At 48.5% G+C, this 71,332-nt stretch overlaps 1 protein-coding gene and 1 long non-coding RNA gene across 5 annotated transcripts; one reads left to right on the top strand and one right to left on the bottom strand.

The window, feature by feature from the left end:
• Positions 1-46,796: 46,796 nt before the first annotated feature.
• LOC139014061 (uncharacterized) lies at positions 46,797-52,251 on the bottom strand. 2 transcript variants are annotated; one of them, XR_011472186.1, is made up of 3 exons: positions 52,128-52,251; positions 51,513-51,805; positions 46,797-49,464 (listed from the first exon to the last, which is right to left on the bottom strand). It is a non-coding gene; the product is annotated as an uncharacterized lncRNA (long non-coding RNA). The 2 variants fall into 2 exon arrangements; XR_011472185.1 differs by lacking the exon at positions 52,128-52,251 and having other exon boundaries at positions 51,513-51,904.
• GATA2 (GATA binding protein 2) lies at positions 48,577-62,013 on the top strand. 3 transcript variants are annotated; one of them, XM_070420754.1, is made up of 6 exons: positions 48,577-48,737; positions 54,429-54,701; positions 55,112-55,753; positions 57,460-57,605; positions 59,503-59,628; positions 60,098-62,013. In XM_070420754.1, exons 2-6 carry the CDS (start codon positions 54,473-54,475, stop codon positions 60,395-60,397), a joined length of 1,443 nt encoding a protein of 480 aa, XP_070276855.1. In that variant the 5' UTR covers positions 48,577-48,737; positions 54,429-54,472; the 3' UTR covers positions 60,398-62,013. The 3 variants fall into 3 exon arrangements, with proteins under 3 accessions (XP_070276855.1, XP_070276857.1, XP_070276854.1); XM_070420756.1 differs by lacking the exon at positions 48,577-48,737 and adding an exon at positions 53,588-53,784; XM_070420753.1 differs by lacking the exon at positions 48,577-48,737 and adding an exon at positions 54,304-54,342.
• Positions 62,014-71,332: the final 9,319 nt, after the last annotated feature.

Raw genomic sequence — 71,332 nt, 5'->3', positions numbered from 1 at the left:
CCAGCCCATTTGGCTCAACAATGTCCGATTCCTTTTGCTTCCTTCGTATTAATATTCAGCTAACTACGGTAACAACTGCACAGTCAGCAGAGCCCTGGTCCTTCACTCCCTGACCCCAGCCCAGGGAGACGCCGCGCACACAGGGAAGCTGGGGCCGCCCCAGCTGAGGCCGCGTGGTTGTGACCGGCGGGGTGGGCTTCCACCCAGTGCCCGGGTGCAGCTGGCCCTGCCTGAAAGTAATGAAGGCTGCGCTGCTGCCACAGCCCAGCGGCAGGAAGCATTCCAGGAGCACCTGTTTCCTGAACACTCTGTCGGGCTCCCGGGCACCATCTGGGCGCTGCCCCACATGTTGTTTGCATTAGGAGTTTAGCAAAACAATTCAACTTTGATTAATCGCTTTTTAATTTTTTCAGGCGCACCCTGAAGTCTCACCCCTGCCTCACTCCCTCTTTCCTTCTAGCTCTTCTGAGGAGTTCTCCAGACTGCCACACACACACATAATGCATTCACACATACACACACCCACCTATACATGCAGTCACCCCGCCCCTGCCCCTGCACACATTTACAGATACACCACACACAGTCATACACACACACTCACCACATACACACACTCACCACATACATTCATGTATATACACACTCACCACACACTTAGACATAATACCACACACTCAGACATACATTACACACACACCACCACACACACATAAACACACATAATGCACTCACACACACACCACTCATATATGCACACATTTACTTATACAAACACTCACTTGTACCCACACATCTACTCACACACACACCACACACTCACACATACACTCCCACACATTCACCACACTCTCACATATGCACACACTACACACACTCACAAACACATACACATTCACACATACACACTCATATATACACACTCTCACATACAAACACACATATACACACAGACACTGTTACAAGTCACACACTCAACACATACTCACATATGCACATCCACACACTCACACTCCGCACACACACATTCACACACACTTCTCTTACAACCTACTTTCTCCTTAGAGGTGGGGCCCTTACTCCTTTGAGGTTGGCAGGGAAGGGTCAGCTTAAGGCCCTAGTGGCCCTAAGAACGTGGCCTGTGGAGCAGGGTTTGTCAGCACAGACCCTGGAGCCAGGCTTGAGTCACAGTTCTGCTACTCGTTCACCTGCCATGCTTCAGCCTCCTCCTTTGCTAAAGACTGAGAATGCTGCTGCTGCCAGCACCTTCAAATAGGGGAAATGCATAGAAAAGCGCCTAGCACGGGGTAAATGCTATATGTGTTTGTTTTAAAAAAATTCCAACAAATCAAAGTAATGCCAAATTCAGTAGTGATATTAACATAACTTCCCTCCACATTTTTCTGATTGCATAATTATGAATCAGTTCCCTGAAGTTGAATGTTTTTCCTCTCATGGATATCCTTGCTTGGTTGCACCGATGTGGGAAACTGAGGCCTCCTGTAAGCAGGGGAAGCTGAAGCACAGAGAGGTTAAGTCTCATTCCTGAGGCACACAGCCTGCTGGGGACTGGGGAGGTCAGCAGAGTTTTGTGGATGAAAAGGGGCCACATACTAAACCTGATAAAATCAGGGAGGCCTGCGTGGAGGCCTTACAAACTCAGAGACCTAGAGCAGTGATGGCGAACTTTTTGAGCTCGGCGTGTCAGCATTTTGAAAAACCCTAACCTAATTCTGGTGCCTTGTCACATATAGAAATTTTTTGATATTTGCAACCGTAGTAAAACAAAGATTTATATTTTTGATATTTATTTTATATATTTAAATGTCATTTAACAAAGAAAAATCAACCAAAAAAATGAGTTCGTGTGTCACCTCTGACACGCGTGTTATAGGTTCGCCATCACTGACCTAGAGTAACCACAAAGGATGGTCTGAAATGAAAACTTTTTAACTAAAAGCAGTTAACTAAAATCCTAGTCTAGAATTTTCCCTGACAAAAGTCAATCTTTACTTTAACTGAGCCTATTGTCTTTTTTGCATCTACGATAACCTACCTTTGAATTGTCAAGGTAACTTCCCTTTTTCCAGACACCTCAAAGCACCGCCACTGCACCTGAGCATGGACAACAAGTCCCCTCATTATTATTGTTGGATGTTAATTGTTGACTGTTAACTCCCCTGTACCCACCTATGTAAAAGATGTATATGTCTATCATTTTACTTAAAAAAATTTTTTTATTATTGATTTCAGAGAGGAAGGGGGAGGAAGAGAGAGAGAGAGAAACATCAATGATGAGAGAGAATCATTGATAGGCTGCCTCCTGCACACCCCACATTGGGGCTTGAGCCCTCTACCTGGGCATGTACCAAGCCCAGGAATCAAACCATGACCTCCTGGTTCATAGGCCAACACTCAACCATTGAGCAACACTGGCCCGTCTAACATTTTATTTTTTATCCAATCCCAGCAGTTTTCCTGATTTGCCTTCTCCTGCCTCCCTCATCTATTACCAATGGATTTCATGTAGCCTCCTCTTTTGATTGTGATGTATAAAATAAACTGCAAAACTGCCATTCAACGTTTTTCTCAATCCGTTGAGATTTTGCTTCCCAGCAATTGTCATCAGTTTGGCTCAAATAAACTCATAAAAATTCTCTACAGGTTTGAATGTTTCTTATGTTACAGTCTCCATTGTTAACTGTCCAGGGAATGCCCCCACACAGTGCCCAGCAGGTTGCCATGGGAGGCTGGGCCATGGCAGCTGGGGTGGGTCTTGGTGAGGGGAAGCAGGTTGGGGGGTCTCTGTTGTAGACAGTGGCCTACACTGTCTACAACGAAGCCCACCAGCTAGAGTTACCACAGCCTGGCCTGTTGGACGAGGCCTAATTTCCAGGTTGCTCAAGGGCAGTGGCCCAGGAGAGGCTCTGGCGCCGGCGGGTGCAGGGCGCCTGGAAGAGGGCAGGCAGCTCTGTGGGCAGTGGCCAGCCCCGTGGCTGGTGGAGGCTTTTCCAGGCCTTGTTTTGGTCTGCTGCCCTGGCCACCGCACCGGCCTGATGGCCCTAGCAGGTCTGCCGTCTGAGAACAAAGCGTCCTGCAGGAATTCCGGCCGGGTAATATGATGCATTGTGGAGCTGGGCAGCCTGCCAGGCCAACCCACCCAGCCCCACCCCACTGTTGCTCACAATTTGGGAGTTGGAAGTCACCACCAGCACTTAAGATGGCAAGGACCCCCTTACTGGGCCCACCTCCGAAATTCCACAGCTGCTTTGATGCTCACCTCACCTCTCCCCTTCCGGTCTCAACAGTGTTTGCCTCCGACCAGAGAGCGCAGTGGGAGGGGGCGCTTCCTGGCTGGGCCTGACTGCTGGGCTGAGCAGAGACTCCCAGACTGTTACGGCAGTGAAGATTTCCTTCCTGAAAAACACACCAGACTCTGCTTTCTGCCCCTCAGTGTTTCTCTTCAGAGAAAGCCCGGGCAGCCTTTGCTTCTTATCCCCAGCTGTGGGCCCCGACCACCTGGACAACTAGCCCCAGGGACACAGGGAAAGTCAGCAGCCACTTGTGGGCAGGTGACCTGTCCTTGGTGAGGTCAGGCCGCAGGACCCTGGCTCTCACACAGGCAGGGCAGCCACCAGTGAGTCAGAAAGAATCACGGCCAGGCAGGCTTGGTGATTGCACACAGCCTGCTGAGGCTGACTCAGAGACCAGAGCAAGTTTTTGAAGCTCCTGTGCTCCAGATTTCTTATCTGCATATGAGAATCTCTTTACCTCACTACCTCATCTCCTATCTCTGCAAATCCTCCAGAATCTGGCCCCTTGGTCCCAGCCTGCCCTGAGCCGACCAACCCCTATCTAGGCTCCTTTTGCCCCAATACAATCTCTTCTCTGCATGGCAGGCAGCAGGAACCTATTCAAACCAACGCCTCCCCTTTGCTCAAAATCCTTCCAAGGCTCCCATGTCATTCAAAAGGAAGTCCTCCCCTTCTTCTCTCCTTCCTCCGTCGCCACCTGTATCCCAGTGGCAATGGCTCCCTCACGCTCCTCCTCGCACCCACACCGCAGGCACACACCCGCCGGAGGCCTTTTGCAGTGGCTGCTCTTTCTTCCTGAAAGGCACTCACCTCAGGTAGGACCAAAGCTTTGCTTTCTTATGTCCTTTGAAGTTCTACTCAAAAGTCACCTTCTCCTTTTAAGCTCTCTGCTCTCCCCCTCCCTGCTTCACTGTCTCCCAGCCATTTCCCACCTGCGTGGACTTGGCTTATTGAGCTGGAATGTCAGTGTGAAGGTGGAAGGTGGTAGGGCTGCTTTGATCACTGCTGAGTCCTGACACCTGGTCCTTAGGTGTCAGGACTCCTGAGGACTGGTCCTGGGAGGGTGCCTCTAAAAACTGCTGCTGGGGGTAGTGAGGAGCGCCTGCCTTAATAGGCTCTTATGAGAACTGACTGAGGTAATGCTTGTCCAGTCCTCAGATGGTTCTGACATGGAGCAAGTGCTCGGTGGATGATACTTGTGAGTAGTAGTAGTGTTGTAGTTTTAAAAAAAAAATGTTTTTATTGATTTCAGGGAGGAAGGGAGAGGGAGTGAGATAGAAATATCAATGATGAGAGAGAATCACCGATCGGCTGCCTCCTGCATGCCCACTACTGGGGATCGAGTCCGCAACTTGGGCATGTGCCCTTGACCGGAATCGAACCCGGGACCCTTTAGTCCATAGGCCGATGCTCTATCCACTGAGCAAAACCAGCCAGGGTAGAACTGTAGTTTTGATGGCTCTTTGTTGGAAGTCCTGGATGGATCAGCAACCATTTCCTCTTTCTTTGATAACTCCCCCCATTTTCCTCCGGGCCCCATCTGGCTCTGGGGTGGCCACCTCAGCCATAGCTAGTCAGTGGCCTGCATTCCCTTGCCCATAGTAATGGGCTCAGAGATGGTTTGATCCAAAGTCTACCAGAGACATTCCTGTTTCCTGATGGCCTCAAGGCTGAGCAGATGTAAGGGCTGGAACTGCTGCAACCATCTCTCCAACAGGAGGAGAGCGAAGCCATCAGAGAAGGTGGGTTGAGCTGAAAGAACTGGGCAACAGGGATGGTGTTTGGAACCCTCTTAATATGAACCTGGTCCACATCTGGGTGTTTCAGCTACTTATGCCAATAATGCGCATCGTAGTTATGCCAGTTCAGGTTGGATCACTGGCAGTGATCACCAGAAAAACCCTGCTTGACCTATTTCTCATGACATAAAGTAGAATGGCAGCTATGATGCCACTATCAATTTTTTTTAATAAATAAAATATCTTTGTATTGATTGAACTGCTATCTTACACATTACATATACAAGACTGGCATATTTTTGTGAGAGAAGCTTAAAAAAATAAAAATATAACTTGGTGATATTACTCAATATATTCCAAAGGGCTGTGTCTTTACTGACAGTAATAACCTTGGTATAGTTCAGGTACATTAACTCTCAACAATTTATTTGTCCAATAAATAAAGCAATAAAAATTGTTCTTACTAAAAACGAATAGGTAGGTGCTCCTGAACTTCTCCCCAAGGACCTTGAAGTACTTAGGTCAAGCCACTTCTTCGGTTGAGCAGCGTACTTTGGTCTTGAGGATTCATGGCTTGGTAATTAGAGAGTTCTAAGGTAAATGTAGCTGAGCCTGATGTTAGTGTTAGAAGCACAGTTGAAGGTCTTTCTGCCTTCACCCTCATCCTTACCCTTCTCTCCCCATCATCTGCGAGGTCCTGTTTAGGCCCTTCTGCCTGGCATTTGCCAACCAATGGTTTGTGTCTTTATTTGATTCTTATCTCCATCCCCCACTACTCATCTTTGGACTGGCCCCTGATGGCTGGTATGTATGGTTTCTGCGCTTTTGGGGAACCAGAACTTAGGATGTATGAATTTTAACATATTATTCACTCATTTGCCAAATAAATGGCAAGAGCCTTGTTAGTGAACATAGGGTTTGGGGGTGGTGAGAGAGTTTTTTTAATTAAATATTCTGGCTTACTGAGAGTTTTCACGCCCTCTCAACCCTCCTCAAGGACTTGTCTCCTCCCTTCTTCCTTTGCTTACTCCAGTGCAACCATCCTGCCTCTGTGTGCTCCCTGGGCATATCAAGTCCCGTCCTGTATCCAGAACTTTGCACTGGCTGTTCCCTTTGTCCACCTGTCCTTCCTTCAGACCTTCCTACGATGCCTTCTTCTTATCCTTCAATTCTCACCTAAATTGTTACCTCCTCTATCTGATAGGCTTTTCCCAACCAACCCGTCCCTTTGTATTTCAATATCTCCCCTTTTTGGCAGCCCTTATCACTTTTGGAAATTATTTTATCCACTTGTTTATTTGTCTCTCTTGCTAGAATATAAGGCAGGAGGTCAGGGTTCTTATCTGTCTTACATATTCTCCCCACAGTGTCGCACTCTCTTATTTGCTTCTTTAGATAAATGGAATCTTATTGGTCCCAGCCACCTGGGTTGGAGACCTCAAGGTCATTCTTCATGCCCACAGGTAATCAGTTACCAAGTGGCTTATTCTTTACCTCCTACCCTCCCTTCTGTTCCATCCTATTGTTTCTGCCTTAGTTCAGGCTCCTTCACATCTTGCAGTAACTCTTACCTAGGCCCTGCCTCTCCCCTTTCCTTCTGTGTCTTCAGCTACCAGCGGTTCTCAACCTGTGGGTCTCGAACAATGAAAATACATCCTGCATATCAGATATTTACATTACGATTCATAACAGTAGCAAAATTACAGTTATGAAGTAGCAACGAAAATAATTTTGTGGTTGGAGGTCACCACAACATGAGGAACTGTATTAAAGGGTCTCGGCATTAGGAAGGTTGAGAACCCACTGATAGACCATCATACTTGTGTTAGTCATTTCATCTGGAACATTTTTTTTTGTTTTCTCTTTACCTGGTATCTCAGTTGTCAAAAACAGAAGTCACCCTACGTGTTTTAAGCAGGGGGAGTTTAATTCTGGGACTTGGAAGCTCCTTTGGAGGGGCTGGTGGAATGGATCTAGGTTGAGTTTCCAAGATGATCCTGGAAAAGCAGTAGAAATGGCCTGAAGTCTGCTATCATCACGGAGTAGGGAATCATGAGGTTGCCATAGTATTAAGGAGAAGGAGAAGAAGAAGAAGAAGAAGAAGAAGAACAACAACAACAACAACAACAACAACAACGACAACAACATAGTATTTCTGCTGTGATCCAGCAATGAGAGGACACTTCAGCTGCTGCATTTGCCAGTCAAACCCCATGAAGCTGGAGCCTGGACCCTAGAATGTCATTGTAGAGAGACCCAGCACCTCTCTGACTATGCTAATGAGCAGAAAGTCCCCAAAGTCCTCTGGAGATGGTCTCTTCCTTCTGTTTGCCTTCCAAATCACACATGATTGCACGGGTTGTGGAATCTAATTTGAACCTTGTTGTAAAAGTGTCTTGGATGTGAAGTTTATAAGTTTGCCAGCATCTGCATTTACAGTGCTGTCATCACAAGGAGGTGGGAATAGATGTTGGGGGCCCATCAGCTGTGTCCCACTTTGGCGAGCCCCTGACCCCAGATCCTTCAGGTGCAGCTCAGGGAAGCCTTGCTGATGAATCGGAGTGTAGAGCTGGGCCCCCGTCTCATATGCCTTCTTGGCACCCTGTGATTTTTCTCAGAGCACACACCTTGATTTTTACTGATGAGTGTGGGCCCATATTTCCACAGGATTGCCTGCCCGTGAAGCAGGGATGCTCCCCACCTGCGAGAGGAAGGCCTGGCATGAGGAAGGGGCTTTAAGCAGACAGCATTGCTGAAGAAGCCCCACAGCCTTTCTCCCTACTCCTGAAGCATTTCCTGCTTGATCAGCCTTTCCAACAGCTCCCGCATGCTATTTTGAACTGCGTCCTGTCTTTGGGGCATTTGCCTTCTCTTGGAGCCTCTTGTAAACACACTTGACTTTTACCTCTGGTGTCTCCAGATGCCTACGAGGTTGCAGTGTTTATCCTTTGAGTTACATAGATTTTTTAAGGAAGAAGTTGTAAAAAACCCTGAAATGTTATGTAGCTGTGAGGGAGGGCATCTAGTGAAGAGAGGTTGGCTTAAACTCCAAGGAGAAGATAAAGAGGAAATATGTCCCAGGCACCCTCTGAGGTGGCCCGAGCAGTGGCCAGAGCAACAAGAACCTTGACTTGTGTCATGCACTGGACATAACTGGACTCTGGGCTTTGGCTGTGACTAGGATATGAGAGCTAAGCCCAAGTGATGCTTGATGTTAGCTGGATAATGTTTGGAATAAAGAGCCCCTCCCCCAACACACACACAAGTTTTCTACTTGGGTCAGTTAGAAGAGCCATGGCCCCCACCTGCCTCTGACCACTACCTGGCACCCCGATGGCTCCAGCAGTTGGATCTTGGCCTAAAGTAGAGAAGAATCCTCTTTCCTCTGCAGATTCACTGATATGGGTGAGTGGCTACTGCAAGGAGAGGAAAGAAGGGAGCAGGGATAGGGCAGAGACTGGAGCCAACAGCCAGACCCACCATATTTTTGTTCTTCCACTCTCTCACTCACTCAGTTCTGTGCCTTGTTTCTACCAGGCAGCACGCTTTGGATTGCAGGCAGCAGAAGACCAGTGTCAACCTGGCACACCTGAAAAGTCCTCAAGGGGTTCAGATATCACAGGAGCTAGTCTCTCCTTAACTCTTGGATCTGTTGCCATTTCCTTCGGATCCACTCTCAGTAGAGGCACTGCAGGGCCCTCGATCACCCAGGGTCAAATCTTTGTACGGCTCTGCCTGCCAAAGTCCTGATATTCATCCCAGTTGGACCAGCTGGGTTGGCATTTCCACCCTGAAGCAGAGCACAGGATCTCTGGAGGTGCAGGACCTCCGAATGCAAACTGGGGCTTAGGAGTCACTCGATAAATGTTTGTTGGATGAACGGATGGATGAATGACTGAACAAACGAACCACTCAGCCTCAGATGCTTAGAGGATATGGGTTCAAAAGGCCGGTATTTGGAGATCCTGTGTTTGGGGCTGGCATGTGGGGGAATAGGGACAGGCCAGGGGACAAGAAGTCACAGGCCACATGAAGGGGCTGCTTGGAGTTGCTCCCTCTCTTGGGTGAGAGGCCTGAGTTGGGGCCCCTGGGCTGTTTTTGCACCACGCACGAGCCCTGTAGTAACCATCCTGTTCTCGCCTTCCCACCATATTCAGTAAAGTTCTTCTTTGGGGGACACCAGCGGGAACAGTTTTGTTTCGGTGTAAGTTCGAGTGTTGGAGGTATGTGGGGTAGATTGCCAGCTGCCCCCTTACCCCTTGATATCTGCTCTCCTCTTTCCAGAGAACTCGCAGCAAGGTACATGCCCACTTTCTAAGGTTACATCCCCACATCCTTTCAGTTAGGTGAGGCCACACAGTAGTTCTGAACCATTTTCTGTCCTCTCTCCACCACGCTGCCTGGGGAAAGGCCATGGGGATGGGCCATCTTGGACTTTGCAGGGATGGTAGAGCATCAAGGCAGAGACAGCCCGGGGCTCCGACACCCTGGAGACGTCATATCAGCCCTGAAAGGCTTATGCCCTTACCAGTGGGGGGAGAGAAACAAACTACTATATTGTCTTTGCTACTCTTATTTTGGATTTCTGTTCTATAATTTAGTTCTGACCTAAAATAGGGAAGAGGCACCTGCTAGGCCAGATGTCATGAGGGACCACAGAAGTCAGAGGGGACCCCCAGGGAGCAGCTCCTATCCAATCCACCATGGGATTCTGTGCCCGGGATCTAACCCGCTGCTAAACCTGAACCAATTAAAGCCCCTGTGGCCCCCCCCCCCCCTCCCATTGTCCCCCTCTACTCCAAACACGTTTCTGGCTGGAAGTACAGTGGGACAGCTCCCTCTTCTGGCCTGAGGCACAAGCTATGAGTGGTGGGGTCAGGCCCAGAGTGAGACCCCAGTGTTCCTAGTTACTGCCCCTCCAAATTTACCCACCTTCTCTCTGTCCATGGCCACCCTTCCTGGTGGCCCACTGAGGAGCTGCTCACTACCTCCATCCCCTGTTCTCAGCTCAGGAGCTCCCCTGCTCTCCCCAACCCACACGCACGTGCTAGGAAGTGCCAAGGATTCCCCATCTCTGAAAGGATAGGTCAGTTATGTCGCTGCGGAGGTGAGGCCTGGCTGCCCTTTCAGAAACTCCCAGCTACTTCCTGCTTGGCTTCCTGCCAAAGCCCTTCCTGGAAACTGGGCCCACCCTGCCCCGAGCCCAGGGCGCCAATATTTCCACTATTCAGAGGTGATTCAGCCAGCCTTCCCTGGGTGGGCCCCCTCCTTTTACTCATGACATTGAAAGTTTAAAAAATAACTTGGGGATGGGAGGGAGAGTCCAGGCCATGGCCCCACCTTTAGCCTCATCCCTCCTCCCACTTGATCCAGAGGTTTCCAAAGAGGGCATGAAAGATGAAGGAAACGAATCTAAATTTCTCTTTAGATGTTTATCTAAAAATGGAGTTAATAAAGCTTTATTAGTACATAAAATGCTAATAAAATTGCAAAGTATGTAAGTTAAAAATAAACACATGGGGTTGGGGTGCTTGCTCAAAGGCTTTTACTGATATGGTGCATGATTAATACTTTGGTGACCATCAGCCTAAGTCTACTTCTGCTCAGCCCTACATCTTGAGACTGTTTTCCTCTGTGGGGGCGAGGGGACCGGGCTCCAGGGAGGGAGAACAGACCAGAGGACCAGACTGTGAGTATCAACGAAGGCTGGAGGGGCCTCTGGGCAGGAGGGAGGGCTAGCGTTGGCTGCTGGGGAATGGTCAGGGGGTGTGTGTGTATGTGTGTGTGTTCAGATCAGGAGAAGGCTGGGAAAGGCCATTAAGGGCAACAGAATGACTGGAATGATGATTTGGGTGATTTTAATTTCTTACTTGATTAGAGAGGAACAAAGTTTATGCTTGTAAAACAAATGGAACCCTGACTTGACCTTCACAATTTATTGTGTCCAACAGAATCATATATTTGTATGTGACAGGAACCCAACTCAATGTCTTAAGGCAAAAAGAGAAATTATTGGCTTATGTAATAGAAAACTACCAATTTCGGAATGGCTGGCCTGTGGGCCTCTGTATTGGGTTCTTTCTCTGAAGGCTTTCTCCTTGTGCTATGCAGATAGTTCCAGTGGCTTCAGACTGATGATTTACCAGCTTAGCAATTTCAGTGAAATGACAACTTCTTGTTCCCATTAGTTCTAGAAAAGAAATTACAAGGATAATTGACCATTGGTTCAGATTGAGTCATACACTCATCCCTGAACCAATCACAGTGACTCTGGCCTGGCATGCGTCACATGATATAATCTTGGTTCCTGTGTGAAGGGTGATGTCAACTCCCCAGTATATTCTAAGGGATTTTCCTTAGAAAGTTCTGTTCTCTGAGGAAGAGAAAATAGAATTGGGGCAATGGCTTCCACATTTACATGGTTGACTTTAGGGATGTCTGGTTGTTGCAGCATAATTCCAACAATTACATATTTGTTTTTTTCTTCCCTTCTTATTGACTTTATTGGGATGACACTGGTTAACAAAATTATACAGGCTTCAGGTGCACAATTCTATAGCACATCATCTGTACACTGTATTGTGTTGTTCACACCCGAAGTCAAGTCTCGTTCATCACTATTTATCCCCCCTATACTCTCCTCAACTTCTTCCTTGGATAAGCTGCAAAATGCTGTAGATACAAGGAGGGGAAGAATTCATGGTTATTTCTAAAACCTATCCAGGGAGCTCATTTCAATGGGGACATCTCCTGCTGTCATCACTGGCCTGCAAAGAATAGTTAATACACAGCCTTTCAAAATTCTGATGTCCCCCTCACCAATGTATTACTTAAAGCTCTGGTCAAGAAAATGTCCTCTAGCCCAGCTGGCGTGGCTCAGTGGTTGAGCATCAACCTATGAACCAGGAGGTCATGGTTCGATTCCTGGTCAGGGCACATGCCCGGGGTTGTGGGCTTGATTCCCCAGTGGGGGGGGCGTGCGGGAGGCAGCCGATCAATGATTCTCTCTCATCATTGATGTTTCTCTCTCTCTCTTTTCCTTTCTCTCTGAAATCAAGAAAAATATTTTAAAAAGAAAAAAGAAAATGTCCCCTAGATCATTGCAAAGGGATAGGTGAGTATTTAATTGCTCAAATCTCAATTGTTTCCAGAGCCCTAACTGCAAAGGGGTCTAGAAAAGGTTCCCTTTTGCTTTCTAGCTTCTTCAGTACAGGAAGGACACCAGAAGGTGATGACACAGATGCTGAACATCAACCATCATCTCCACTCATGCTGAGCGGCTCCATGAGAAGAGACTTTCTCTCAGAGGGTGACCCTGCAGCAATGGGAATAAGACTGTGGCAGCAGTTCCCCCTCTGCCAGCTCCTGCACGTAAGCCCTGAACTACAGTCCCTCCCACTTGCTGAGACAGGACAGCCATAGTTATTGTCTTTCTCATCCCAGCAGAAGTAAGCAACCTCCATGCCTTGGCTAGACCCCTCCCAGCACACACTTTCTAGGCCCAGAGTCTACAATAATCACCTTGGTCACGAGTTTTACTGTGTGCTTGGAACTGTGTTCTACACTCTAAACATATAATCTCATTCAATTCTCAAAACCACCCTGGGTGCAGAGAGCATTGCATTTTAGATGGGATAAAACCAATGCTCAGAGAGGCGAAGCCACTTCCTCAAGGTCACCCACAATACAGTGACTGAGCTGGGGTCTGAAGCCCTATCTAACTGATAGGAAAGCTTTCCCACTGGGTTGCACAGCTGTCCTGCCTCTCATTTTCCAACCTCTGTGGTCCATAGCCCCCCAGGATCAGGAACCAAGAGAGGACCGCTCTGCCCCACTCCTCAGCCCCAAGCCATGGATGCCTGCCCGGGTCCTGTACCCAGTCCTCTGCAGAGGCCCTACGAACCCCTTCTGGTGCCCACAAACATGTTATTGGGTGAGAGGGATACCTCCCTTTCTCCAGCTTCCTAGAGAAAAACAAATATGGGGGATCCACGATGGCAGCAGAGTAGGTGGAAGCTACTCGTATACTCACCTCCCCCAGGACAAACCGGAATTACAACTAAATTATAGAACAATCATCCTGCATAACCAACTGAAGTCTAGCTGAAGAGAAGTCTTATAACTAAGGATTTACAGAATGAGCCACATGGAGACTGGTAGGAAGGGCAGAGATGCAAACGGTGCTGGCCCACTGGCATGGGCAGCAGCTGGGGTTCCAAAGGGATATCTCAGCTGCGGGGGGTTTACCCCTCAGAAGCATGGGGTCTAAACCAGCCAAGAGCACCAAAGCCAGGAAGAGGCGTTCATGTAACGCCTGGCTGTGAAAGGCAGTCAGGTTCCTGTCCTCCAGGTAGAGACAGGAGTCTGCTAGACATAGGCACCCTGCTAACGGGCCAGCACATAAAATTTCATTTGCAGCCCCTCACGCTGGGCTCCAGTGGAGGGAGGGTGGAGCGGACTAGTGTTGCCTGAGGGGAGTCTGGGGTTGATGGCTCTGGGGAGAGAGCTGAGGGACAGTCTCCAGAATCCCTGTGCCGAGTTATTCTTCCCTACTGCAGATGCCATCTTTCTTGGGCGGAGCACTTCTTAAGCTGCATCAGCCTGGAGGAAAGCAATAGCCCCACCCACTGGACTCCCTCTCTCCTCACCCTGTGAAACATGCCCTGCTAGGAGTCAGCTGCCTTGGCCAGGGTGTACAGGTCTGGGCAGACTCAGGGGATGTCAGTAACTGAGCTGTGTGGCTTTTGGGTGGGGGCCATTCTCCCCACTTTCCTGTGAACCTGACTGCACGTCCCTCTCATGGGAGATCCGCTAGAACAATACTCTGGGTTTCTGGCAGACCCACCCTCCAAGCTCTGGCTCCAAGTCCTGAGGCCCCACCCACCCAACTCCTAGTGACTTTGCCTGGCCAAGGTCGGGGCAAAATCTCAGACAGAAGGAGTAGTGCGGCTCTGGGGCAGGGTACACATGCCCCACCTCCCCCAAAACCTGACTGGCACCTCCCCATCATAGGAGATCCACTAACCCCATCATCCCAACTCCAGGAAGCGGCACCATGCTGAGCTCCGAATCCTCCCAGCAGAATGTGGGACAGACTGAGCTGTGTGGCTCTAGAACAGGGGCCATTTTCCCCTCACGCGCCTGACCAGAGCAGAGCCCTCCCTTCACACAGGTAAACTCTGCTGGCCTCGCCCTGACAGCTTCCTGAGACCCCGCCCCACCACAAAGGTGTGTGAGCACCCAGTGGGTGACAGCTAGACGTGGTATTCCCAGGGCATTTGCTGAGTTGCCTCAGACACAGCACTGGCACCGAGTTTGAACCTACTAGTATATCCGTCTGGTGAGCAGCTCTCACACCTACCTGGTGACTCAATGGGAACCTACCTCATGCAACGTGAGTACAGCAAGAGGCCCTTTCAGTGACTGAGCCCACCAGGCAGTCAGGAGGCAGAAGCAGGCAGAGGCAGGTCTTGGGGTGCTTTAGGACTGTTGCTGACCTGCCCCTAGGCTCGGTACTGGTAAAAGCCGGCCTTGGTCCTTTCCACTGGCACCCAGGCCCAGCAGAAGCAGCCAAAACTGTGGATCGCTTGTAGCTCCAAACAGGTTGTTGAGGGCCAGTTGCAGGCAGCATCTTAGATTGGCCTTCACCAGACTCCCTCCCAAGAGGTCCAGAACCAACACACCCAGTGGCCAGCTTCAAGACACATCAGAGCAGGAGCCAATAAACTTCACAAGAGGCACATCCAAGGGAGATCTGGGAAAGCACCATACTCTGCTGAGGGGATTCTACCCCATGTGGTCAGGGTGCAGGGCAGGCTAGAAGAGGTCAATGGGGGACGGGGGAGGGGACATATGTAATATTTTCAACAATAGATAAAAACACACCACAAAGTGCAAAATGAGTAGAAGAAAATAATAAAGATCAGAGCAGAAATAAACAAAATAGAGTCTTAAAAAAACAAGCAGTCCTAACCAGTTTGGCTCAGTGGATAGAGCGTTGGCCCAAGGACTGAAGAGTCCTGGGTTTGATTCTGGTCAAGGGCAAGTACCTTGGTTGTGGGCTTCATCCCTAGTAGGGAGCATGCAGGAGGCAGCTGATCGATGTTTCTCTCTCATTGATGTTTCTAACTCTCTATCCCCCTCCCTTCCTCTCTGTAAAATCAATAAAATACATTTAAAAAGAACAATACAAAAGATCAATGAAACCAAGAGCTAGTTCTTTGAAAAGACAAACCTTTAACCAGACTCATCAAGAAGAGAGAGGACCCAAATAAATAAAATCAGAAAAGAACGAGAAGTAACAACTGACACCAAAGAAATACAAAAGATTGTAAGAAAATATTACAACTATATGCCAAAAAATTGGAAAATCTGAATAAAATGGATAAATTCCTAGAAATAGACAAATCCAGTTATAATCAGAGATTTCAACATACTTTTGTTAATAATCAATAGAACAAATAAACAGAAAATGAGCAATGATATGGATTAGGGGTCAGCAAACAGATCAGCATTGTGTTTATCAACAAAGTCTCATTGGAATACAGCCACACCCATTTATGTACTTATTGTTGATGACTGCTTTCATGATGCGGTGGTGGAGATGAGTAGTTGCAACAGAGATGGTATAGCCTGCAAGGCCAAAAATATTATCTGGTTCTTCACAGAAAGTTTGCTAATTCCTGATATAGAAGACTTGAACCACATTATCAACCAACTTGACCTAATTCATATTTATAGAACATTTCACCCAATAATATCTGAATACATATTTTTCTCAAGTACACATAGAATGTTTCCCAAAGCACATTGCATTTTGCATAATACAAGTCTTAATACATTTAAAAGGTTTCAAGTCCTGCAAAATTCTCTTAACTCCGATTTTCTCTGACCACAATAGAATTAAATTAGAAGTCAATAACAAACTAAACAACACACTTCTACATAACCCAGGAGCCAAAGAAGAAATTAAAAGGGAAAACAGAAAATATTTGAGCAACAGAAATGAAAATATGACATCTCAAAGTATGAGGCATGCAGATCAAGTAAGGTTTACTGGGCTGCCTGTGTATTTTATTTTAGGGACACCATGATCAATTAACCACCATGAACGATTTCTGTGGCTCAAGCCATCCTAATTACTGCTCTGGCCCAGCTGCCCATCTTATCTATAGTGGTTAGGTGCCACCACCCATAGTCTCCTGCTTCCTTGAATCAGTTAACTTCCCCAAAATTAGTGGGTGAAACACCAACCTTTCATTTTGCTCAGCTGAGTAGTTCTTGTGGTCTTGGTGGGTTCACTGAGCTCTTTCATGTGCCTGTAGTCAGCTAGTGGCTGGTGACCTAGGACAGCCTTACTCACATATCAGGCAATTGGCTGGCTGTTGGCCAGAGTGACAGGAACAAGGGAGCCACAAGACTCTCATCATCCAGCAGGCTAGCCCGGACTTTTTCTTTCTTTTTGAAAACTAATTATTTTACCTTTATCTTTATTGTTGAAAGTATTACAGATGTACCCCCCACCCCATTAACCCCTGCTCCTGCCCCCGCCCCAGGCTTTCACGGCACTATTGCCTGTGTCCATGGGTTATACATATATGTATATAAGTTCTTCGGTTAATCTCTTTCCACCCTGCTACCCTCTTCCCTCTGAGATTCATCAATCTGTTGCATGTTTCAATGTCTCAATCTATTTTGTTTGCAATTTATTTTGTTCATTAGAATCCACATATAAGTGAGATCATGTGATACGTGTCTTACTCTGACTGGCTTATTTCATTTAGCATAATAATCTCCAGGTCCCTCCATGTTGTCTCAAAGGGTAATAGACCTTTCTTTTTTACTGCTGCCTAGTATTCCATTGTGTAAATGTACCACAGCTTTCTTATCCACTCATCTACTGATGGGCACTTGGGTTGTTTCCAGATCTTAGCTATTGCAAATAACGCTGCTATGAGCAAGTCCCTACCAACCCTCTCCTGATCACAGCATCTCATCCTCACCTACACAGCCACAGCCCCTTGACCTTTTAAAATTTCATTTACTTCTCCCAAGCCCTAACCCCTGCTATGTTTCTCACTCTGACACTTTGAGTATGTATAGATAGATACATAGAAGTCAAGAGCAAGTGTCTGAGAGCCAAACTGCCCAAGTCTGAATGCAGCTCACACATCTACTATATTAACTACAAAATGTAAAATGTAAATCCAGTTATATCAATAGTAACATTAAATGTGAATGAATAAGCAATCTAGTAAAAGGCAGAGGTTGCCAGATAAAATTTAAAAAAAGCTCTAAATCTATAATGGCTAATGGAGACACACTTTACATTCAAAGATACAGATAAATTGAAAGTAAAATGATAAAAAAAGTTATATTATGCAGATAGCAACCACAAGAAATCTGGACTGGCTATACTAATATCAGACAAAATGGATTTTAAGACAAAAATGTTCCTAGGGATATAAGGGAACATTTTTTACAATGATAAAAGGGTCAATTCATCAGGAAGATATAATAATTATAAATATATATGCACTTAAGAACAGGGCATCACACTGCATGAAGCAGGCACTGACAGAAATGAAGGAAGATACAAACAATTCAACAAAACGGTTGGAAATTTCAGTAACCCACTATCAATAATCAATGAAACAACTAGGCAGAAGATAAAAACCAAGAAGTCTTGAAGAATTCTATAAATCAACTGGAGCTAACAGACATCTAAAGAATACTCCTTCCAATACCAGAAGAATATGCATTCTTCTCAAGTGTGCATGGGATGTTCTCCAGGAGAAACCATATGCTAGGCCATAAAACAAATTTAAATAAATTTAAAAAGATATAAATAATACAAAATAAGTTATCTGGCCACAGTGGAATGAAGTTAGAAATCAATAACAGAAATTAATTTAGGAAACTCATAAATATGTGGAATTTAAACAACACTCTTAAATAACAGATGGGACAAAGAAGAAATCAAAGAGAAATTAGAAAATACTTTGAGGTGAATGAAAATGAAGATAACACCATATCAAAACTTATGGGATATAACTGAAGCAATGCTTAGAGGGAAAGTGAGAGCTGATCAATTCTATCAGAAAAGAAAAAGATTTCAAATCAGTAACCTAATCTTTCATCTTCTTAAGACACTAGGATGAAAACAAAACAAAACAAAAAAAGGAAGAAAGAAAGAAGGAAAAAAAAGAAGGAAGTAATTAATAAAGATTAGAGTGGAAATTAAGAAAATATAAACAGAAAAAAACAATAGAGACAATCAGCAAACCCAAAAACTGATTCTTTGAAAAGATTAAGAAAATTGGTAAACTTTTAGCTAGATCGGTTATGAAAAAATGAAAGAAGACTCAAATGACTAGAATCAGAAATAAAAGAGACATTACTACCAACCCCCCTCCCCCCCAAAAAAAGGATTCATAAAGACATACTATAAACAATCGCATGCCAATAAGTTAGAAAACTTAGAGGAAATGAACAAAGTACCAAAACTGACTCAAGAAGAAATAGACAATCTGAATACACCTATAATAAGTGAAGAGATTGACTTATCAATAAGAATAAACTATCCACAAGAAAACACAACACTTCCAAACTCATTATATTTGGCCAGAATTACTCTGATACTAAAACCAGGCAAATATATCACATGAAAAGAAAACTATAGACCAATATCTCTAATGAATATGGATACAAAAGTCCTAAACAAAATGCTAGCAAACCGAACTCAGGAACATATATAAAGGAATTATACATCATGACCAAGTGGGATCTATCCCAAGGATGCAAATTTAGCTTAACATCTGAAAAAAGATCAATCAATGTAATACACCGTATTATAGGATGAGGGACAAAATACACATGATGATTTCAATATATGAAGAGAAAGCATTTGACAAAATGCAACACTCGTTTATAGTAAAAAAAACACTTCTTGCCCACTAGGATGGCTATAATAAAAAAGTCAGGCAATGACATGTGGAGAAATTTGAACCCTCATACTGTAAAAGGTACAGCCACTTTGGAAAAGAGTCTAGCAATTCTTCAAATGGCTAAACAAAGAGTTACCATATGACTCAGCAATACCACCCGTAGGTTCCTACCCAAGAAATAAAAATACATGTTTACACAACGACTTGTATACAAATGTTTATAGGAGTACAATTCATAATAGCCAAAAGGTAGAAACAATCCAACTGTTTATCAACCGATGAATGGATAAAGCGTGGTTGATCCATACAATAGAATATTAGTCTGCCATAAAAAGGAAGGAAGTACTGATACATGTTGCAACAGGGTTGAACCTTGAAAACATTTTGCTCAGTGGCAGAAGGCAGTCACAAAGACCACATAAAATATGATTCCTTTTATATGAAATGTCCAAACACACAAATATATACAGAGAAAAAGTAGATTAATGGTTGCTTAGGGCTAGGGAGGGGGATAGAAGTGATCAAAGAGGCAATAGATAAATAGTATGGAGTTTCTAAAATTGACAAGAGTAATGATTGCACATGTTTATGAATATTCTAAAAACCATTGCACTTTACACTTTGAATAGGTGACTTATACATTATGTAAGTTATATTTCTTTTATATATATTTCTTTAAATATATTTTTATTGATTTCAGAGAGGAAGGGAGAGGGAGAGAGAGATGAAACATCAATGATGAGAGAGAATTATTGATTGGCTGCCTCCTGTACTCCCCACAATGGGGATCAAGCGCACAACCCGGGCATGTACCCCAACTGGAAATTGAACTGTGACCTCCTGGTTCATAGGTCTATGCTCAACCACTGAGACACACCAGCCAGGCTGAATTATATTTCAATTAAATTATTATTATTAAAACAAAACAAAAGTGAACTGGAAATAGGCTATCCCCCCTAGCTTTGTTTTGAACCAATCTCCATGGTTAGATTTAGATGTTCTTGAATTGTAAGCCTTTCTAGTTTGGCAACTGTCCTAGCAAACATCCTCTAGAAGCAAATGTAAATCCTTTCTGAAGAAAGATAATACCATCTATTACCTCTATGATTGTTATTGTCTCTATGATTTTTCATATGCAATATCTGGCACTTAATTAAAAATCACCAGACATATGAGAATACATATGAAAACCTAAGAGAAAAAAACCAAATAGAAACAGATCTCATTACCTTTCAAATTTCAGCTGAAACATTATTTTCTCAGGAAACTTTTTCTTAACCTTCTGGACTTATTAAATCCCTGAGGAAATTTAGTCTCATTTAACCCTATGCTTTCCCTAATTACTTGTCCAATATCTATGAGAAAGTTACTTAACTGTTTATAGTATATGTTTTGCACAAATTAGAATTTAATTTGCTATAGAGCTTCTGTCATATCTAGCTTATTCTAAGGAAAACTGAAATATGTTGTTTTTTCACCTACATTTTAAAGTTTTCTTTTGGTATAACTACAGACAAATTTACAACTCATAAGTACACATCTTGGTGAATTTTCACAAACTAAACACAACCATGTAATTAGCACCCACATCAAGAAACAGTATATTACCAGCACACCAGAACCCTTTCTTGTGTCTCCTTCCAGTCACCAACCTTTCCCAAGGGTAACTGATTTCCTGTCTTCTAACACTTCTAAGATTGATTTTCCTTGTTTTATTTTAGTTCAATGTATTTTCAAGCTCAACAGGATGCATGTACCCGAATATTCACTGCAGCTTCATCTATGATAGCAAAGGATTGAAAAAAACAAAAAATGTCCATCAATTGGGGACGGAGTAAATGTGTTATGTTCTCTCTTATAATAAGGTTTTATGCAACTATGCCATGGCTGGTGGCTTAGTTGGTTGGAGCATCATTCCGTACACCAAAAGGTTGTGGGTTTGATTCCCATCAGGGCACATACCTAAGTTGAGGGTTCGATCCCTGGTTGGGACTTGTGTGGAAGGCAACGGACTGATGTTTCTCTCTCCCTTCCTCCCTCTCTCTAACAATCAGTAGAAACATATCATTGGGTGAGGATTAAAAAAATTTTTACGCAACCATTAAATGTAAAGATCTAGATATGAAAATACTGACATGGAAAGATGTACAAGATATATCAGTAAAGTGGAAAATCAAGTTTTATATCGATTTGCCTATCTATCTGTATTTATGTAAAAAGGAAAAAATCTGGTTTTTTAAAAGTTATCTTTATTGTTGAAAGTATTACAGACGTCCCCTTTGTTTTTTTCCCCCATTGACCCCTTCCACCTTGCATCCGCCCCTTCCAGGCCGTCACCAAACTATTGTCTGTGTTCATGGGTTATGCATATATGCATATAAGTTCCCTGGTTAATCACTCCCCACCCACCCCCACCCCCACCTTCCCTCTGAAATTTGTGAGTCTGTTCCATGCTTCTTTGTCTCTGGAGAAAAAGTCTGTTTTTATATGCTATTTGTGTGTTTGTAAATGCAGAGTAAATAGTCTGTAAGCATCCATGCCAATTGTTCACCGTTGGCAGAGCGACTGGGATAGGAAGGGAAGCGACTTGCATTTTAAAAAACACGTGGGTATCTATTTTTTACAAGAAGCATACTTTTTTTGTTGTTGCAATTTAAACACATAAGAAAAATCAAAGTACCTAAAATTTGCCTCTGGGATTAAGGTAACCTAATTGAAAATTGTATTTAGTTATTAATGAATTTTTACCACTTGTATATATTAAAATCATAAATGCACATTCTCTCTGATATAGGATTCCACTTCTTTGGAAGTGGAACCTTTGTTTATATATGGTAGAAAGCATCAATAAAGATGCTCATTGTTTGTAAGAGTAAAAAAATAGAAACAAACTCAGTGTCCATTCATAGAGGAAGAGCTAAATAAACCACAGTGTAATCATCCTTTAAATAAGGCCACAGTTAAGGAGAATGGAGTTTTCTATATTTATTGGCATGAAGAAGTCTCCAAGATATATTCTTGAATGAAAAAAGAAGCAAGGTACAGAGTAAAATGCAAATTATAACATTTACATAAATAACCCCTTCTCAATGCGTAGGCACATATATGTACATAAGGCACATGAAAATGTCTACAAGGATGCATTCTAACCTGATGTCAATTTTTGTCACTCAAGGTGGTAAGGTTTTGGTTTGAGGATTCAATGTGGCCTGGGGGTGGGACTGAAATAAAACCAATTTTTCTTCTCTTGAACATTAACTGTGTGCCAGGGGCTTTGACGTCCTTCATCTCATGCAATCCTCAGAGGAGAAACCACGGGCTAAGAGAAGGCGAATGACTGACCCTGGATCACGCAGAGAGTCAACAACAGAGCTGGGATTCATATCCAGGTGGGTTTGATTTCCAAGTCCATTCTCCATTCCTTCCTCACTGTTGGAGGGAGATGTGGAGCTCAGGGGGCAGGAAGGGCTTGGCAGGTCTGTTCTCCAAGGACGCCTGCCTCCCTGCTTGATTTGCAAAATTCCTCCCCTCACTGTCCTTTTCAGGAATTCCAATTATCTCTCTGTGCAGGTGAGTGGCTCCTACAGGATAGGGCACTGATACTACTTAGATTATCTTTGTGGTTGTCTAGTTCCTTCCATGATAATGAGCTCACTCCCTTTTGTCATTCCATCCCACCAGGGAGAGCTCATGGAGGGAGTTCTTTCTGATATGGGACTGGGATCTGGCACCCTCTCACTTCCCCTCAGGTCCCAGCTTTGTCATCTGTGCCCCAGAATGCCACCTGCTCTCTCCATATTGGGACAGAGACTTAGAAGGCCAATGAGTGGGTCCCCTCACACTGTCCTTCTCAAGGCTACTTCATCAACTCCTTACAGGATGGGACCTCTAGCCTCCTCCCCATTTCAGTTGCCCATTCCAGACCCCTTCCCCAGGTTGGCCCTGTCCCTTTATAAGGGGGGACCTCCTATATGGGAGGTCTGGGGGTCTGAGGGGGCAGTTGATAACCAAATTTTACGGTTTTCTGGAGTTTCTAAAATGTGAAAAAGAGATTAGCCCTGGAGACCCTCAGAGAGAAGACATCAGCAATGTTGGGTCTTGTGGGTCATGTGTTACCAGGGTGACTTCAGGGAATATCTGTTTTTGATACCCCACAGCCTGGGCCACTCTTTAGACTGCTGATGTGGAACCCGAGCCTGTGGCCAGGGTGGCAAAGCCAGGAGCCTCTACTCCTGGAAGCGTCTCACAGTGGTTTCCGTAAGTTGGTGGCTATTGCATAACTCTTTCACCAACTGCCATGCCGGATATATTTTGCAATCCAGCCTGCTGTGCCACATGTGCCCGCTGGCATGGCTAGTCCTCCCACAGAGGCCGAAGGAAGTCTGAGAATGAAACACAACTGACAGCATCTCCCAGAAACCTGTCAGCCACAACACATGCTCCTTTTTCTCTAGGTCATGCCTTTGAGCAGTAGGCTCCCAGGGTCCCGCTGTCCTCTGGTCAGAAAAAGGAGCTGTTAAGTACACAAAGAAGCCAGAAGGAGATGTGCACTTCTGAGAAGCCAACATCATATGCCAAGAGCTCTTCTTGGTGTTCAAATGAAGATATTACCCGAAAAGGTCCATTGGAGGAGACCCCATGGTCAGAACCCCACAAGACCGTGTGCCAGGAGATGACCCACAGGTACATGCAGTGAAGTTCAGCACCATTCAGAGCAGGCATGGCAGACAGTGAGTTCCAGAGTGAATTCTGAGGGATGGGGTGGACTCTTTGGCCATTCGTAGAGGGCGGATGGGGTGGAGGAGCGGTCCACTGGCTGGCCAAGGAAGAGAAAGTTCATCTCATTAGCCTAAGCACTTCTTGCCAAGGGCAGCTGTGAGAGGTTGACCAAGGGGCTTGAGGATTGGCCACTTTCCCACAGTGTTTTGGATGCCAGCATCCCACAGTTTGGGGATGATCCAGATGGCTTTATGGAGCTCCCAAAGCAAAAGCCAGGGATCTCTGGGAAAGTAGAGCTAAGTATAGAGAGAGGACTAGGGACACTTTCACTTCCTGAAAAGGTTTTTAGTGGAGTCAGGAAGTGTATTGGACACTAATGTGTCTCAAAGATCCCCAACACATCCCCCAACTGCTGGAGGATGCTGACTGATGATGGCTCCTAGCCGAGTCGCTCTCCGAAAGCTGCCTCTCCCAGGATGTATCAGTGTATGAGTCTAAAGATCCAGTTCCGCCTAGTTGGTTTGGCTTAGTGGATAGAGCATGGGCCTGCTGACTGAAGGGTCCCAGGTTTGATTCTGGTCAAGGGCACATGCCCGGGTGTGGGCTCCATCCCCAGTAGGGGGCATGCAGGAGGCAGTCAATCAATGATTCTCTCTCACCATTGATGTTTCTCTCTCTCTCTCCCTCCTTTCCTCTCTGAAATATATATATATATATATATATATATATATATATATATATATATATATATAATCTCCCAGCCTCATTGCTCCAACTCCCGACAACTCTGAGGGCCACCCCAGTCCTAAAGCTGCCTGTGAGATTGGCTGAGTTGTTGTGGTGACTGCATCACAGTTCAACTTCTTTTTCTGTCCATCCTACTTCCCTTGTTCCCTTACAAAGTGGTGATTTTGAAGGCTTCCCAATAAACCTTTTGACATTTGTTCCCTGGGGACCCACTGTAGGAGAGTATGTTACCGTAAGCCACAGAGGAGTCCTGCTGTACTCAAGGGTGTAGACCAAACTAATTCATATATTTACTATGTAAACAAGTGGTTTCTGCTCGTTGATGTTATTCTATTCTAGCCAACTCTATTCTCCTGGCCACCCTTGTTGGGGCAATCTTTGGAGTGCCTTAAACCAAAAAAGGGGTACCGGAGGAGAAAAATCTGAGTAAGGAATAGAGAACCTGTTTGAAGAAATAATGACAGAAAACTTCCCTACCCTGGTGAAGGAAAAAGTCACTCAAGTTCAGGAAACACACAGAGTCCCAATCAAGATGAACCCTAAAAGACCCATACCTAGACACATCATAATTAAAATGGCAATTGTTAAAGACAAAGAAAGAATTGTGAAGGTTCCAAGAGAGTGCCAGAAAGTTACCTACAAGGGAGTTCCCATAAGACTGTCAGCTGATTTCTCAAAAGAAACACTTCAGACCAGAATGGAGTGGCATGAGGTATTCAAAGTAATGAAAAACAGGGAATTGAATATAAGACTATTCTATTCAACAAGGCTATCATTAAAAAAGTTGAAATAAAGAGCTTTGTAGACAAAAAAAGGCTAAAGGAGTTATTTCCACCAAACCAACACTGCAAGAAATGCTAAAGGAATTGGTGTAAGAAAAAGAAAAAATAGAAAGAGAGGAACGTAGGCATAAAGAAAAATGGCAATAAATATCTATCGATAATAACCTTAAATGTAAATGTCTTAAGTGCTCCAATCAAAAGACATAGGGTAGCTGAATGGATAAGAAAACAAAACCCACATATATGTTGTCTACATGAGACCCATCTCAGAATAAAAGACTCACACAGGATGAAAGTGAAGGGATGAAGAAAATTTTTCCATGCAAATGAAAAAAAAAAAAAAGCTGAGGTAGCAATACTCATATCTGACAAAACAGACTTCCAAACAAACGCCATAACAAGAGACAATGAAGGTCACTACATAATACTAAAGGAATCAATACAGACAGACAGTATAAACCTGGTAAACATCTATGCACCCAATACAGGAGCACCCAAATATTAAAAAGAAAACAACAACTTCCAGAGGACTTTAAGGGGGAGATCAATAGCAATACAATCATAGTAGGGAAATTTAACACCCTACTGACATCACTGGATAGATCTTCTAGACAAAAAAAATCACCAAGGAGACAGCAATTCTAAACAACACACTAGATCAGATGCAATTAATTGACATTTACAGTACATTTTACTCTACAGCTACAAAATATACATTCTTATCAAGTGCAAGGGTGTCATTCTCAAAGATAAACCACATATTAGGACACAAACTAAGTCTCTATGAGTTCAAGAAGATTGAAATCATATCAAGCATCTTCTTGGATCACAATGGCATGAAACTAGAAATCAACTACAATAAAAACACTCAAAAACATTTAAACACATGGAGGCTAAATAGCATATTATTAAACAATGAATGGGTTACCAATGACATCAAGGCAGAAATAAAAATCCTCCTGGAAACATAAAAATGAACACAAAACAACCTAAAATCTATGGAACACAGCCAAAGCAGTTCTGAGAGGGAAGTTCATAGCATTATAGGTCTACCTTCAGAAATATGAAAAAGCTCAAATAAACAATCTAACCATACAACTAAAAGAATTATAAAGAGAACAGACAGTAAGAAAACCCAAGAGGAAGTAGGAGTAAGGAAATAATAAAGATCAGAGTGGAAATAAATAACATAGTGACTAAAAACAAAACAAAACAAAACACCCCAAACAAACAAACAAATAAAAACAATAGAAAAGATCAATGAAACCAAGAGCTGGTTCTTCAAAAAGATAAACAACATTGATGATCCTTTAGCCACACTCACTAAGAAACAAAGAGAGAGGTCCTTTCTCGGGTCCTCATTTTCAAGATGACCAAGAAAAGAAGGAATAATGTGTCAAAAAAGGCCGAGGCCATATGCAGCCTATTTGTTGCATTAACTGAGCCCGATGCGTGCCCAAGGTCAAGGCCATTAAGAAGTTTGTCATTCGAAACATAGTGGAGGCCACAGCCATTAGGGACATCTCCGAAGTGAGTGTCTTTGATGCCTATGTGCTTTCCAAGCTGTATGTGAAGCTACATTACTGTGTGAGCTGTGCCACTCACAGCAAGGTAGTCAGGAATCATTCCGTGAAGCCCGGAAGGACCGAACACCACCACCCCACACCTTTTTTTTTTTTTTCATTTTATCTCTTTAATTCTTAAACCAGCAAGGACAATATTTTGATGTTTATGGGCACAAAACAGCTCTGTCCTGGGTGTACAAGGGTATACATAAGTCTGTAACATTATTTAACTACAGTGAATTGACTTTACTAGATAGCATAGAAAAGTAGGATTAACTAAATATATATTTTAATAAGAATGCTTTCAAATAACATGAAGTCAGTGAATATTTGACTGTGCAATTTACTCTGTCAAAATATAAATGTATGTCAGTTTATGTGTGTGAATGACACTGTCAGCCTCAACACAGCCATGTTTCTCAGGAATGTGTGGGGCAATTCATAAGCGGTTCTCTGGCTAGTGGGTGTACTGAAAACTTCCAAAAGTACCCCAGATAGTTGGTCATAGGTAAGGGATAAACTTTAAGGCAATCTTCCAAGTGAATGTAAACTTTTCTAAAGTGGCCTTTCCAGTAAAGTTTTACTGTTGTGAATTCTCTGTACTTATTGATAGTGCTGTTGAATGTTTTCAGTAGCACATTATCGCACTAATTGTCACTTTTTAAAAAGCTGACAGTTAAAAAAATGTCTGGGGTGCTTTTACTTTGTAGACATAAAGCAGGCACTTTCTGTTTTATCTAGCTGCCCCATGACCTTCACCAAAGCCCATGTAAGGAGCTAAGGAGTGAAGAAAAGTTCTCTGGGGGAAAAATAAATGGAAATTGTACTTTAAAAAAAAGGGAAAGAAAAGAAACAAAGAGAGAGGACCCAAATAAATAAAATCAGAAATGAAAGAGGTGAAGTAACAACTGACAACACAGAAATACAAAGAATTGTAAGAAAATACTACGAACAACTGTTTACCAATAAGCTGGACAACATGGATGGAATGAACAAATTTCTAGAAAAATATAATATTCTAAAACTGAACAGGAAGAATAAAAAAACCTGAATAAATTGATAACAACTAATGAAATGGAAGCAGTAATACTATCTAATAAAAAAGTAATATGCAAATTAACCATCACTCAATGACAAAGATGGCAATGCCCATAGCAGCTGGGGTGGGACGCTGGCTGTGTCACCCCAGCAAAACGAGCCCAGTAGGCAAGCACAGCCCGCAGGCAGCACCCAGCAGGGCCTGCTTGCCCATCGCTGTGGTGTGGAGCAGGCAGGCCCCGCAGAGAGCAGAGAACCACAGGGAGCAGGATTAAACCATCAGTAGGACATCCCCTGAGGGCTCCCGGATTGGAGAGGGTGCAGGTTGGGCTGAGGGGACCCCTGCCCTCTGTGCATGAATTTCATGCATCAGGCCTCTAGTAATAATAATAATAATAAATTCCCAGCAAACTAAAGCCCTGGTCCGATGGCTTCACAGGGGAGTTTTACCAAACATTCAAAGAGGAACTAACACCTATCTTCTTCAAACCATTTCAAAAAATCCAAGAGGCCCCGCTGGCATGGCTCAGTGATTGAGCATCGACCTATGAACCAGGAGGTCACGGTCAGATTCCCGGTCAGGGCACGTGCGCAGGTTGCAGGCTCAATCCCCAGGGTCAGGTGTGCAAGATGCAGCTGATCAATGACTCTCTCTCATCATTGATGTTTCTATCTTTCCCTCTCCCTTCCTCTCTGAAATCAATAAAAAATATTTTTTAAAAATCCAAAATGGCCAGCATTATTCTAATTCCAAAACTAGATAAAGACAGTACAAAAAAAGAGAATAACAGACAGCACCCATGATGAACATAGATGCTAAAATCCTCAACAAAATATTTTCAAATCAAAGTATATTCTAAAGGTTATACAACATGACCAGGTGGGATTTATTCCAGGATGCAAAGCTGGTATAATTTTCATGAATCAATAAATGTGATACATCACATGAACAAACCAAAAGACAAAAATAACATGATGATAATAATAGATGCAGAAAAAGCATTCAGCAAAATCCAACACACATCTATATATATAAAACCTAAGTGACCAAACAACCAAACCACCAGTCAACTGATGGCTATGATGCGCATTGGCCGCCAGGGGACAGACGCTCAACACACAGGATTGGGTTCCCTCCTGTCTGGATTGGGCCTGCAGGGATCGGGCCAAAACTGGCGATCTGACATTCCCCAAGGGGTCCCAGATTGCAAGAGGGTGCAGGACAGGCTGAGGGACCCCACCAGTGCACAAATCCATGCACCGGGCCTCTAGTTTTTTATAAAAACTCTCAGCAAAGTGGGAATACAGGGATCATACCTTAAGATAATAAAGGCCATATATGACAAACCTAAAGTCAACATCATACTCAATGGGAAAAAACTAAAACCATGTGCCCTAAGAACAGGAACAAGACAGGGATATCCCCTTTCACCACTCTTGTTCAACATAGCACTGGAAGTTCTAGCCACAGTGATTAAAAACGAAGAAAAAATAAAAAGCATCCAAATTGGAAAGGAGGAAGTAAAACTGCCATTATTTATACATGACATGATATTGTATATAGAAAACCTTAAAGACTCCACCAAAACACTACTAGATTTAATAAGTGAATTTAGCAATGCAGCAGAATACAAAATTAACAACCAGAAATCAATGAAAATTTTATACACTAATAATGAACTCTCAGAGAAACCAAGATGGCGGCATAGGTAAACACTGGAAATTGCTGCCTTGCACAACCACTTCAAAAATACAACTAAAAGACAAAACGGACATCATCCAGAACCACAGGAAGGCTGGCTGAGTGGAAATTCTACAACTAGAAGGGAAGAGAAAAGCACACTGAGACTCAGAGGAGGTGCGGAGGTAAAGTGCAGAGGTACGGAAGCGCACGCGGAAAGGGCTGGCAACTGAGGACGTGATTGTCTTTTTCAATCGGGAGGGAGGCACAACCTCCTGACTGCTCTGAACTCCAGTTCCGGGTGAGTCTCTGGGGACCCAGACTCATACGGAGAGAAACTGGACTGTCTGGCATCTGGTGGAACTCGAGGGCGGCTTTCTCTCAGAGGTGCTTGCCGCGATTACCATGGGACACTGAGACCTGGGGCCTCTTAGGGCAGGGCTGAGGATCAGCCATAGCTGTTTGCTTCGCCCTGTTGATTCCCTGAGACCCCACCCCACCCAAGCTGTGAGCAGAGGCTTTTGCATATGAATGGCCTGGCCTTTTGCAATCTAAAATTACCTAACAAACTGCAGCTGGGTCAGAGAGACCCAGAACATCCAAAAGAAGGCCGAACATCCAAAAGAAGGCTGCATTGCTTCACAGCTGGGCCTCATCTGGGCACCTCCAAACCCCAAACAAAGAAGAGGAATCTGCAGATCTCTCCATAGCTCCTGCTGGGTAGCCTCAGGCAGAGGCTAAATTAGCACCTCCTTAGAGATCCAAGAGCCAGTGTACCCAGTGGTCAGAGTGGGACCATCCAGATTACACCTCCTCAGATCCATAAGGGACACACTCAGGGGGAAGACTCAGTGAGCACCAAAGCCCCACTGAAGCAAGTCTTGCCCCATAGGGTGTCTCCAGCACAGAAGTTCTCACACCGTAGACACAGCTGATTCTCCAGCCAATTGGCCTGGAGGTCAATTCCTCCTAGTGATCACTACAACAATCAAGGCTTAACTACAAGACTGTGCACAAAGCCCACAAAGGGGTGCACCAAGAGTGTCCACCTCAGGTCATTGGGGAGGCTGAGCCACTGGGCCCTATAGGACACCTAGCACACAAAGCCACTCTATCAATACAGGGAAGCATAAAAATTGCGGAGACAAACAGGTCACAAATAACAGAAATGGAGGAAAACAAACTACTGGATATAGAGTTCAAAACCATGGTTATAAGGTTTTTCAAGAATTTTCTAGAAACCACCAATAAATTTAGTGAGACCCTCAATAAATATAGTGAGACCCTGGAGGATATGAAAAAGGACCAACTAGAAATTAAGCATACACTGACTGAAATAAAGAATATCATACAGAGATCCAACAGCAGACTAGAGGAGTGCAAGAATCAAGTGAAAGGTTTGAAATACGAAGAAGAAAACACACCCAACCAGAAAAGCAAAAAGAAAAAGCATCCAAAAATATGAAGATAGTGTAAGGAGCCTCTGGGACAACTTCAAGTGTACCAACATCCGAATTATGGGGGTGCCAGAAGAAAAGAGAGAGCAAGATATTGAAAACCTATTTGAAGAAATAATGACAGAAAACTTCCCCTACCTGGTGAAAGAAATAGACTTACAAGTCCAGGAAGCGCAGAGAACTCAAAACAAAAGGAATCCAAAGAGGACCACACCAAGGCACATCATAATTAAAATGCCAAGGGCAAAAGACAAAGAGAGAATCTTAAAAGCAGCAAGAGAAAAACAGTTACCTACAAGGGAGTACCCATATGATTGTCAGCTGATTTCTCAACAGAAACTATGCAGGCCAGAAGGGAGTGGCAAGAAATATTCAAAGTGATGAGTAGCAAAGAACCTACCACCAAGATTACTTTACCCAGCAAAGCTATCATTTAGAATTGAAGGTCAGATAAAGCTTCACAGATAAGGAAAAGCTAAAGGAGTTCATCACCACCAAACCAGTATTATATGAAATGCTGAAAGGTATTCTTTAAGAAGAGGAAGAAGACCATTTGCAAAAGCATGGATGGAACTGGAGAGCATTATGCTAAGTGAAATAAGCCAGTCAATGAAAGAAAAATACCACATGATCTCACTCATTTATGGATAATAAAGATCAGTATAAACTGATGAACAAAAATAGATACAGAAGCAGAGCAGCATCGAACAGACTGTCAAACTACAGGGGGAAGGCCGGGGAGGGTTAGGAGGGGGTTAAGAGATCAACCAAAGGACTTGTATGCATACATATAAGCATAACCAATGGTCACAAGACACTGGGGGGTAGGGGAGGCCAGGGGAAGATCAAGGGGGGGGGAAGAAGACATATGTAATACTCTTTGTAATACTTTAAGCAATAAAACAAAATTTAAAAAAATAATGAACTCTCAGAAAGAGAAACTAAAAAACAATCCCATTTACCATTGCAACAAAAAATTAAGATACTTAGGAATAAACTTAATGAAGGAGGTAAAAGACCTGTACTGGGAAAACTGTGATGTTGAAAAAAGAGACACAGGAAAATGAAAACAAGTAGAAAACTATACCATGTTCTTGGACTGGAAGAATGAACATCATTAAAGTGTCTGAACTACCCAAAGCACTTTATAGATTCAATGCAATCCCTATTAAAATACCAACAGCATATTTCACAGATTTAGAAAAAATATTCCAAAAATTTATATGGAATCTAAAAAGACCCCAAATAACTGCAGCAATTTTGAGAAAGAAGAACAAAGTTGGAGGGATCACAATACCAGATATCAAGTTTTACTACAAAGCCACTGTTCTCAAAACTGCCTGGTACTGGCAAAAGAACAGACATATAGATCAATGGAATAGAATAGAGAACCCAGAAATCGACCCAAACCACTATGCCCAATTAATATTTGACAAATGAGGCAAGAGCATGCAATGGATTAAAGACAGTCTCTTCAATAAGTAGTGTTGGTTCAACAGTCTGTTCATGTTTCTATGATACTGGGCCTATTTGTTTGTTTGTTTGTTTTTTGGTCTGGGAAGGTCTTTATTTCTCCTTCAATTTTATTTATTTGTTATTTCTTCAAATAAATTATCAACCTCTTGCTCTCTATTTTTTCCTTCTGGTACCCCCATGATGTGAATGTTGTTATGCTTCATTTGTCTCAGAGGTCCCTTAAGGTATTTTTATTTTCTCGAATTATTTTTAATTCTCTGATTGGGTGTTTTCTGCTACCTTACCTTCCAAATTATTGATATGGTTCTCTGCTTTATCTAATCTGCTATTGGCTTCTTCTAGTGTCTCCTTCTCCTTCTCCTTCTCCTTCTCCTTCTCCTTCTCCTTCTCCCTTTCCTTCTCCTTCTTCTTCTCCTTCTCCTTCTCCTTCTCCTTCTCCTTCTCCTTCTCCTTCTCCTTCTCCTTCTCCTTCTCCTTCTCCTTCTCCTTCTCCTTCTCCTTCTCCTTCTCCTTTTTCTTCTTCTTCTTCCTCCCTTTGCTGGAACCCAGTGTGTCTGTGATGAGATTTTGTGCACTGGCCCTTTAAGAGGGTGCCTGGGTTTTCATCAGACTCCTATTTTTACCTGGAAGACAGAATCTCCACTGATTTTCACAGCCAGTTGTTATTTGGGCCCTTCTTCCTGGCTCTGGCTCTTAGGGTTGGAGAGCCCAGAGGTGGGTTGAGACCCCTCACTCCTCAGAGGGTACTTTCTTGTGTGTGTAATCCTTACTCCTCGGGTGAGGATATTTTTTCCATTGATTTTTTTAGAGAGTGGAAAGGATGGGGATGGGGGCGGGGAGAGAGAGAGAGAGAGATTGTGTTACCCTCTGCTCTCACTCTAACCACTGGAGCTGGGGATTGAACCTGCAACCAAGGTACGTGCCCTTGACCAGGAATCAAACCCATGACCTGCTGGTGCTCTAACTACTGAGCCAAACCAGCCAGGGCCTCAGATGGTACTTTTGCAGCTGAGATATTCCCTCCAGATTCTCAACCGTATCTTATGGGTGCAGGGCCAGCCTTTGCCTCTCCACTCTTACCAGTCTCAATGTGGCTTCTTCTGTAACCCTTAGTTATAAGACTTTTGTTCAGCTAGTCTTCAGTTTGTTATGCAGGCTGATTGTTTTATAATTTAGTTGTAATTCTGGTGAGGTACTGGGAGAAGGTGAGTGTAAGTTCCACCTACTCTGCCACCATCTTGTGGTTGTTGTTTTTTACCCTGGAGTTAATTTGTTTTGGGTTTCTGTTCTCTTTGTTTAGTTTTCTATATAAGTTTACTGCTAAGTTAACCACTCACTCAGCAAATTGTCCAGCTACCCTATTAAGATGTTTAGATGCATCACATATTCTCTCAGTTTCAATTTCTTGGTACCACATCTCCTGAATCTCTTTGGCCTGATCCTTCTTCCCCTACCTGGTGCCTATCTGGGGCCTGGGAATTTCCTTCATTTCATTCCTTTGTTGTTGGATCTTCTATTTTCTCTATGCCAGGCCTTTCTTTCTCTTGATTTTCTTTCAGTATGGCAATACACAACCTCCAGAGATTTATGAAAAGGGGTATGTGGAAGAGAGTCTTTTTTTGAGAACTTGCATGTCTGAGGATGTCTGTATTTATTTTATACCTGATTGATAGTTTGGCTGGGTATAGACTTTTAGGCAGGAAATAATTTTCCTTATGTTTTTCATCCACTTATTTACAATTCTAGATATAGCCAGTGCTGCCATTTTTGATGCCGTGAGGAGTCTCTGGTGTCAGTTGAGTGAGTTCTTAGCTTTCCCTATTGCTGATTTAAGATTCAGCTTTTTGTCAAGTTCCTGTTCCCAATAGTCTATAGGGCTGTCTTGGGGCAGAAGGAAAATATGGGACTTATGGTCTCAGAAGTCAGAATCAGAAGCTATAGGGAGACTTTCAGGGAAGGAGGGTTCAACATTACATGAAGACCTTTCTCATAGAGCTCTGAAGGGTCCTCTTTGAAGGAGGGAAGCTGTTATCAAGAGAGGCTAGAAGACCACCTGGTAGAGGTGTCAATGAAGGACTTCCTGACTCTCTAAAGGGTTCTTGTGGGTCCTATAGTCCCTTTCAGCTGGAGTCTGAATTAAAAACCTCTATATTCCCAATCAGGGTCCCCATCAGGGGAGAAATGCTCAATAGAATCTACGAATTAGATTCCAGGAGTTGAAGTTGAAGGTCCCAACAATCTGCAGAGATGGGCTCTCACAGGCTGAGAGAAGAACCTATCTTTTAGGGGCGCTGCATTGGCCTCCAACCCTCGTGAAGCCAATGAACAGAACAGCTCTGGATCAATTCACCCCAAATCCATCCATTAAGGCCAATTTGCCTAAAGATCTTCCAAGCAGCCAATTTGCCTAAAGATTATTTCACCAAAGGCCACATTTCCATTATCATTTGTAAAATACAGTGACAAGAAGACTACACCCCATAAAATGTTCCTTAGATCCAATAAATAAATTGATACACTTGGTAAAATTGGAGAAGCTTTAAAAAAATTGCCTTTTTTTTTTTGGAAGACTGGCCTGCTTCTGAGAGGCATCATCCTGGCAAAGACTATCCGGGTGTTTCTCCTCTCTGCCCTTTTAGAGGTCTCCTTGGGTCCTTGGCTTTGTCACTGTTAAAGGCAGAGAAATACCAGTTCAATGATTTCATAAACACATTAGCATTTAGATATGGCCTCTCTCTCACCATGTCACAGGAAGAATGAAGTGTGAGGATGCAGATTGCTTCCTAATAGCTTTTTCTAGCCCTGGCCTCTTTCCTGGCTTCTATGCGTCCAGCAGCCTCATGAACTCTGCCTCCAATTGTCACATGGTACCACAGACCCTTCACCTCTGTCTCAGATCAGGTTTCCTGAAGCAGAGCCTGAGACAAAGGTTTGAGTGTGTGTCGGTTGGTTTATAGACTGCTCTCTGGAGAACCCTGGAGGGGAAGGGGAGCAGAGCCAGGAAGTGGGAAGGAGCTTAGCCAGAATGTGCTCTCAGCCTGATCTACCGGGAGCTCTAGGGGAATAAATGGCATCACTGAGTTAGTTCTCGCTTGAGGCAAGGGCTGGAGGCCTTTTGTCTCTCAGACTGCCTCACAGAGAGGCTGTAATCAGAAGAGGCTAATTCTGAAGGCAGCATGGAAGGGGCAGATGTGAGTCTTTAGTAATCAACATTCATAGCGGCTGGTGCACTGACTTAGTAATAGTGTGACAGATCAGGGACACAGGTTCTTCCCTCTTTCTGCTCAGCATCCTTGGAGTGCTAGTTTATTTCCTGCATCCCACTGCGTGCTCCCCAGTGAGCTGCCATGTACCCACATAACTATGGTCTAGCACTAGTTTGTTCAAAGAATGAACATTCATTTCCTAGGGCTGCCATCACAAGTACCATGGACCTGGGCACTCAAACAACAAACATTTATTCCCTCACTGTCCTGAAGGCTGGAAGTCTGAGATCAAGGTGTTGGCAGGGTTAGTTTCATTGAGGCCTCTTTCCTGGGCTTGCAGACGACTGTCTTCACCCTGTGTGTTCACTTGGTTGTCTCTCTGTGTATGTCTGTGTCCTAAATCCTGTTCTTATAAGGACACTGATCCTATTGGATTAGGGTCCACTCATTTGAACTCATTTCACCTTGGTTACCTCTTTAAAAGACCTCTCTCCAAATACAGTCACATTCTTCGGACTTCAACATAGTGGACACAGTTTAGCCCAACCAGAGGGAAAGAGACAATCCTTCTCATGTTTTTCTCTTGTCCAAAACGAAAATTTCCCCCAGGAGTCCCAGGCAGACTTGAAAAGCACTGAACATTAAGTGCAACTTGGAGGTCTGGAAATGACCAGGAGCCCCTGATCAAGCCCCAGCTTTGTTACCCAGACTACGTGTCCCAGGACAATTGGCCTCCCTCCCTGGGTCTCCATCCACCTATGAAATGAGGGTGATATACTAATGACATAAATGATAGTAACAGCTACCATTTATTGAGCGTGAATTCATTGTCAGGTCGGGCACTGCGATTTCCTCCCAGCAGCTGGCCAGGGTGGCGTTTCAGGCTGGCTCAGGACCCAGGCTCGTTCTAACGCTTGCCTATGCGGCGAAAACCTTTTGCATCCACACCGCTCTTGAAGATGCCTTAGGTCTCCCACCAAGTGCTGTGTACCCCAGTTTTGTACTCACAGCCTTGTGCACAAATGGGTATGCAAAAACACAGGATGTGTAAAAGCATTGTATCTGTTTTAGACACTGTTTAAGTGGAATCTACCTGTGTTGTGTGACTTGCTTTTCCTCTCTCACAGTGTTGGTGAGACGCCGCCACACTGATGAATGGCGTTGTTGCTTTCATCCTCTCCCTGTGAACGGACTTTTGGGCTGTTTCCAGGAGTGTTGTTCCTGTGGTTGTGGACATTTCAATCGGTGCTGCCGAGAACTGCACCTGTGAGTGGAGCTGCTGAGTTGACACGTATGCATCTCTTTATTAGAATCGCCAGAATCCTCTCCGAGGTGCACTGATGCAGATTCGCTCCCACCAGCGGCTCGTTGAACGCTTCTTGCTCCACCTGCCCACCAACGTTTGGACCTCTCAGTCAGTCCTTCAGAGTCTTCCGCAGGATGTGGACGAAGCTGCCCATTCACGTGCTGGACCACAGAACGTGCTGTGGCTCCTTTGACAGGGTCGGAAGCCCTTCTAAGAGCATCCAAGTGCTTCCCACAGGTCTTGCCTGAGCATGTTCCCACAGGCTGGGACCATCCTGTGCTCATTGTTAGTGTGTGCAGGGCCATGCGGGCAGAAAGCAGCTGTCCACAGGGCTACTTCCCTTTCTCCCTGTCTCTCTGCCTCTGTCTTTCTTTCTGTTTCTGTTTCTCTGTTTCTCAGTCTCTTCTTCTCTTTGTTTCTTTGTCTCTGCTCTCAGATGAGGATGTGCTCTCCCTACTCTGGCAGGAGAGACACTCATCGTGGAGGATGCTGGGTGCTAATGGAGCCTGAGGAGGGGACAGCCCCCACTGGATAGGAGCTGAATCCTGGAATTGGAGGGATCCTCCCAGATGCTGGCCAAGCAAAACGTAGTGGCCATACTGCCCACCTGGGATGTACCTACCTCTGTGGACCTGGCAACCAGGATGCCCTCCTGGGACTAAAGTTGTTTTGTGGACTCTAAGTAGCTTTCTGCATGTGATGAGTTGAGAACCTCAATCTACTCTTTCACTGTTTAATGAGGTCCTACTATGTGCCAGGCGATGTCTTTGAAGCTCTGATATACAGATAGACAAGACAAACAAGGTCCCAGTGCCACCTCCAGCTAGTTTTTCTTCAGAGCTATCCCTTGCTCTCCCCTGCTCTGTTCTGTGTTGTGGTGGGGGATGGGGAGCCCACTCTTGCAGGTGGCTCCCTGCTGGATTCAACCAGTGGAGGCTCTGGAGGGGTATATAGAGGAGTAGGAGAAAAGGAGGAGGCAGAGCATTTCTCCCCCAGTCCTGTCTTAGGTGGCCACTCTGGTTGTGGCTGTGTCTCTTCTGTGGCTCCGTTTCTCACAGTACAGGCTGTTGAACATCCTCTGGGTCACCCCAGGCCCTGAACTTGGAAAATACCATCCCCTTTCTTTCTCTCTAGCCCTGGGGGAGGTGTCAGCTTCCTGCTACTTCTTTCTGGCTTGCCTCACTGTCCCCTGTTCTTTTTTTTTTTTTTTTTCAAATATATTCTATTGATTTTTTACAGAGAGGAAGGGAGAGGGACAGAGAGTTAGAAACATCAATGAGAGAGAAACATCATCAGTTGCCTCCTGTACACTCCCTACTGGGTATGTGCCCTCAACCAAGGTACATGCCCTTGACTGGAATCGAACCCAGGACCCTTGAGTCCGCAGGCCGAAGCTCTATCCACTGAGCCAAACCGGTCAGAGCTCACTGTCCCCTGTTCTTAGCGGTTTCATTGCTTACACAATCCTGTCCTTGCATTTAAAGTTTTAAATTAAGTTTTAATCTTTCCAAGTGGTTTCTATTTTCCTGGGTGGACCCTAAAGATATGGTCCCTCTTTTTATGTTGTTTATATTAGAACGGAGAGTGATGGACAGTGAACAAACAAACAAATAGCTGTAGTAAATGCTACAAAAAAAAACAACAAAAAAACACACAGCGTCTTTCTCTAGGGAGTGAAGCTCATCCTTGGAGTCTGGGGGTAGAGAACGGCCATTGAGGAGAGAAGCAAGATGTGCAGACCAGAAGAGCAAAGAAAGAAGCCAGCATTTATTGAGCACCTACTATGTGTCAGCTAAAATAATGAGTCTTTACAAGAACTCTGGGCATATATATTTGTGTCAGAGACTGCTGGATATCCTCCCTGCACACCTGGCCTCTCCCTTCATTCCAGTCACATGGAGCTTCTGCCTTTTCCAGAACATGCTTAGCCCTTTCACCCACTGCCCTTCAAACATACTGTTGCCTTTGTCTAGACTGCACGTCTCCTCAGAGAGATTTGCAAGATTGGCAATTATTTATTTTTCACATTTAAATTGTAATTCATCTGGAATTGATTTAGACACATAAGAGGGGTTGAATTTTATTTTCTTCCAGACGGGTATCCACTTGTGTCCACACCATTTATTTTACAATCTACCCTCTTCCCATTGAATGGAAATACTACCTTTGTCATATGTTACATTCTCATATAAACTGGAATTTATTTTTAGATTCTCTATTATTTTAAATTGTTTATTCCTCTGCCAATGCCATATTGATTTGCTTGTAGTGGCTTTATGTCCTTAATTCCAGTAAGGTGAAAATCTCATGTTATTCTATTTTCAATTTTTCTTAGTTATTCTTGGGCATTTATTCTGCCACATGATCTTTCAGGTCATTTAATCCAGGTTTTAAAAAACCACCCTGTTGGTATTCTAATTTGAATTATATTAAGTGTATACAAAAATATATGAGAATTGACATTTTTATAGTATTAAATTTTTCCATCCAAGAACATGCCATGGCTTGCTGTCTTCCAGATCTTAGTTTTAAATCTTCCAGAAGATTTATGTTTTTATACTTTTACTTCATATACTTAATTTCTATAAACCATGTACAGTACTATTTTGGGTTAGAAATTCTGCCAAGCACGGCTGGTGTGGCTCAGTGGTTGAGCATCGACCTATGAACCAGGAGGTCCCGGTTTGATTCCCACTCAGGGCACATGCCCAGGTTGTGGGCTTGATCCTCTGTGTGGGGCATGCAGGAGGCAGTTGATCAATGATTCTCATCATTGATCTCTCTCTCTCTCCCCCCTCCTTTCTGAAATCAATAAAAAAATTCTGCCAGTTCTTTCTTTGACTAAAACCTTATTTGCCTTACGACTATCCATACAATGTAATTGCTGCATGGCATTCCATGCAAAGAATGCCCCACTATTTGTATATGCAGCGCCCTTGAGCTGGGCTACTAGATTGACTCCAAAGTTTCTTTATTTTACAAATAGTGCCCCATGAGTGATTGCAGGGGTAGGGGGTACATGCAGGTAGAAGAGGGTATGGGGGGATAAATGGTGATGGAAAATAAAATAAAATAACAACACCGATAGTGCCTACATCCCTTTTATTCATGTGAGGATTTCTCATACACCCAGAAGAGGAATTGCCATCAGTATTTCCAACTGTACTAGATACAGCTGAATTACTCTGCAAAGTCCTTGTAGCAATTTACCCAGCCAATAGGGCAGGAGATCTTGTTCCCCTATGTTCTAGCCAGCAGGGAATTTTATCCCCTGACTTCTCTTTTTGGCAAACTTCTGTTCTTCTCCATCTTTATTTTTTAATAATTTTCTTTTTCATTTTGGTTTCCAATCTTTATTTTTTTGTATAGGATATATATGCATAAATGTTTGTATATATTATCTCTATTTCAATATCTATCTATCTATCTATCTATCTATCATCATCTATCTATGTAATTTCAGTAGTAATCAAAGCTTACATAGTTAACCCTTTCTCCTATCCCTATCCCCAGCCACCCAAACCTAAATCCTTTTGTAAGTGCCAACTATTGTTAACAGTTTCTCTTGTTTTCTATCCAGGGAAATTCTATAAATATGTGAGCAAATATGTATATATCTTCTCTCTTTACCTCTATTGTTAATCAAACAGTGGCATCTACACTTACCTTCCACACTTATTTTTCTACTAAGTCTACCTTGGGATCATTCAATGTCTGTACATAAAGACCCACCTTTTTCTTATTTCTCTCTTTCTTTTTCTTCTTCTTTCTTCTGTGACAGCAGCATGACACCCACTGTTTGGCTGTATAACAATACTTTTTAACAATTTCTTTTAGATAAGCATCTTTTGCTTCCAATCATTTGCCATAATATACAAAACTGCAGTGAATTTCCTTAAACATTCACAAGAGTAAGAGGATATCTATCATGTAAAGTCCTATAAGTGGAATTCTCAGCTTAAAGCATAAATGCTTTTGTAAATTTGATAGTGTCACTCCAAGAGTTCATCAATTGACACCCCCACCAACTTGTTTCCCCCACCCCCTTAGAAACATAGTATTTAATCAAATGTTTTGATATTTGCTAATACTGATAGTATAAAATGGTATCTCAAAGTGGTTTCTAGTTTATTTTCAAACAGCTTTATTGTGGGATAATTTACATGCCATAAAGTTAATTTAAATGCTACATTTCACTGAGTTTTAGTAAAGTTATGGAGTTACAACCATCATCATAATCTAATTTTACTCATCCCAAATATCTCAATGTGTTTTAAACTTTTATTTATCTGAGATTATGTTTTCATTAATTAAGAGCTATTTCTATTTCCTTTTTCATGAATGTCCTGATCATACTCTTTGCCTATTTCTGTCTATTGTATTTTTTTTCTTATTTATTTGCAGGCATTCTTTATATATTATGCTCCCAGAGTAAGGTTAGTGCCTCTCCTCTAACAAGTACCCTGGGCTTTCAATCCTCAGGCTGAAATTAACAGGATCTCTTGATGTGCCCACATTTCTGGCACCCTCGGAGCTGCCTGCACACAATGACCATATCTGGCTTCATTCCATGTTCCTTACCTCTCAGTACAGGCTGGCCCAGAGTAAGTCTCTGCAAAAAAAGCTTGGATTCCATATTTGTAAATATGTATTCTTTCCCCTTCAGAGTTCCTATCACAATTTGTGATGATGCATTAATCTGTGTGCTGAGTCATGTCTGATTGCTCCCTGAGGGCAGGTACCATTGTTGTTTTGTTCGATATTGTATACCCAGGGTCCAAAACAGTATGGCTTAGCATTTATTTTTTTAAGTCCTGCTTGGATTTATTAGTTAACTAATTAAATATTAAGTGGTCTATAGTGCCTGGAGGGAGAAAGATATTGGAAATTCCACCGAAGGATATGAAGAAGGGCCAAAAGCCACACAGCTAAGCACCCTCATTTCTATGAGGGACACATCCCTGACCCAGGGGCCTGAAGCGGGTGGATGGGGACCCCGGGGCAATGGCCCACGTGCTTGGCAAAACAGAACCACAGCATTACATTACAGGCAGGAATGTAGGCCAGAGGTAACCAACCTTGTGGTTTTCAAGAGAAGCTGGAAATGAGGCTCTCTGTGTGAAATCTCCCACTTCAAAATATTGGCAACACATAGTCATTGTATTGGCTCCTGAGGCTTGGACTGCCAATTTATGAGGCCTGGGTTACAAAATTCTTTTTAAATACATGTTTATTAGTAACTCTAATGGCAACCCTTGAGGGAGATTTGCAGAGGCAGACCTGAGGCTCAGAGTAGGAAAGTGACTTGCCCAAGGTCACCCAGCCAGGGTGTGTGTGTGTGTGTTGGAGATTGGCAGAGAGCCTCAGCTACCTCACAGCTCCTCTTCCAAGGTGAGGCTTGGACTGGTGCCTGATTAGGAGATGGGCAGGAAGTCCAGTTGGGCTGTGGCCTTTTCTCAGTTCTAGATACCTTGCTGTTCTTGCTCCATGCACAGTAATTAATCATCGCCACGTCATGGCAACCCTGGTATAATTATATTGCATTATGAGTGAAGTCTCACTCGGTCCTTCCCAGTCCCTAAGAAAGAGGAGTGAGAACTGTCCTCTGCCCTAAGAGGCAAGGCAGGTGCATGTTGTAGAGGGGCCTCTGGGCTTTCTCTCCCCCAATCCTAGGCCCCTCTGGACCTGCAGGCTGGGACAGGTCAGTGGAGCCAGACACCCCAGGGCTAGAGTGAGCAAAACATGGGGGTGCAGGGGAATGGAATAACAATAAAGAGAAATCTATATATATAAAAGCCTAAGTGACCAAACGACCACCAGGGGGCAGATGCTCCATGCAGGAGTTGCCCCCTGGTGGTCAGTGCGTTCCTATAGAGGGAGTGCTGCTCAGCTGACAGACCATCCCAGTGGCAGCCACTCACTCCCTCAGTAGTCCTGTAGGTCCAATGTCCAGAGAACAGGCCAGGACCCACGGACCGGTGCCGCCTGCACAATCCTGATAGTGCTGCGAACCTTGGCCACTGCAGCTACTTCCCCTCCCTAGAGGCCCCACAAGGAAGAAATGATATAAAAACAGCTGCCAGGCGGCTCCCTACAACCGGCACAAAGTCAGCAGGACGGATCCCAGATCCCAGGCAGGCAAGGGCATCTCACTGCCTGCTGGAGGGTCAGTTGCGTTCTGGATGAGCGGATGAGCGGGAGCAGCAGGCAGGAGCGGCAGGTGGTGTTGGACTGCCGGTTTCGGTCCAATCCCCACAGGCCACACCGAGGGACCCCACCCGTGCAGGAATTTGTGCACCAGGCCTCTAGTGATGATAATAATAAAGTGCAAGGGCCTGGTCCACTTGCTCCTCCCTTCCTCATTCACTCATTCCCAAAGTTGTAACTGATGTCAATTGATTGTCAGACACATTCCAGCGCTGGATTACTCCCCTTCTCCCAAACAGCCCTCTGCCCAGGGAGCCTAGCATTCATTCCAGGGAAGTTGACAATAAGCAAAGACAAAGAGCGACAAAACAATTTTACAGGATGCTATATTATAAAAGAAATATACAGGGTGTCCCAAAATAATGTATACTTTAACAGCTGATAGCTCAATTTTGAAAATGAAATGTATTTTAATAAACACTGCCTTTATAATCATTCAAAGTGTGTGTATACATTTTTTGGGGGGAACACCCTATATACTATAGACTGAAAAAAGTAGGGCAAAGAGTGACTTTGCTCTCTGAGGGGTGACATCTGAGTAGAGGCAGAATACACTGGGGTAGAGAGGAGAGCAGACAAACTCCCTGTTCAAAGAACAAAAAGCGGGTCACTGTGGCTGGAGCGCGAGTGGGGGGACCAGGTCTGAGCGGCGATTATATAGGACCCAAAGGAGTTTGGCTTTTATTCTAAATTCAGTGCATACTTCCAATAAATGATTTCTTGCTGCCAACTAAGTTGTGTGATCCGTCACAGTTTGCCTCATCCTTGATTTCTTGCCCATCCACCTGTCCTTTTAACAAACACGTGTGAGCATCTACTGAGTGCCAGTCTGGCCCCAGCGACATCGCAGAGACAAAACAAAGCCTGCTTCAGCAGGAAGAGACCCCTGCCCCACCTCTTCTGCGGAGACCCATTCAGGCCCCGGCCCTCGGAGACGCCGCGCCTGGTACCCGCGGCCGCCAGGTGGCGCTCTACGCCTGCGTATGGGCCGCCGCTGGAGGTCGCGGAGCTGAGACCAGACCCCCGCCGGGAAAGGCGGCCGATCCCAGCACGGCCCGCACCGCAGGTTGGGTGACTTTGCGTTTGACCTGCCTGGAGATGAGCTAATCCCGCGATATAATAGACTCCGGGGAGATAGGAAAAATGGCTGCAGCGCTATCTGCGTCGCCATGGGGACCATCGCGGGCGGGGCGCGAGCCTGGAAAAATACAGCCTTTGTCGGCAGCGCGTGTCACTCACCGCGCGCGGTTCCTCAGGCAGCAGCGCTCGGGTCCCCTTTACCCCGGTCTAGAGCTGGGGAGGCTCTGGGACCAGTGGTGGGACTGAGGCGGGTTAGGATCTCTGGGTGTTCCCAAACTCCTCGGAGAACCCTCTCCCGTACACACCCCGTTTTCTGTCGCAAGCAGTCATGCTCCAGGGCACAGCCCACTCCATTGTGACGTCTAGCACCCCCACACGTACCATTCTCTCCGCTTTGCTATTTCTTTCCCCAGCTCGCGTGTCCCGCCTCGAGCCTCCACCTGCAGGCACAGGGGCAGGCCCCAAGGCCGCGCTTGCCCCTCTTGCAGTGCCCCCGGGCACACCTGGCAGGGAGATTCACAAGGAAACGACCGCCCTCACGCAGATCCGTGCACACACCGGGCGAACACCCACACCTGCCCACTCACTCCTGGCAGTCACAGGTGTGTATGGATGCACATGCATATAAGCACGCATGCCCCTAAAGCGCTGAGCAGGATGGGACGCCTGCAGGCACAGGACATCCAGGAGAGTAACACTCATGCCTGAACACACACGCGCACCTCCAGTGTGAACTCCTAAAGGGCTTCTTGAGGCAGATACATTGTCACTCACAGTCCACACATCCATCACACGTATACACAGGGGCTTGCACATCCACTCCTTCACACCCGTGTTTACCCCACACACACCCCCGCCCGCCCTGAGTGACACGCATGCTCACACACTCCTGTGCAATACCCCTTCCTCTGTGCACCCTCAAAGAGCCTCGTCTCCAGGCACTCACAGCACGCTGGCCCACCACCCGTGTGCACCCGTGTGCGCATGGGCTTTCACACGTGCACTTCTGGTAGCACACTTGTTCGACGTACGCGCACACACTTCAACTCCCTGGCTTGCTCAGTGCCCATCCACTGGCACACCCACATGCCCAATCAAAGAGGCGGGCACAGTGGGGGCGCACATTCGGGTCTCCCGCTCCCCCCACCTCCAACTCGCAGTCTAGCAGTGCCGCCGCTGGGCGCCTGGCGTGCCCCCCGTGGACTGCTATCTGCCTGCCCATCAGCACGCGGATCTGCGGTGGTAAATGATGCATTCGATGGCGGGCGCATTTGTTGTGCGCGCTCTGAAAGGGCTCCGATAATCTGGAAGGCAGAGATAAGGAACACCATTTATTCCGCGGCACTTTGGAAACAATTCCCAGCCCTGTACAACCCCATTCTCGGGCAGCCTCCAGCAGCCGGGCAGATAACGATTGGCTATTCATTATCTTCGCTGGGAACAAAGATTAGCCGGCCGAGATGAAAAATTACCCGGGACAGCGGCGCAGCCCCGCGCGGACCCCCCGCCCGCCTTCCTCACCTCCGCAACCCCACCCGGCCCGCTGGCTCTGCACTCGTGCCCTCCCGGCCCGCCCGCCACCTGGCACTCGGTCTCCCTGCTATCGTTGGCGCTCGCGCTGCTGAGCCCCCGGCCGGCTCTCTATCTCAGTTTGTCCTTCCTGCCCAGACCGTCTCCCGCTCCCCACTTTCCCTCCTCTTTCTGGGGCCCTTTCTCCTCCCCGTTGCCCTATTGTCTTGTTTCCCTCTCTCTGTCCATGTTCTTTTCTAGTTAACACTTTAACTGCTTTTGTTCTGCGCTCTCTAACCCTTTTTGCCGCTTTTTAGTTGTTTGTTTCTGTCTGTCCCCAAATGCCCCCCGCCTCCCCCTCGGTGTCTGTGGCCCTTTATCACGGTGGATTTTTAAAACCTGTCCTTTGGTCTTCCTGGGTCTCCATGTCTCTCAATCCACCCACACTCCTTATGGCTCCCATCTCCAGTCCTCACACCGCCTGCCCTCTCAAAGCCATGTTCCTACCAAAGACCGGAGGCTGGGAGGCTCCAGCCAGTTTGGGCCAGCCTGGTGCAGCAGGGAGCTGGCTTGGTGTGGGGCGATGTAAGACCTGGAACCCACCATCCCTGAGGAAATGAGACAGAACTACAGAAGGCCCTGTGGCTCCTCAGGCCCTGCTGGATTCATGGGGAGAGGGAGGGTTGTGCCTGCACCCCAGGACTGGCTCCCTTGTGCCCTTCCCTGTGTGGCTGGATGCCCTGGGAGAGGGTGGTCTCAGGGAGGCCGCCTCATTAGAGCAGTTATTCAGCATGGCGCTGGTGTTAGGAGATAAGCCTTATCAACTCATCTCCCCCTCCCACAGACAGACAGAAAGTGCCCTGGCAAATGACACCCTGGAGCTCCACTGGCTGCCTGCCCTGCTGGTTAGGGAAGGTGCGGATGGCGGGTGATCTGAGAAGACACACATACGATGAGTCACCCAGGGACACACTCCTCCACAGACACAGACACAGACACAGGGTAATACTAGGTAGAAAAACACTCATAGTTGAAAGATATATTCATACACATAGATCCCCACGCCCCAGATACACAAACACCCACCCCAACACACATCAGCTCATACATGGAGCTATTAACAGATATGCAGACAACTTGGATATACTTTCCATCCTCCCTGGATACACTACCCATCCTCCCATCATCAGTTCAAAGGTACAATGATACATACCCATACTTATGCTGTTAAAAACACACACACACACACACACACACACACACTCCCTGATTCAGATACAGGATACCCAGTGACTGACCCACACAAGGACACATACCAATTTATAGACAAACACTTGGAAATATCCACTTCCTATTACATGATTCATGGACACAATGGTCTCACAGATACACAGCAGCAGGAACATATATCCAGTTCCACAGAGTGACTCTCTTGTGTGCACATGTGGGGACACACTCTGAAATAGCCACACACAATACACAAACTCTCAGAGACCCCACATGACCTCTCAGGGACCCACAATACACAGACTCAATGCACAAGCTCTTGGGGACCCATGGAAAGAAATGGATGTACTAATATACTGTTTTGCAAACTTCCCATGTGCTCACAAATGCTCAGCCACATACGGGCACTCAGGACAGATATTCTCCCACAGGCATGAGCACATACACATGCAACAGTCACCACCAGCGTCAGACAGCTGGAGGGGTGCGGGGGGCGGGGGGGGGGGGCGCAGAGACACCCCTCTCCAGGGCACACCCTTGCTTTCCTGGGACCATAGATTTCTCAGTGCTACCAAGGCCAAACACTTTCTCTTTGGGCCCAAGATCCCTAGACCACTCTCTCTCCTGGGCAGCTGGAACGAGAGCAGGGAGGGATTTGAAGTTCCATTTCATGGTCGGGGCTTTGAAAGTTAAAGGACTAGCTCACAGACCCAGGAGCCTCCATGAGGTGAAGACCCCCCCACACCCCAACTCCTCCATACAACCTTCCAAGGACAAGCCCTCTACTCCCTTCTCCTCCCTCCTGTGCGAGGAGATGCCTTAAACTCCCCTCCAAAAAGCCTCTGGTCTGCCCTGCAGTGTGGGATTGAGGAGGGGTACCGGTGGGTGGGTAGGGGGAGGGAAAGTGAGTATACTTAGCCAAAGCCAAATCAGCCTGGAAGGAAGGGAGGTGTGTGCCCGAGTTAGTGTTGAGTTACCTTTGCGTGTGAGCACGTGTGCATGTCGGCGTGACCCAGATCTCCTGGCTGAGGATGTCCACGAAGCCACAGCTGTGTGAGCTAACACGTGTCTGTGTGCACAAATGTGTGTGTGTCCTTTCAAACACGACTGGAAGTGGGTTGGAGAAGGTGGAGCAGGCATCTGTGTGCGAGCGCGTGTGGCCAGGGTCCGAGAGGGCCCCGGGAGAGTCTCTGACCAGAGATGTCCGGCCTTTCTGAGCGGGCATCCCGCTCGGGGGTGCGAGTGCGCTGTCCCTGCGATGGAAGCGGCCTGGAGTACGGGCGAGTAGGGAGTGTGCGCCTGGAGGGCCTGCCAGCCCTCCACCCCGGCGGGTCTCTGCACTAGGGGGACGGAGAGCAGAACCCGAGCACCCTCCTACCCCCCGCGGTGCTCCCGCCCCCTCAAAGTGCTGTCGAAATAAAACGCAGCGGTCGCTGTGGCCCGGGGAGGGAGAGGCGGCGGGAGCGAGAGGTAGGGAGGCCTGCGCGGCCAGGGCTCGCCGCTCCAGTCTGACTCCAGGCTGCTGTCGCCTCCATCCCAGCCGGCCCGGGTGGGCCACCGAGGGACAAAAGCGGTCCGCTGCGCACCACGCGGCCGCTCGGCGCACACCCAAGCCCTGCTGGTGAACGCCGCCGGCCCGCGCCGGGTCCGGGGGGCCCACCGAACCCCGCATTCTGCTGTGCGCCTGGCTCCGCTTTGACCCCGTCCGCCCGGGGGCGCCGTCGCCGCACCCTGCTCGGTAAGTCCCCTGCCTCAGCCTGCCCAGGGCCCTTCCAGCCCCCCAGGCTCGACCCACCGGCCCCGAATCGCACGGTCTCCCCGGCCCTGTGGCCCCTGACACGTGGTCCTCCGGGATCGCCCTACCAGCTGCCCTGCCTACCCAGGTCTAAACCTGGGGGAGTATTTGGGGAACTGGAAACAGCAGGCCCACCTCGGGCCTCTCGCCTTCCCAATTCTCAGACGGAGCCATTGGGCCCGGGTTATTCCCAGAGCCTCCCAAAGCGCCCTCCCGGCCCCCCAGCTGGGGCTTTTGTCTCGGCCACCCCCCACCTCCGGGCCGCCGCGGCGGGTGCCCAAGCCGGGCCGCGGAGCCGCGACTGCACCTGCCCGCCGGTCCCGTGCGCCGGCTTTGCGAGGCTTAACCCGGCTTGCTCCAGCGCGCGCTTCGAGCGCCGCGCCCCGCGGCCCTTTATCCTGTGTGGTTGGGGTTCGGGTGGGGGAGATCGCGGGGTCTGAAAGTCCCCCCTCCCCCGCCCCAAGCTGGAGTCGGAATCCTTTTAGTGGGATTTCAATGAGAATGGGCCACCAGGGGCTCAGGGATCCGCCGCCGCCGGGGTGTAGATGGGGTCTGGACGACTGGCATCAGAATCCTTGCGTGGAGGCCGGGCTTGAACTCCAGGTGGCCCCAACCGCGAGGGGAGAGGTCCGACGTTCAGGGCCCCCGGGCGTGGCCGCCGCTCCTTTCCCTGAAAACACGGAAGGAAATCCGTTGTTTTGGAAAAAGCCACGTCTCTCGGCCGGCCGGGGTCGGGAACATCTGGCCGTGAGCGCTGGGTCTTCGCAGGCACTTCGCGCTGGGACTCGTTTAGGAGTCGGCAGGATTCGAGAAACAGGTAGGGCCAGTGCGGCTGCCCGGCGTACGGAGAGCGTTCCCCGGCCGGGCTGACAAATTGCAGACAAATTGAGTCTAACGAAACGGATTTACCAGTTGTCGGTGCGGCCGGGCCACCCCGCTCCGAGTAAACGGAGGCTGTCCGTGGAAGGGGCCGGCTCAGCAGGACCTCTTGGGGAGGCCGCGGCTTGGATGTGGGGTTAGAACTGAGTAAGGAGATACAGGATTTCCCAGGTGCCTCCACCCCAGGTGCTGAGCCCTCGGAACATCAGGCTTCTATCCTTGCGATTCAAAGGGGCCCAGAAGACTGATAGGATGAGAGAGCCAGCATGGAGGCCAGAGCAGAGGGAGCCGTCAGATTTGGGGGCTGGAAGTGAAGCTCAAAGAACAGTAGGGGCTGTTGGAGCCCTGATTTCCCTATTGGAGGGACAACAGTGACCTGAACAGGTCTGAGGCCTTGCCCTAGAGGAGACTTCTGAACCCCTCTGGCTAAAGAGGCCCCCACTTCCTCCACAGTACCCCTCAAGACGCATTGCTGGTGTGGGGCTGGGAGGTCGCTGTGTTGCAAATTAAATATCCCTGTAGAAGGCAGTCCCTAAGCAAACGGATTTCTTTGAACCCTGAAACCCTCCACCCCCTCTCCCTGCCAGCAAATTAGGTGCCCATAGGAAAAGGCGAGAAGACTTGGATTACAAAGAGGGCAAACTTATGGTCCCAGAGGGGCCGCCTGCCTCTGATAAGCGAAGTTTAAACAAAGGGTGCCCAGGAAAGTGCTACGTGGGGCCGGTAAAACCGGGGCAGCCACAGCCCGACCCAGGCAAGTGAGACCCTATAGACCAGGCTTCGGATCCCTCCTCCCCAGCTCTCCCGCAAAAGCATCTCGGGTTGTGCCGACCCACACTTCGCTGGGGGCAACTCGGGTCACGTGGAAAGGCGTCAGAAAATTCAGTTCTGTTGTTGTGCTTTCCCGGTCCTTCGCGAAATCTTGTTTCCATGCAACATCCGAGAGCGATCAAAAGGCAGCCGCCCCGCATTCGCAACAACTCTTGAGAACGAACAACAACAAACCAACCAACCAAGCAAACAAAAACAAACAAACAAAAAACCCAAAAAACAAAAACGGGAGCGTGTCCCTCTGAAGGTGCCCGGGAGTCCGAGGCCCTGAACGGAAATAAATCTGCCCTCCTCAGGCCGACCCTGCGGTTCCTGAGGGCTGCCCTGACCCTCCTGAGACGCTTGCTTGGGCAGAAGTGATAGGATGGCCCCCGCTGCTAGTGCACAAGGCGTCTGGCTGGTGTCGGTCTGTCTGTCTGGCACAGGCTGGCTGCAGAGCAGTCCCTTTATTGGTCAGCTGGGCGTCCTGCTGCCTGGCGCCGCGCTGTTCTCTCCCAGGCGGGTTCGTTCCTTCGGGAGAACACAGCAGTCCCGCGTCCAACGCACGCGCTCCCATGCAAGCGGAGGCCTCCGCTGCCGGCCTGCCTGCCTTTCGGGACGGCAACCCCAGGGCCTCGAGGAGCCCGGCGGGGCTCCCTTTTCCGTTTTTTTCTTTAGGCCCGGATAGCGGGAGGGAGGCCGGTGCGGATCTCCTGAGGCCCCTGCTCAAGCATTGCTTAACTGCCCTGCTCAGCTCCTCTGCAAGGCGATTTTCTGAGCCGCCGAGCAGGGTAATTAAATCCCCGCCCGCGCCCCGTTCTGCGCTGGGCCGGCGGGTAGCCGCTCCGGCGGGCGGTCGGCCCGGCCGGTCACCTCCACCCCTGCGGTGTCCAGGACGCTGCCCCGGAGGGTCTTCGGGCTGCACCGGAGGAGCTTGAAGCGGAGCTCGCAGTGAGAAAATTGCAGACCCCCGCCCCCCCAACTGGGTGGTAATTTGAACTGCGCCTTTGGGAGGAAAAGTCGAATTACCTGATTTTCCAAACGCTCGCAGCGGCCACCTCCCTGCGAACCGAGGCGCCGATCACGGCCCCGAGGGAAGCTTCCGTTCCACTCCGGCGTTAATGGCCCCGTAGCCGGCCAACGGGCCGGCGTCCTCTCACGCCGAGTCCCGGATCCGAGCTCGCGTGGGGCCGCTGGCCGGCCACGGGCGGTGGTCCCTGGGTTGCGTTGTCTTTGAGACGCTCCCGCTAGGCTCCAGGGTCACCAAACAGGCTCGAGGCTTCGCGGCGATCGCATTTTACGCGCTGATGAAGAATCGAAAACTAAAGATAAGGAGAGACGGACGGACGGAGACGGCGGGTCCGGTCAGACCTCGCGCGTCGCTGGGAGGCCCCTCACCTGCCGGCCGCGGCCGTGGAGGCCCGGTGCCCGCGGGCGCCCCCGCTCCCGGCCCCGGCGCGCTGACCCGGCGGGCGCCGGCGTCCTCTCCCGCGGAGCGGAGTTCCTAGAAGCCTGGGCCCCGCGCGCGCCAGAATGGATGGGAGCGGAAGGCGCAGCGGCCGGTCGGGGCAGGCGGGTCTCCCAGGGCCGAGACGCGCCGGTTCCCAGCCGGATGGGGCTCTGAGACCCCTCCCGTTCCTTTACCTGCGCCGCGGCGAGACCCAGAGGCGGGAGGAGGCTCCCGGTCCCGGCCCGCGACCCTTTGGCGCGGCCCACACTTAGCCCGAGAGGGAGACGGAGGCGCGCGCGTGGATCTGGGCCGGGCCGGGCGCCCCCCGAACCGAGGGGACCGAGGGCTTTCCTCCCTCTCGGATTATTAAAAAGTTCATTTCCTGGCGAATCGGGTGACGTCAGGGGCCCGGCGTCGCGGTGGCGGGGCCGCCCGGCCGAAGAAGCCGCCTCCAGTTACCCAATTACCGACTGTCAATCCTGCCGCCCCTCCCCCCTTCCCGGGGGTGTCCCGGACCCCGCCCTCCCCCTGCCCCCGACCCACCTGGGATCCCTCCGGGCATCTACCGTGAGAGCCGTGGACCCGGCGGGAGAAGAGGAGCTGGAGGACGTTGAATACTCCCCATTACCCTTGCACTTCAGCCCCCCCAAATGTCTTTGTTCCCGACCCCCTCCTCGGCCATAGGTTCCCTCGGAGCCTCGGTCCTCCCTGTGCAATGGGAGAAAGCCAGGAGGTGTGTGCACGGGCCCACTCGGCCCGCAGAGCTGGGTCTCTGGACCGGAGGTGTGTGGGGAGCAGCTCCAGGTGACGCCGGGACGGAGTTCTCCTCTCCCCAGGGGCCGCCCGCGGGAACCCGGGAGCAAAATGCCTCCCCTGCCCCAGGCGTCTCCGAGCCGGCGCCGGCGCCAGTCCCGGGCTCCACGGCCTCGCCTCAGGCAGTTCGGCCTGTTGGTCTTCGAAGGCCACGCCCGGGAAGGGGACCCTCCTCCCCTTCTGGGAGCGGCTGGCCGGGCCACCTCCACCGGGTCAAGCACAGTCCCAAGTGGCCTCGTGTCCGAAGCCCAGGTGCCCAGTGGGATCCCACAATTCATATTCATGCCCCTCAGCGCTCCTGCTGTCCCGCAGCTGTCTCCCCCCGCCCCCGCCCCGCCCCAGCACCAGAGTTGGGGGGCGGAACGGTCTGGGTAGGGAGTTGGCCTTGGACTGGCCACGTTCGGCGGCAAAGGAGGTGGGATCCGAGAATGTGGAAGGGCTGGACTCCCGGGGAGGAGGACACCCGGACGCCCAGAGCGTGCACCGCAGGGCTCCCGCGGAGGGGGCCCCCCGCTGGAGGTTGGTGATTGGAGGAGGTCCCAGAGGTTAGGGGGTTCGGGAGTGTCCGCGCTAGGAGGGCGGCGGCCCGGGCAGCCTGCGAGGTGAGGGTCCTGGCGGGGGTGCGAGGCCTGGGGGGTGGCTGCAGGGACCGCAGGGAGGGCGCTGGGAGGGGACCCGAGGGAGGAGGGGGCCCGCCTGCGGGTCAGCCCGGGAGTCCGGCAGGCCCGGCCGGAGGCACAGCCAATGGGGGGCGGAGGCTGGGCGGCGTGCGGCGGTGATTGGCTGGCGCGGGCTTCTTAGGCGTGCGCGGCCCCCGCTTCATGTCTGTGCTGGAGTCGGAGCTGGCGCCAGGGCGGCCAGAGGATGCCGAGGGGCCGGAGCCGGGCGGGCCAAGGGCCGAGGCTCGCGCTGTCCCCCGCTCCTACCCCGTGAGCCACGCCAGCCGTCTGAGCTCTGCCTCTGGGGCCCTTCACCCCGGGCTCCCGCGGTGCTGCCCCCTCCCCCAGGCCGCTTCTCCCTCCCCGTGGCGCTGCGTGTGTAAGTTTGGGGTGCGAAGGCTGGCTGGGGGTTCGGGGCGCGCCAAGCTCGGGGAGGTCTCTGCGGGAGCTCGAGGCCGGGGTGGGGCTGCGGGTGCCGGCTTCGGGGCGCCCCGGAGAGGTGCTGATGGCGCTGCCCGGCAGTGCGCGCGGGAGGGGCTGGCTCTCCGCCGCCGGGGCTGCGTGTGCGTGTGGGGGGTGGGGGACCAAGTCAATAAGTGCATGTGGCGCCAAGTGTAGGTGTGTGCGTGTCGCTAGGATCATGTGCCCCGTCCATGCCCGGTCGCCTGCCTCCAACTTTTAGTCTGTGTCTGTGCTAGTGTCCAAGGAAGGTGGGGGTTCAGTGTGAGCGTGTCTAAAGTGCGGCTGTGGGCGTTTGCGGGGGTAACTCGTGCCGGGTGCCGTCTTCGTGTGGGACCCGTGTGCACGGGCGTGTGGCTGTGAGGCCAGCGGTCACCGTGTGCGTGTGCGTGGCCGAGCCCCCTCCCTCACCTTCCTTTCATTTTGAGCTTTGAGCGTTCCTGCCGCCCGAGGCTGGTCGGCGGCCGAGCTCCGCTGGGTGAGCCGCACACGGGGCGCCGCACGACGGGACTTTGGGGGTGTCGGGCTGTGGCCGCGTTCCTCATGCCCCTTTCCGTCGTGCAGGGCCGCTGCCGCCTCCGCCCCACCCCGAGCCTCCGCCGCCCGCGATGGAGGTGGCGCCGGAGCAGCCGCGCTGGATGGCGCACCCGGCCGTGCTGAACGCGCAGCACCCCGACTCGCACCACCCGGGCCTGGCGCACAACTACATGGAGCCCGCGCAGCTGCTGCCTCCGGACGAAGTGGACGTCTTTTTCAACCACCTCGACTCGCAGGGCAACCCCTACTACGCCAACCCGGCCCACGCGCGGGCGCGCGTCTCCTACAGCCCCGCGCACGGTGAGCCCATGGCGGTGGGTGACGGGGAGCTCTGGCGCCGCGCGCCGGGCGCGGAAGGGGAGGAGGGCCCGGCCGCCTGCTTCCCGGATGTGGGATCCACAGGAATCGAAGCCGCAGAGGAATCGGGGCGGGAAAGGTGGAGGCAGCGGCCTCTTGGGTCCCGCAGGGTTTCTGCCCGTTTCCAGCTGGCCCCGGGGGGTTCACGCTAGGCCTTGTCCCGCGAGGGTCCTTCTGTGCCACTTGTCCTCCAACGCCGGACAGACGCTCTTGACTTTTGCCGGTGGTTCCACTTCTGGTTTTCTTTGGGGAGGGGGTTACTGCCAGCGGCTGTGTGTGTTGTGGCCCTGTGTACCCGTGTCCTGGCCGGGCCCACACCCCCTGTGTCCTAACCCCTCTCCCTCCTCCCTCAGCACGCCTCACCGGAGGCCAGATGTGCCGTCCACACTTGTTGCACAGCCCGGGGCTGCCATGGCTGGACGGGGGTAAAGCAGCCCTCTCCGCGGCCGCAGCGCACCACCACAACCCCTGGACCGTGAGCCCCTTCTCCAAGACTCCGCTGCACCCCTCGGCTGCTGGAGGCCCCGGAGGCCCCCTCTCCGTGTACCCAGGGGCGGGGGGCGGGAGCGGGGGAGGCAGTGGGGGCTCGGTGGCCTCCCTCACCCCCACTGCCGCCCACTCTGGCTCCCACCTTTTCGGCTTCCCACCCACGCCGCCCAAGGAAGTGTCTCCTGACCCCAGCGCCACGGGGGCTGCCTCCCCAGCCTCCTCCTCCGCAGGGGGTAGTGCTGCCCGGGGGGAGGACAAGGATGGTGTCAAGTACCAAGTCTCCCTGGCCGAGAGCATGAAGATGGAAAGCGGCAGCCCCCTGCGCCCAGGCCTGGCTGCCATGGGCACCCAGCCTGCCACACATCACCCCATCCCTACCTACCCCTCCTACGTGCCGGCTGCCACCCACGACTACAGCAGCGGACTCTTCCACCCTGGAGGCTTCCTGGGTGGTCCTGCCTCCAGCTTCACCCCTAAGCAGCGCAGCAAGGCACGCTCCTGCTCAGGTAAAAGCAGGTGCTAGGGACCTCGTGAAAGTGGGGGCAGTTTGTGTTTTGTGGGGTGGTGGTTGGGGTGGGGCGGTGTAGGCTGTGGTCTAGGAGAGGGGGCGGTGTCAGGCTCCCAGGTCTGGGGATGCATGATGTCCCTTTCTAAGATCCCCAAGAGATGCCTGAGAGCCTAGAGTGGGGGAGAGGGGGTCCTAAAACATTTGCCTTCAAGTGTTCCTTGTGGCCCCCAAAGTTCACTTTTCTTCCCCATTCCTTACCTTTCCCTCCAAGGCTGGCCAATGCCAGACCAGACCACAGAAGGGAAATTCCCCCTTCCCCTCCCTGAATCTTAAGTGAAGATTCAGTGTGAGAGAAGGCAATGTGCAGGGGAGAGCAGAGAGGCCGTGTATATGTGTGTATACGTGTGTTTGTGAGCGTGTGCACTCCAAAGGCTCCAGATCTTTAAGGAATCCGGTTCTCCAACTCAGATCAGTCCGATCTTGGGATTTCTGTGGCTCCTGATCTCCTTGGGAGATTTCCCCAAAGCAAAATTCCAGAACCTGTTCATGCTCCCCGCCCCTGGCGTGCCCTTTACTCTCCCTCCCTGAGGGCTGGAGTGAAGGGATGAAGCTGTAGGTGCCTCTGCCCCTTCGCAGGAGGAGCTGCTGGGGCCAAGTTGGATTTGTCCAAGAATCTGGCCTTCGTAGAGCAGAAACCATGGCTAGCGTGGGAGTCCTATCGCTGCATCCTTCCCAATTCTTTTAAGCTGGGGAAAGGAAGATTTTACAAACGTACTCCCAAGTCCAGGACACACCTTTTCTTGCCCATATATACTGGCAATTTAGTTAAACTAAATGTGGAAAAATGTCCCGGGTAACACGATGCTAGAGCAGTTACCCCGTTTGATCGCCGAAGCTGCCACCTGCACCCATCTTCGTCTCACTTCCGAGTCCCTGTTCTGCTCAGACCAGCTAGCTGGCCTTTAATTAGTCCTTTCTCCCACGTTTGTTTTACCTTCTATTTGAATTCCAGATGGTCTTTCAACAAAAACAAAACAAACAAAAACAAAAAGCAAACAACAGCAAACAAAACAAAACCCAAAACAAAAAACCTAAAACAACTTAGCCTAAAAACGAAAGGGCTTATTATTTATTTTATTTTAAAGCACAACTTCGCTCTGAGTCCTGGACTGAAATGTAGGGCCTCAGCAGAAGAGGGGGTTTGGGGGGAGAGAAGGATGTTACCCTGGACTGAGAGCAGAAAGTCAGGGTAAAGGCTGAGGGCACAGACGTGGAGCAGACTCAGTAGGTAGCGGATGCGGTTGTGGGGATAGGAGAGACACAAAAGAGAACTAGAAAGGGGGCCCGGAGCCTCCGGGGCCAGCCAGGTGATTCCAGTCACGGCCCTGCCAGTGACAAAGTTTGTAAATACCCTCTCCTCGTCGTCCATGTGGAGAACCCCTGGGGCCCTGGCCCGCTTTCCCTCCGCCCGGTTTCCCTTTCGCCCAGAGAGGTTTTTGAAGAGGGAGATGAGGTCTCTGCACCCGGCTCCTTGGGGGAGATCCCCTGGCTCCCTTTCCCCGTCGGGACTGGGACTAGAAGTCACCTCCCCTGAAGCAGCCTGGCCGAGGGGACTGCTGCCGGATCGGCAACCGCTCGCCCACCGACTGTCTTCCGTGACCTTGTCGGTTAAGCAGGCTGGTGTCTCTCCCTGTCCCCCTTCAGAAGGCCGGGAGTGTGTCAACTGCGGGGCCACGGCCACTCCTCTCTGGCGGCGAGACGGCACCGGCCACTACCTGTGCAATGCCTGCGGGCTCTACCACAAGATGAACGGGCAGAACCGGCCGCTCATCAAGCCGAAGCGGAGACTGGTAGGCAGTGGGGCGAGGGGGGAGCCGGTGCTGGGGAGCAGGCTGGCGGGCGGCACCCTGGTAGCTAACCTGGGCGGGAGCTGACAGTTAATTTAAAAAAAAACAAGAACAACAGAGAAGCCTTCAAACGCAGATGATTGCCACTTCAGACCTTTTATCATTAAAATCACTTGGATGTCGGTTGGGGTTGCCCTTCTCTCCGGCCAGATTTTTTTTTTCAGGCCAGATTTCCTCCTCGGCAGCCGGTCAGGGACCCTCACCCCCACCCCGTTCAGGGATACCGAGAGTTGAGTGTCCAAGGGCCCTGGCCTCTGTTTAACTCTTTTTAAAAATAGGGCCATGAAGTAATTTTCCCTGTGGCTTAGGGCAGCTCTCTCACAAGCGCCTCATGCCTATTTAAATAAAACACACCAGCCACCAAAAAAACCTGCCCTTTATTATTTTTCCATGGAGACACCTATACTGTGTATTTTCATTTGAGCGATTTAAAAAAAAAATGCCCTTTCGGATCTCCTGCCGGAGTTTCCTATCCGGACATCTGCAGCCTGAAGATAAGGAAACTTCGTGTATCTGTTTCCGGACTCTGCGAGTTTTTAGAGTCTCTCCTCGGCTCAGTCCTGCCTCTCGCTGGGCTGTTTTGAAATTTCTAATACGCTCCACTTTGCAAATAATGTGTAAAATGCTAAGAATAATAAATATATTTTTTCAGGGCGAAGTGATTTATGAGGCTTAAATCACTCTCGCCGCTTTGGGGGGCCCCCTTTTCCCCCCTGCAGTGAGGGCGGGGTGAGGGCCCGGGTAGGGATGGAGGCTAAAGTGTTGGCCCCTGAGTCAGAATTCCAGCTTCAGGCTGCTTACTCACCCTCACCCCTCCCGGCTCTGAGACTGCAGTCCATAGGCCCCCGGCGGCCATTCCAGCCTCTGCTGGCCCTGGCCCCCGCCCCCACCCCTGCTGCCCGCAGTTCTCTGTGACTGTGGGGCTGGCACTGGTTGCACCGGGAGAAGGAATCTATTTTCTTGGATAAAGACTTTGTGGCCTTCTCCTGCCAGCCTTTCACTCCCTTCTCCAGAAATCAGACACTCATTGCCTGACCACCTCTGTCCTGCATTCCTTGAGGGCCTGGGGGCGGTTAGGACTTTGAGGTTTGGGGTACAAGGGGTTGAATAGAAAGACCAGCATTGTCCAGTAAACCTACAATGAAGGAAATGTTCTAGGTCTGCACAGTCCACTATGGTAAGCTCCAGCCCATGATGCTGTGACTATGGACTCCTTGAAATGTAGCCAGTGCAATGGGAGAAACAGGATTTCTACTTTTATGAAATGGAAATTTAGTCTAGTCGTCACAAGTGGCGAGTAGCTACTGTGTTGGACAGCTCGGCTTGAGTGAGACACCCGAAACATTTTACATCTCCACCCTGGGCAGCCACAGGGTCCGCACTCCCCTCCCCACGCCCCTGCCCCGCCTTCCCTCAGGCAGGACGCTGCCCAGAATTATGGATTTTGAGGGGAGTCCTGCGGGAGGAGACAGAAGCAGCTCCAGACCCAGGGACTCTAGGAGGACCAAAAATAAAGAGCACTTCTCAGGGGCCTCAGTTTCCCCATTTTCAGAGTCAGATTGTTTGTTGAATCCAGGAGGTAGTTGATTTTCCCTTCCAGCTCTCGAAACCCGTTGGTAGTGAGATCAGCCTTCTGAGAGTTCTTTATTCTAAAGTTCTGTGATTGTCTAGATCTCAAATTCTACATGTCCACAGCTCTGAGGTGCCTCCATTCTCCTTAAGGATTTAGGCTCTTTGGCGAAGTCAGTGGGGGCAGGGTGGGGGTGGGGCAAGGGTCAGGGAGGCTGGTGGAGGTGGGGCGTGGGAGCCCAGCCTGCTGACGCTGCCCCTCCCCTCCCAGTCTGCTGCTAGGAGAGCTGGCACCTGTTGTGCAAATTGTCAGACGACAACCACCACCTTATGGCGCCGAAACGCCAATGGGGACCCTGTCTGCAATGCCTGTGGCCTCTACTACAAGCTGCACAATGTAAGTCCGCCCGCCGCCCTGCCCACCCCTCCCCAGGGACCGCTGCTCTTTGTGCTGCCAGGCAGAGGCCCAGCCACTCTGCAGCTTGGCGTGGCTTGGGAAAGCCCTGGGCTCCAGAGGGCTCCCATCAGAGGGCAAGCTGGCTAGAGGTGTGTTCTCCACAGCAGGCCCAACAACTCTGTTTCACACAAAAGTGGGGGAGTGTTTGGGTTGTGTAGTTGGGGAGGCACTGCTGGAATTTAGGGGGCTCAGTGTCCAGCAGGGTACAGGTCAGCCTCACAGTGCTAAGTGCCCTTCCTGAAACTGGGGCAGTGCTGGTGACAGGACTACGTGGGCTTAGGGGATGGGGGTGGGGGTGGGGGGGGGGGGTCCCAGCCCAGGCCTGCCTCTGCCCCAAGCCAAGTAGGGGGTGGGGGTCTTGCTTTGGGAAGGGAACTTGACTCCCTGAAGGCTTTGTGGTTGCCCCCAGGTGAATAGGCCACTGACCATGAAGAAGGAAGGGATCCAGACTCGGAACCGGAAGATGTCCAACAAGTCGAAGAAGAACAAGAAGGGGGCAGAGTGCTTCGAGGAGCTGTCCAAGTGTATGCAGGAGAAGGCCTCCCCCTTTAGCGCCGCCACCCTGGCCGGACATATGGCACCTGTTGGCCACCTCCCACCCTTCAGCCACTCGGGACACATCTTGCCCACCCCAACACCCATCCATCCCTCCTCCAGCCTCTCCTTTGGCCACCCCCACCCATCCAGCATGGTGACCGCCATGGGCTAGGGACAGCCCTCCACGAATGGACAGATGGATGCAGAGGAAGGTGGCCTGCAGCTCAAGGCTGGGTGCTCCAAGGATGGGTGAACCAAAACCTTACCTGTCTGCCCTTCCCCAAAGATTGATGCTTCTCCTGTCAGCCCAGCCCGAGCCCCACGCTGCCCCACCTGTGGGTGCTCTGCTCGGCAATCGCAGGTCACTATGAAGATTCTTACTGGGGCTGAGGGGTGGCCTCAGCCCAGCTGCTACCCAGGTGGGGTTTCCATCACGGACAATTGTTGGAGAGCAGAAAGGACAACTTTATGAAGAGAGGAGGAGGGAGTAGGGGACAAACAAAGGAAACCATTTTTAGAAGGAAAAAGGAGTAGGCAGAAATAACTTATTTCACTCTTGTTTCTCGCAAAGACTGGGAGAGGTCTGAGCTGCCCCTGGTGCTCCTGGTCTCCCTCCGCTTGGCCTGTCATGCACTTGCCAGGGCTCCGGGGGCAGATCTGTGAGGGACTTAGCCCACACCTTCTCCTGGGGCTTCCGGCTCTGAAATGCTGAACTCCAGGCTGGGCCTCGCCAATCTAGAGGGGTCATGGCCTACGGGAGGCTGAGCCAGTGTGTGCCCTGCTGATGGGCCCTGGAGGGCAGAGACAATCACAGTCTTACATAGATTCCCAGGCCAGGGCTGGGTCACAGGAAGGAAACAACGTTTTCTTGCGAGGGGAAATGTCTCCCAGCTCGCTCCCCTGGCTCTGAGGCTGAAGCTGGTGTGGTCTGTGTCCCCTTCACAGCTGAGCTACCGCCTGCCTCCTCTGCCAGGTGGACCCCTGTACATACATCCTTTTTCTGCTAACCCCTCGACCCCCTTCCCTCCCACTATGAGACAAAAGAAAAAATATTTTAAAAGACTGCATAAGCTTAACTCGCTGATGAGTTGTTTTATTTTTAAACTCTTTTTGGGTCCAGTCAAACGTACTTTGCCACAGAAGCCTTTCTTATGGAAAGGAATAAAACCTACAAATCAAGGCTGTAGCTTCGCAATTATTTTTGGAAAAGTTCTTGGATCCCATAGCCCTAGAACGGGGAGCTGGGGGCCAGGGACGGGGCCTTAGCTGCTCTTGGCTTCTCCGGGCTGGTCTGGCAGGTGGCAAAGGCAGGAGCTGGGGGTGAGTCAGGGCTAGGACCTAAGGAGAGGCCATGAACCTGCTTGGGTCCCAGGAGACCTGGGTTCTGCTCTGCTTTGCTGTGGCTGGCTGGATCCTTCCCAAGGTACAGCTGTACATAACCCTGCCTGAGCTTAGATTCTGTATGGGGTGGTGGTGGGGTGTGGCAGCTGGAGAGGGCCGTGCCCAGGAAGAGGATTGTGCTGATGTAGTTGACCAAGTGCAATATGGGCCGTTGATTGCTGCTGGGGGCACCACCACCAGAAGTAACTTATTTTGGACTAGCATCCACATAAGAAGAATCGGCAGTATTTTCTGTTTTTATGTTTCATTTGGCTTGTTTTATTTTGGATTAGTGAACTAAGTTATTGTTAATTATGTACAACATTTATATGTTGTCTGTAAAAATTATATGCTACCCTTCTATTCCTTTAAAGTGAATACTGTTAATAATAAAATACTTTTTGTGAATGCTTCTGTCCTGTCTTATGGACTCCCGGAACAACCGAGTCCCAGGCATGGAAATTAGCAGTCAAGCTGAACTGCTTCTATAGCCCAGTGATTTGGAGGGAAAAACTGGAATAGGAGCTGGGGCCCTATCTGGCTGGGACTCAGATAATCTTCTGAATTGCTTCCATCTGAATTTCCTCATTATTACCTAACTGAGGGTCCTGGTGGCTGGGTGGCTACTGGAGAGGGTGGCTGTGGCTTCTCTGGCCTTTGGTCCACACACTAATCCTTTTTTTGAGGGCTCAATTGGGGCTCTTGCAGACTCACATTCTGCACTGACCTCACATTCACTTCCTCTCAGGTACTGTTCAGTTTTTGTTTCTGAGCTAGCTGGTCACCAATATTCCCATTCATTATCAAACCTGATTACTAATGTATTTGATCACTAATGTCATTGACTTCTGTCTTCTTTAATCCATTATGTTGGTCAACAGAGATAGCTATGACTATTCAATGGTCAATGATAATGTCAGTGATTCAATGACAATCACACCAGAGCCTATGATCATAGACATCTAATTACTAACAACTGGTCGCCATTACTTAATTACCAATACTTCGTCAATGCCACTGATGGATGCTGTGTCTGATCACTGACATCACCAGTGTCTACCATGACTGCTTGCTCACCAGTATATGTGTGATCATGAATATCTCTCATCACCAATGTTCTCATCAGCATATCTGTTCAACAATATCTATTCAATGTGTCTGTTTGCCAATGTCTCTGATGACCACTGTCTGTGTCCTCAGTATTTCTACCTACCATCTCTGTGATCACCACTGTGTCTTACCACTTAAGCATCAAGGTGTTGCTCGCTCTGTCACTAATGCTCTAGGTCATCAAGAAGTATGATCACCATTGTCATTGATCAATGTTTTTCTAATCAATGATAGATGAGATTACACTTACATGATCTCTGATCATACTATTTCTCATCACCAATGTCTCTTTAACAATGTGTTTGGTCACTTGTCTCCAATCACCAACATCTCTAACCAAAAATGTCCCTGACCATAGAATCCTCTTAGCATCAAATTTTCTGACTGTCAATGTGGTCACGAGTGACTCTGGTTACCAGTACCCATGACTGGTCAATGCTGATTACCACAGTCTGTAGTGTCCAAATCAGTGATTGTTGAATTTATTTATCTTCCAAGGCCCCCAGGACCAATATTTCTTATACCGCTGATCACCTGTAGTACTGATCACCAACCTTCCTCGTCATTGGAATCACCAGTAACCTGTCTCTCGGGTCATCAAATTCTCCAGTCATTGATGCTGTTGATCCCTAGTAGATCACACACCACCAAGGTCCCTGGATGTCTTCAGTCATTGAATCTTATCACCAATAGCTCATCAAGAACATGAGCACCAAATGCTTTCATCCTAATACTCCTGTCACCTTGGTCCTTTGTGTTCTTGATCAATGATTGATATAGCCAATTAACAATCATTCTGATCACCAAGATCTCTGAGCACTGCCTCCTGATCCTTCATGTATGACCATTACCCTCTCTGATCATGAATGACATCATTTCCCCATGATTACACCATCTCTAATTACAAGTCTCTCTAGCCATGTGTCCCTGATCAATGACTCCTTCTGACCTTAGTCGTCATCATCTCTGGTCCCTGGTCCCTGATTACTAGTGTTTCTAATTGCCAACTTCCTTGTTCCTCGACAGCCTTGATGTCCAATGGTCCAGGCAACTTTCTTTGCATTCTTCCTATCCCAGATTGCTGGTGGTGGCAGGACACTTGCTTAAGGCTGGAGAAACACTGGTCCCGTGAAAGCCAGCATGCCTTCTGTGAAGCTCCAGATGCCCTAGCCTGCAGGTTGGAGTTGGGGGAGCATCTCTGGCACTCTGATTCAGGACATCTCTGCCCCTGGTATGCCACCACTACTTTACCCATGCCCTTTCCCTGTAGAAGAGAAACCTAGAGCATACAGGAACCCACCTGTGGAGCTGGGTGGGCACTTGTCTGCCCATTTAAATGCCTGGGCCCTCTCAAGCCTTCTAGAAGCTCCTCTTCTGTCCCTCTCCCAGCTCAGAGCATTTTTGCCTCCGTGTAACCACAGTGAGGGCAGGGATGTCTTTCTCTCCTGTGTCCCAGCTCATAACTGCAGGGTTGTGTGCAAATATTATTACGTAATCAAGTGTGTACTGTACACAGGCCTGTTGAACACCTCCTCCAGTCTCATTGCCTTCCTTCTGCCAACCAGTATTTTTAGAGCACCTAGTGCCAAGCACTGTCGAAGGTGCCGAGAGGCAGCCAGCAGGAATCAAGCAGAGTGGATGCCTTGTCTCTGCAGTGTTAGATCCAAGAGGGCAGGGACTGTGTCTGTCTTGTCATTCTTGCATCCTGTTGTCTTTTGTGGGCTTGTGGTAGGTGCTTCCCAAATGTCTATTGAATAGACTCATTCATTTATCCTACTAATGTTCATTGACCCTATTTGTTCTTGGCATTTGGGTTGGAGATAAAACGCACCAAGATCTTGCTCTGGTGAATCAGCAGGGGCTGTTTCTGACAAAAAGCTGGGGAAGGCTGGGGTGGAGGGAGATTGTGGGATGGTGTTGAGTGGAGAGGGGTGACCTCTAGGAGCAGGGAAAGCATGCTGGCTCTGTCGGGTCCCGGGTTCAAATTTACTGGAAAGCAGTAGGACCAAGCTCAGAGACTTCTGTTACCTCCTCTATAAAAATCAGCTCATAACAATGACTCCCACTGCCCAGAGTCACGGTACAGATGAACAGTTTTTATTTTGTGGCTTCAGGGCTCTCAGGCAGGGCAGGGCAGGCAGACCAAGCACTGAAAATAAATGGCCATCGTTAGCAAGGCAATGGGTGCCTTTATGATTCGAGGGGCTTGGTTCCAGGGTGCCTGGGGTGGGTTGGCCTTTGTTCTGTTTGCACCAAAGTGGAGCGGGCTGGCCCAAGGCCTCTTCCCCCTTCCTCCTACCAGGACACTCAGGCCCTGCTTCTTCTTCCCATTTTTTTTGTAGGAAGAAACCAAACCCTCTTTGTAATTCTTAGAAACCAGCTCATCCTTCTGCAAAAAGCCCCGCTGTGCTGTCTTCTGGTAACTCACCCCTAGTTAGGACTGGGAAGCAGCCCTCACCTTCCCCGGGGCCACAGAATGGACCCTGCCCCCCCCCCCCCCCCCCCCCCTGTGAACAGGGTTTGGGAGGAATGCCTGCCATTCACTTGATGGAAGGGAGAGACAAACCCACCTGAGAGGTGGGAAGGAAGGCAAACAGTAGGAGCTGCTCCCCAAATCAGTGGGCTGTCCTAACTGAGCTTATAATGAGACAGGAAATAAGTAACTAGCATCTTCGGGATTTGTTGTTGTTGTTTTAGGCAAAACGATTCCAAACTTATCTAGAAAAACTGACAAGACTTGTGGAACAAGTCAGAAAATTAGGGAAAATAAAGTGAGAGGTGTGTGTGTGTGTGTGTGTGTGTGTGTGTAAAATGCTTTTTAATACTAAACAAGATTCTATGATCAGAATCATTCAAGCCTTGAGGTTCTGCTGTAAGAATCAGTAGATCAATGGCACAGATTTGGGTAAGCCCAAAGCATAGCCTATTATTTACAAGACAATGGATGATAAAGGAGGTATCCTGAATCAATGCAAGGGTGGAGGGTTATTCAATCAAGCAGAGTTGGAACAACTAGCATCTCGCTGGGTGAACACTTACTCAGAGATTTAAAATCTGCAGCTGTGGCCTTATCCAGCCAGCAGACAGGTTTTGTTGGTGCTGCATGATGTTTTGCAAAAATATAAATGAGTTGCAAATGATCTTAAATGAGGAGATTCACTGAAAGGTAGGCAGAAGGTCAGGGCCCAGGAACTGCGTGTCCGTAGAGCTTTTTTGCCTCTCCCCTGTCAGGAAGATCTGCCTCCATCTATCTCCACCTGGACCCTATGCCCATGCCTGCTGGGTCGTGGGGACACTGATTTTGAGTCCTGGCATCATCACACATCTCCTATTACATGTTTGAGATTTATTAAGGAGTCAGTCTTGAAACCAAACACCAATCCACCAGCTGGATCTCCCAGGTTGGTTCCTCCACAGAGCTACACTGCAAAGCTCAAGGTTAAGTTCAGCCTTTCAGGAATCAAAGAGAAAAAAAAAAGAAAAAGTATTGAACATGCAAGATGTAAAAGCTTTTGCAGTGGGGAGGGAGTGCTTTGGAATAGTGCTTTAGCAAGAAGCTCCTACACAAAGATGTCCAGGACGTCACTATATATAAAATTGAGAGACTGTATGCAACCTAAAAGCTCAAAAAGGGCATGATAAGAAAATACTCACAGAAGAATTGAGATCAGGTACTTGAAAATATATTTGCATACCCATGTTCATAGCAGCATTATTCACGGTAGTCCAAAGGTGGCAAAAATCCAGTGTCTATCTGTGAATGAATGGATAAACAAAATGTGGTCAATCCATGCAATGGAATATTATGCAGCCCTAAAAAGGAAATTCTGACACATGCTACAACATGGATGAACCGTGAGGACATTATGGTAAGTGAAATAAGCCAGTCACAATAGGACAAACACAATATGATTCCACTTATATGAGGTTCTTAGAGGAGGAGTCAAATTCATAGAGACAGAAAGTAGAATGGTGGGTGGCAGGGGATGGGGGAGGGGGAACGGAGAATTAGTGTTTAATGGGTACGGAGTTTCAAGATGGTCAATTCTATGTTATGTGTAGAGGAAAAAAGGAGAGGGAACTATAGGACACCTGCTAGAAAGCCTTTAGAATCCCTCCGGAAGGTTATGCTTTTAGAGGCAAGTCATGGAATAGAAATGGGTAACACAATCACGGCAATAACTAGCATCTAAGAGGAAAGAATTTTCACCAAATGTTAACAAATGGCAACATCTATGTGATAGGTTACTTTTCTTTTGTTTTCTCCCATTTTTCAAATAATGAGATTTAATAGCTTTAATGATTCAAAATATTTAGAAATAATCATAGAAGAATGGGAAATAGTTTTGCAAAATATGCAAACAGCCAAAATAGAAAAAGCCTAGCTAATAGAGGGGATATGCTAATTGACCCTCACACCATCACACAAGATGGTGGTGCCCACAGCCAATAAGGAGGGAATATGCTAGTTGACTGCCCCGCCCTCAAAGATGGCAGCGCCCACAGCCACAAGATGGTGGCGCTCAGTCCCCTCAGCCCCGCTGGGGTGGCAGGCATGCAGCTGCTCCGCGTGCCTGCCTCCGGAGACCCCAGTCCCCTCAGCCCCCTAGCTGCCCAGGGCTGGCCTGAGGTGCAGGCAAGCCTCGGATGGCAGCTGCCCAGCCACCCAAGGCCGCCCGAGGCTTGCACTGCTGGCAGTGGCAGCAGCAGAGGTGTGATGGGGCGTTGCCTTCCCCTGATCACCGGGTTGCCTCCCGCCCCTGAGGGCTCCTGGACTGTGAGAGGGGGCAGGCCGGGCTGAGGACCCCCCCCCCCCCCCCCCCGCTCCAGTGCATGAATTTTTATGCACCGGGCCTCTAGTAAATAACCTCCCATCCTTCCAAAAAGAATATTAGGCAAAGGGTGCACAAAGAGGCCCTTCCCAATAGAAACATAAACAAACAGCCAGTAAGCATTTGGACAGGTGCTCACCCTCAGAAATGATGCAATACACGCAAGTGGAAAAGGAAGGTACCACTTTCTACCTCTCATCTTAGCAACAATGGAAAAAGCCAGACAAATGTGGAATCAGACCTAGTATATGATGGTGGTGGGAGTGTTGACCAAAATTCCACATGTTCTCTGGCCCAATGAGCCCTCTTTAGGTTCACCTCACAGAAGCCCTGGGGCGGGGGCGGGGAGACCAAAATTGCAGTTTTTTTTTTTTTAAAAAAAGCATATTGCAGAATAATATATAAAGCATGACACTTTTTTGTTTGTTTTAAAAAAATGTTTGTGCAGAGATAAGAAAATATCTGGAAAGATACATACCAAAAAAAATGGTTGCTAGTTCTGAGACGTTGATAGATCCAGGATGAGTAAGAGGGTCCTTTTCATTTTATACACTTGTGCTAGTATTTTAATGTCTTATAACTATGCGCCACCTTTGTAATTTAAATTATTAAGAATTATTAAGAAAAATATGTTTTTTACCCCCTCTACCTTGTGCTGACTGGTCTCTCTCCCTGGGATGTTCTCTTCCTCAGATCTGTCTGGAGAACTTCTCTTCATCCTTCAAAACCCTAGGCTAAGATCCCAGGGGAAGCCTTATCTGAGTTCTCCCTCCCCAAGCTCTTCAGAAACTTCCCAGGCCCTAACCAATATCACTCAGGGGCAAGACCTAGCTGTGGAGCAGATAGACCTGCTGCTCTCTTTCTGCACAGCCTTAAGCAAAGGGCTTAGCCTCTCTGAATCCTGACTCCTCACCAGTAAAACAAGACCACATCTTGCAGGATTGTTGTAAAGATAATACGAGGAAGACAAAGATCCTCATTCCTAGGAGAGCCCAGCTAGCCAGGAGACCCCCTTCTAATGCCATTTCAGCCCATTGGTCTTCAGACTGAGGCCCCATGCTTCAACTCCTAGAAGCCCAGAGAGTTTGGGATCCAGGACAAGCTGCTCACCCTTCTCTTTCTCCTTCTTCCACAGCATCTAAGACTCCCAAGGTCTCTGGGAGTGCCATTGGGGGGCCCCTGACTATTTAGTAGGTGCTTTCGGTGTTTCCCCTCACCCTGTTCCCCACCAGTCAGAGACCCCAAAGATGGCCCCTCCTGTCCAGCTGGGGAAACTGAGGACCAGTGGGGGCCGGATTGAGGTCTCAGGCCTTAGGATCTCTCCGCACTGGCATGCCGGCTGGAGTTGTAGGGGCCACCTCCTTGGAGAGGGGACTTAGTGGACTCTTTGCAGCTGCCTCCTTCCACTGTCCCCTATGTCCCTCCCACAGCCCTCTGCTACACTGTGGGGCTCCCTAGGGACCCCCTGGCTCCTTCTCCCTGTCTCTTCCCCAGGGACAGGGAGAGATCTCAGGCAAAGATCCCCGGGGAAGCCTTGGGCTGATCTGGGAGGTGGGTCTGTGATTCAGGTTTCCCCAGCTTTGAGGGGATGTTGGGATGGGCCTCCTTTCCTCAAAATGTAGGGATGAAGGGGACTCTTGTACACACATATCAGAGCACACCCCCACTGACACCGTCCTGACATTAGTCTCTGTGCCCCCTTCCACCTTCCACTGCCTAGAGTCATCCTCACCTGCTTGTAGTACCTGCCCCCAACCCCCAGCCTCAGGCTCATGCCCTGCAACCTGTCTCTTCTTCTAGACACAGTGGTTCTCAACCTTCTTAATGCCGAGACCCTTTAATACAGTTCCTCATGTTGTGGTGACCCCCAAACATAAAATTATTTTCGTTGCTATTTCATAACTGTAATTTTGCTACTGTTATGAATCATAATGTAAATATCTGATATGCAGCATGTATTTTCATTGTTCGCGACCCACAGGTTGAGAACTGCTGCGAGAGATTTTTTTTTTTCATTAAAATTTTCTTTATTAAATTTATTGGGGTGACATTGGTTAATACCATTATATAAGTTTCAAGTACAGTATTATAATATGTCGTCTGTATATTGCATTGTGTGTTTATTACCCCAAGTTTAGTCTCCTCCTCTCATCATATCCTTTCTTCTCTTCAATCTCCCTCCAACCCCCTTTCCCTCTGATAACCACCATACTGTTGTCTGTGTCAGTGAGTTTTTTTGTGTGTGTGTGTTTTGTTCATTTTTGTTGCTTTCTGTTTTATATCATAGGGATCTTTCTTAACCTTTAATTTCAATTATAAAACATTTCAGAAATCTAAAAATACAGCTATCAATATAGCAAGTACCTTGCATAACAAATGGCCACAAACTGAGCAGTTTAAAACCACACACATTTATTATTTCACTAGAGGCCCAGTGCACGAAATTCGTACACGAGGTGAGGGGGCAGTGTGCGTCCCTCAGCCTGACCTGCACCCTCTCCAATCTGGGAGCCCTCAGGGGATGGCCTACTGACGGCTTAGGCCCCCTCCCCATGGTTCTCTGCTCTCTGCAGGGCATGCCTGCTCCACACCACAGTGACTGCCAAGCAGGCCATGCTGGGTGCTGCCTGCGGGCCGTGCTTCCCTGCTCCTGGGTTGCCGCAGCGAAGGCCAAGGAGGCCATGCTGGGAGCTGCCTGTGGCTGCGCTTGCCTGCTCCCAGGTCCCTGCCACAACGGCCAAGTAGGCTGTGCTGGGAGCTGCCTCCTACCTGCTGTCAGTCTCCATGGAGGCGATGAGGTTAATTTGCATACCCACTCCTGATTGGCTGGTGAGTGTAGTGGAGGGATGGTCAATTTATATGTTTCTCTTTTATTATATAGGATAGTCTTTGTGGGTGAGGAGCCCATGATGTGTCATAAACAGCTACTAATTATCACACCACCATGGTAGCTGGGTCCTCACTTAGGGTCCCACAAAGCTGCCGTCACGTGCTAACCAAAGCTGGACTCTACCTGAGGTTTCCTTGCAGCTGCAGGATTCTTGGCAGCTTGGCAGGAGTCTTATATAATGTCCCGCCCTCGGGAATAACATACCACATTCTGGTAGTTATACCAACTCGCAGGTCCTACCCACCCTTCAGGGCATGGAGAGGCCTGAGGGTAGACGGGGTAAACAGTCCTGGACCTCCCCCTGAAGCCAGTAGGGGTGCCTTTAGAGACACTGCCCAGGCACAGCAGGGCTGCAGGTCTCGTGTGTGTATGTGTGTACTTGCGTGCACACGTATGCATGTGTATTTGTCTATCCAGGTATGCACAAACACACGGGGGCATCAGTGCCTGGGTGTGCATGTGGAGTGTGAGGTGCTTTATCTGAACACCCTGTCTAAAAGAGAAGCGCTATCACTCTCTAAGTCCCTTTTCTGCTTTGTTTTTCTCCACGACACCTTTCACTACCTGGCATCATATTGAACGTCCATAAGTTATCAATTTCTTGTATCTCCACCACTAGATGTCAGCTCTATGAGGACAAGGCCTTGTCTAGTGTGTTCACTGGCAAATATACCTGCAACGCCCGGAAGAGTGCCTGGCACACAGCACATGTGTGGACAGGAGCTCAAGAAACCTGTGGGATGGATAGACGGGTGAGTGGTTGGTTGGTGGGTGGATGGATGGGTGGGTGGTTGGTGGGTGGATGGATGGGTGAGTGATTGGTGGGTGGATGGATGGGTGAGTGGTTGGTGGGTGGATGTGTGGGTGAGTGGTTGGTGGGTGGATGGATGGGTGA

The sequence above is a fragment of the Myotis yumanensis genome, unplaced genomic scaffold, assembly GCF_028538775.1.
Source record: "Myotis yumanensis isolate MYYU_CA2020_CCGP unplaced genomic scaffold, mMyoYum1.0.hap1 SCAF_7, whole genome shotgun sequence".
Classification (NCBI taxonomy): domain Eukaryota; kingdom Metazoa; phylum Chordata; class Mammalia; order Chiroptera; family Vespertilionidae; genus Myotis; species Myotis yumanensis.
The sequence above is the reverse complement of the archived record's forward strand: the minus strand, read 5'-3'. Positions and strand labels throughout refer to the sequence as shown.

Bases quoted from the DNA above. Each gene is read 5' to 3' on its own strand.
- GATA2 (XM_070420754.1), top strand. From the start codon at position 54,473: ATGGAGGTGGCGCCGGAGCAGCCGCGCTGGATGGCGCACCCGGCCGTG. The intron at 54,702-55,111 runs GTGAGCCCATGG...CTCCTCCCTCAG, and splicing joins CTCCTACAGCCCCGCGCACG to CACGCCTCACCGGAGGCCAG. The intron at 55,754-57,459 runs GTAAAAGCAGGT...GTCCCCCTTCAG, and splicing joins CAAGGCACGCTCCTGCTCAG to AAGGCCGGGAGTGTGTCAAC.